Raw genomic sequence first — 72,089 nt, 5'->3', positions numbered from 1 at the left:
ACTTAATATTATGAATGTAGGGCCTTTGGGGCTATTTACGACTAACAGTAGGCTCGAGATGCATATTGATCAATCTCTCTCTTCGGAATATCTTAATTTACTTTTATATTAGGCCCCAATAATATAGTAAGTTGTAGCTGAGGAACTTATATTATATACAGGCGGATTATAACTTATATTATGAATGCAGGTAGGGTGGATTAGTCTACTTACGGCTTAGTCGTAAATAGCCCCTTTGGCTAAGGAGATAAATAGCCCCAAGAAGATAAATAGCCCCAAAGGCGTAGACTAACTGTATATAATATAAGAGTTGTACCTCTGCTATGCAGAGCATATAAATAGCCTTTGGGGCTATTTACGACTAAGTAGAATAAACCACCTTACTATAATATAAATACCTCTGCTATGCAGAGAAGAGAAATAGCCTTTGGGTCTATTTTCGACTCAAAGAGGCGTAGCAGAGGTACTTATCTTATATTATATACAGTTAGTCTACGCCTTTGGGGCTATTTATCTTCTCGGGGCTATTTATCTCCTTTACTTGATTTTAGGGACTTTAAAACGAGCCTATCTTTTATACCCTCGGCCCTAAATTACGGTATTGCGAGCGTCCCCATACAATCTCCCTATCGGTCGATCCCAGTCGTGAATGTCGATCTAAGCAAGTCTTGAGTTCAGGGAGGGGATTCAAAGAGGCGTGATCGGACCGCTCGATTTCTATCCTCGTACGCAGGTCCCTTCTGAGGCCCGATAGCTTTCTATAGTAAAGCTCGACAGACCCACTATAGATAGATTCATCTTCCTATCTTCCTGGTTTTGCCAGGTTCTCTCCCTTCTTGATAGTAGAAAGTGCCGATAAAGAGGAGTAGTGCTTCTATTCTTTCAGGCTTCCTCTTCTAACCTTTCCGGAGTGCCCTAAGCCAGGAAGTCAAGGAAAGATAGGATTCGCCAGTAGAAGCGCACCACTTCCTTCCTCTATTCGATTCCCTACTATAACCAATCAGGCCCGTGAGAGGTGATCGGCCCCCTTTCGCTGGGGCGGAAGAAAGAGCCAAACAAAATCAACAATACAACGAGTGCACAGAGAGACCCTCGAAGGAACTCGACCACAGAAGGCCGTAGAGCCCTCGAGCCAGAAGGAAAGAACGGAGAGATGCCAAACGCACCGAAGTCCCCTCTACGAATAGACCCGAGGACGTGCCAACCTTCCAATGGGCCGTGAAATCGATCCAGGTGAGGTAGTCCGGTAGGACAGTCAAGCAAATCGAGATGGCCAAGTAGAGCGTCCAAATAGTCACGCATGTCCAAAGAGTCCTAAATCGAGCCTCAGAGGGCCGTAGTCAATGTCGAAAGGCATTCCCTTCCATCCGCAAAGCCAGGACTCACGAAAGCCTTCGAACGGTAAAGGGACGAGAATGGCACGAGCGAAAGCGATCGGTAAAGGGACGAAGTGCTGATGCCTTATTGATTGAATGGTTAGAGTAAGCTAACTGATTCTTAATGCATGGCACAGGGATTATGCATGCTATTGGACTACGCAAACGAGTGAGCGGGATCTCTTTTTCTCTCATAACTACTTCCACTGCGCTTTCCTTGGTTCTGATTCCAGTCTATTTTAGCTCCTAGCAACCGCGGAAAGCTTCGTTGCTCCGTTGGTTGAAGCTACTGGTCTAGCCTCAGCCTGAACGGAAGCCCTTGCAGCCATTGGTGGCATATCCGGTGCCATTACACTTGTCCCCAAAAAGAGGCAATACTTGCTTTCGTGCCTAACAGCTCATCTTCCTACTCCATGAGATCCGGTTCGAACTCAAGAATGGGGCGAGTGCCAAGAAAGAGTCCCGTTCAACCGATTTCATCAAGCGAGAATCAGATTCCGTGGTCGGAGTGAAGGTAGCTCACGGTTCGAAAAAGGGTTTCCATATTGAAGACTATGATCAGAGTCAAGCGACGAAGCAGTTAGTAAATCCATCCATTCATGGACGAATGCGAGTGGAGTGAATCAGGCCTAAAATAAATATAAAGGAGATAAATAGCCCCAAGAAGATAAATAGCCCCAAAGGCGTAGACTAACTGTATATAATATAAGATAAGTACCTCTGCTATGCAGAGCATATAAATAGCCTTTGGGGCTATTTACGACTAAGTAGACTAATCCTTATGTATATAATATAAGTTCCTCTGCTATGCAGAGCAGATAAATAGCCAAAGGGGCTATTTACGAAAGGAGATAAATAGCCCCAAAGGCGTAGACTAATCCGGTATATAATATAAGATAAATACCTCTGCTACGCAGAGTAGAGAAATAGCCTTTGGGGCTATTTACGACTAATCCGAATTTCCCCTAATATAATAATAAGTCGAACGCCTACTATAATATTACCCTGTGGAGTTCCTCTGTCTCCTTTCTAATAGAGTGATTGGTACAGGAAGAGGCCGGGCGGTGATTCGAAATCCGACTCGAGTTCGCCACATTTCAGTGAGCCCGTCGTTCCTCGGCCCTCGATAAAAGGAATTGCAAAGATGGTCTTAACAGATTCTCTTGTCATATTATCGAAAGGCACAGCCCTCACAATTGCTTTATCGAGTGGCATTGCAAAGTGACTCATTTATGATTCTCTTGAAAGTAGCAACAAGAAGAGGAGTGAACAAAGCATTGAAAGTGCCACCTTCCCTCTTGAAATCGAATTAGAAAGAGAATCTGATAAGTTCAAATGAGGCTGTGCGATACTTAGTGGGATATCCGCACTTAATTGTGCTTTTATTGACGCTTCCTTTCATTTAATGAGTCTTTGCCTCGATACTCTTCATTATCATATGCAGCTGAAAGAGGGGTTGACCCTTCTTTCCTTTAGAGCGTAAATAGCTTGCCGGCTTTCTCGCTCCCCAATCCTATTACTTACTGCTAATGGCTCTCTCGCTCGACTGGTTCCGCTTATCCTCTATCAAGAGCGTACTGAATTCACTCACCGGGAATGAACTCTCTTTCTCTCTACTGGGAACAGGGAAGGGAAGATGAATTAAACCATTAAGCAGCAGTGCATAAACGGTTGAACAACAACCCTTAGGAAAGTGACTCGATTCTCTTTTCATCTTCTCTTTTCGCACTTTGCAATTCCGGAAATGCCGCTTACGCTCCTTCTCAGGAGTGCCTTGCTCGAGTCTTGTACACTTACACTTAAACGAAAGACAGAGTGATTCTTCTCTTTTCACTATAACGAAAGCACTGAAAAGTGGTCTTTTTCATTAAGTTCATGCGACAGCAATTAAAATAGAAGCTATTAAGCTATGAGAAGTACATCTAGGAATGGGTCAACCATCAAGTCACCGTTAGAGGAGTATGGCGCTTCCTCCGTCAATGGTTCGTCGTTGGGGTCGCCCGCGCATTGATTTTATGGAAGCACCCTGAAGGGCAACCAAAACATATCATTTTAATTTGGAGTAGCACACATTCTTTTGCCAAGAAGTGAAAAAGGTCGTAGACAGAATCCTAATGAAAGGAAGGAAAGCGGAGAGTTGGCTAGACAGGTCTTTGAGTTGGCTAGACATCGAAGGAAAGTGGATAGTAGTGGTAGTGGGACGTCTAGCATTTTGGGTCAGAGGGGGCCCAAATAGTAGTGCTTTTCCGCCGCTGGCTCTTTTGGACGATGGGAGGAAAAGAGAATAGAAAGAGACGAAGCACTTCCAAGAGCTCTTGCTGAGCTATATGCCTCTTAGGCTTTGGTTGGATCCCTTCCTTCCCTCTCTCTGTGGGTAGTTTGAGGCGGTGCGTAGCCTGCTTATTAATGGTTTTATTCTGTACCAGCCCTTCCAAAGTTCCGATCCCTCTAAAGCGTAGCAGCTCCGCCAACATTCCACTTTGATCCCGAGGGCGCTAAGCTCACAAGCGGATTCCAATGAAAGAGTTTGGGCGAGCCCTCTTATATAGTGGTGAAGTAGACTCCACTTCCTTCGCTTCGCTCGAAAGCAAGCGCGAGCTGACCGGGTGCGAAGCAGGCGAATGTGAATAGCCTCTCTTGAATGCTCAAACCGCTTTCTCTATCATTCAATCGGATTCAAGCCACCAGAAGAATTGCGAAACTTCGGAGCATCGAAAGCATCTTTGATTGATTACGGTACATCCTTTTCACGCGCCCGCTTTGAAGCCTGCTCGACAATAACCCTTTTAAGGTAAACTACTGCATAGGGTCAATAACCTAACGAAGGGGCCCTTACTATAATATAAGTTCCGCCCTAGTGAAGCGTCCATACTGAAGTTTGCGCAGAAGGCTCACGCGTTGGCAATGAGACTTCATCACTATGACTTAGGTCAACTAAAGATGAATATCTTATATAAGAAAGAAGCTAGGAATCTCAAAGCGAGAAAACTACAAGTTAACACGCATGAGACGAAAGGAGATAAGAGCGGCATATTAGTTTGCGTTTGTTTTCAGACCGAACTATATTTATATTTATTTGACGAATCAGACTCATCTTTCGTATCGAGAATGCGCATGAGACGAAGAGAAAGGCCCGAGGAAGATGTACGATTTTCATAAATAGCATTTAAACGATCTTCAAATTCGATTCGCGCCAGAGCTTGGACCCTACGCAATGGAATCAGAAGCATCGCCTACTACTTCACCTTACTTATCAACTGAAGAGAGGATGAAAAAGAGCTATACGCACGCCCGAAAGAGAATAATTCGGGATCGGGAGGGTGCTTCTCGTGACAGGCCATCGGAATCAAAGAGTAGTTGAGCGCTCGACTGAGGACTTAGGCCACTTCACTACATCGCAAGGAAGTGCTTTGACGGTAGGAACATAGGGCGGGGTAGAGTGAAGTTGGCCCCTACCCTGACGAAGGGTTGCGGCGACGAGACCTTTCGGGAGAGGGCCGAGTGAGTTAGCCTTACTATAATATAACATCGTTTTATAGTTAGGTTTTAAGCCGACCAAAGGACATCCGATAAGGATAGGATCGAGTGGATTTTATAATGGACGCCCGGGTGCAGCGCTCTGACTTCAGTCTATAAGTCTTTATTGAAACCAGAGATAGCGGCTACCGCTCCGTGGGCTCATGGGAGAGAGACCCCCTTACAAAAACTCGCTCTTGGGAGGTTCCCGTTGTTCTCCGGGCTAGACAGACCCTTTCTCTCACGATGTGGGTTGACCGCACCGTCGCTGACGTATGTATTTAACCTTTTTTCTTCCACTCCATACGATGTGATGGATGGAGACTGATTTTTGTTGACTGAACTCTGTCTCTGGACTGGTCTCAAATCTTCTTTCCTCTCCCCGGATCTCCAGAATCCTAGTAGAGAGCCCCCGCTCCCCTAGAGGTGAGTCTCTTTGGAGAAGAAGGATAGAGAGAAATGGCGTGATCTTCTGAATGTGGTTCAACATCCAGGGTCTATGTCAATACCATCTGTTTTCGTCTTTCGTGAACTCAAAGAATAAGGATAGCATCTCGCCACTCTCATTCATAGAAAGTAGCCCGGCAAAAAAGATCCTCACTTTATCAGACAGGGTATTGTATCTATGGCAATCCAGAGCAGGCATAACATTCTCAACTACAACCGCCGTCTTCACTCTTTTAGTAGGCTTGATCGCTTACGCTTGCTTGATGAACTTTTTTGAGGATATAAAAAAAGTAAGCTGCACGTGTACGACCATAGTCAAGAGGGATGCCTAAATATTGGATTGTGGCATGCGGGGGCCAATTAGCAACCTGGAAGACTCATCGTAATAAACATAAGAGTCTTTTGCTCATACATGAAGGTCCGAGTGAGAACGACGGGTCGAGCTTTGGCTCGGTCGGGGGGGTGGAGCTCCAAGGAAAGGAGGAAAGCAGCTGCAACTGGAAGGTCATTAGCCATTCAACTATTCTATTCGGATAATTGACTCTTTTCGGATTCGGCATATGAAAGGTTGGTTGTAGCCGGCAGCAGCTGCCGGGAAGAGTTTCAAGGGAATATATGCGTACTTAACAAGAGACTTTCATTGTGTTGCTGGTGCTGGATAGGGTTCATATGAGGCTCTACACCTGTTGTGAGTTGTACTTGTTCTGCACTTATAAGAAAGAAGAGAGCTTTATCCGTACTATATACAAATAGTGAGAGGTGCCCCAGTAGAGTTTTAATAACCCTCACACTCCTATTCAAGAGCTGCAGGCTATGCACCAGTTGTTAATTTAAATAAGTAATACGCTATGAAGAATCTTTCTCAGCCGGCTGCTATTAGGAATGGAAAGAGTGAGCATGAAGCAGTTAATTCCATCAAGTACGCAACTGGCACCATTGGAAAGGAAAGTGAATGCAAAAGGACTAGCCTACAAGCACTCATTATAAATAGTTGCTGGTGCCGCCCCCACATAAAGAAGTAAGAGTTCTAGTTGTTCGAGGCGTAGCACCTCTTGTGATAGGTGAGTTGCCCTCTAATGCTCAGCTGCCGGGTAATTTTAAAGATTAGGTACCCGCGGGAGAGAAAACACCAAACTGCTGCTGGCTCATAACCAGTTTCAAGAGATGGTGTCAGTTCATTAAAAGAGTTCGCTGTCCTGTCTTTTGTTAGCAGTCAGTCAGCTTTCCAGGGCTCCGTACGAGACTTTTCTGTAGCTGCAGTTGTTTCTCCCCGTCGTTCTCACTTATAACAATTTCGTACCTCGGGCAACTTCTATCCCTTTATTTAGAGAACCGAGGCATCATCCTAATCGGCCTTTCGGCTAGCACGTGGAATCGCTCCGTCATCCATTTGACTTAACCGCGTCATTATCATTCGCTCCTTACTTTCTTCAACTGATTCAAGAGGAGCCATTATCCTTTTTCTCCCGGGCGTGTGATCGATTTGCGCCCGTCGTTTCACGTCGCCCCGTCGTTATCACGTCGCCCCGTCTACACGTCGCTGCGCCAAATATATATACAGGGCCTTGCCTTTAGTCATTGTCCGGCAGTCGCTATCGAATCGTTAGTATAGAATCGACTTAGTCTAGCCCCCCACGATGAAATAGATTCTGCGCATCGAATTCATTCACAGGAAAAAGCGCTGACCGCAACTACTACTCCCACTGCTACAGCTACCTCCTCGCACTACTCCACGGGAACGCTAGTTGAATCCTGTCCTGACTTCCTTCTTGTTCTACCCTAAAGCTAGGCACTCAAAAAATGGACTATCAGAACGGATACCATACTCGTTTCATAAAAAAGTACCCGAAAGCATACCACCCAAACTAAGGATACCATCTCAGGCATAGCATAAAGCAAGGTCAACCAATCTACCCCTGCTACCCAAGCCCGCCGCCTACATTCAAGGAAAGGTTACTGCCTTGGCTACTAAAGAAAGGAGTGTCTAGGGCCCTTTCTTTCTTTTGTCTTTCCCTGGCAATTTATCAATAAAAAGATTCGCTTCGGTCCTTGTCCTTGAACAAACCTATTTACTATAAGAAAGCATACCATTCCCGGCATAGGAGAAAGCCTACCATACACAGCATACCAGAAGCCATCCAATACCATCGACAGAGTCAATCAAGGACAGGAAGAAAGAAAGCTAAGCAAATCCTATCTTGAAGCACCCGTCGTTATCACGTCGCCCCGTCTACACGTCGCGATGCCAAATATATATACAGGGCCTTGGGAAATGGACTGTCCTCTTTCTGAGCGTCCCGACGAGTTGATGCAGCCCGGGACCGTTCTTCTGCTGCCTGATGGTCTAAGTCTGTCCTCCTTTCCTAGATGTATGACTTATGTCTATATTGCTCGCATAAGAGTTGCGAGCAACTCTTTTCCTAAGTGTGAAGCGTAGCGAAGGATTTAGAGAATCCAAAGCAGAAGAGCGCCAGTGTCCTCTTTAGGAGCAGTGTGTACTTGATTACCCTTAGTGAAACTGGAAAGGCGAAGCCCTCCTTTAGCCCTACTCATTAGGCTACTAAGTCTTTAATCCTTTAGTGGAAAGGCGTAGCACCCCTTCCCTTGTAACTCCAAGAGCAGCATAACTTGGAACTCGAGTAGTAACTGCAAGATCAGCAACACCCCTATCAACTCCGACAGCCCCAAGAGCATCCCTCCTGGTCTCAGTAAGAGCAGCAGCATCCCTGTCCTCAGTAACAAGACTCGCCCCAGTGTCCTCTAAAGTAGCGACATACATCAACTATGGTAACTGCCACATCAGCCCCTCTATCTACTATCCCTACTAAGTGTACAGCTCACAAGATCCCTAAGTGGTAGCTTTCAAGCCCGTAAGTCAGCTTCTAATGTTAAGTGTAATGATGATGATGTGAGTCTTTCCTCTATTCTTTAGTTTGTTGCTTCTGTCTTTATTGCTCGCAACTCTTTTCCTCAGTAGCGGTATAAAATATAGCTGCTTTGTCTTTCTTATCCAAAGCAGAAGAGCGCCAGTGTCCTCGTATAGGAAGTCTCTCGTACAGCTTAGGAGGAAGAGCGCCAGTGTCCTCAGTAGCTAGAGTAAACTCAGTAGCATTAGTAGTCGCTTCTGTAGCCGCCTCATCAGTAGCTTCAGCCGGAGCAGTACCAGTAGCCTTCTTACTAGCCTGCCTAGCTTCAGCTTCAGTAGCTTCATCAGTAGCAGTAGCAGCCGGAGTAGTAGTATATGTCGCAGCTGCAGTAGTTGTCTATGTTTCTGTATTTCTTATTTTAGCTCTGCTTTTCATTGCTTTGTAGCCACTTTTAAAGAATCTTTTGCGAAGTCTAATTATTCTGCCCCGCCATATAGTAAAGTAAATTAAGTATGTAATCTATTGTTTTAGTTTATTGTGACTCCTGTTGTTATTGCTCGCAAGCGAGTTGCTCGCAACTCTTTTACTAGAGCGGTATAAAATATAGCTGCTTTGTCTTTCCTCTCCTTAAATTACAGTATGGCGAGCTATTACATTCCTATCCAAAGCAGAACAGGGATTGTGTGCTCTTTAGGAATACGTGGCTAGTACAGCTTAGCAGCAACAATACTGCTTAGGAGCCCTAGTCTTTAGTAGCGGGTTGTGCTTGATTACCTTTAGGTAAACTCGAAAGCCGAAGAGCTAGTTGTTCCCTACTCAAGAGCCTAAGCCCTACTCAACTCAGAAGCCGAAGCCCCGCCTGAATGCTTTCTTTATCCCTACTCCGTAGCCTACTAAGTATGAAATCCTTAGTGATAGCTCTAAAGTCCACTAGGAACTCTAAGAGTATCGACCGGAATTTAGATTTCTCTAAAGGAGCAACCCTAGGAACATCAAGAGCCGAGTACCCCGCAACCCTAGTAACTGCAAAAGCAGCAGTAGTAACTAAAGCATCACTACAGGATTCTCAAACAAACTCGAAAGCCCGTTATCGACTCTGCCTCTGCTGATGGTGGGATCTCTTCGCTAGCTCTTAAGCTTAGCTCCAGTTCTGTACCCTTAGCTCTAATAAGGAACGTGACTTCCCCAACAGGACCTGCAACCTAGGTTTTAAGGGTGCGTTGCCTTTTAATTAGTTTTTTACCCTGTGCTGTACCCTACTTTGTACTTCTTTAAATTCTCTCCTTACTTTGATTGAGGAACGTTACTCCCTACTAAGCAATTGATGTACAAATTGACAGTACTACTTTTGCCTTAAGGGCTTCCTCAGGAAAGCCATAGTCTGAAATACCAACACCAGGAAAACTGAAACAACAGGAAATACTGAGTCTGAAACCTCTACTGCCTTAACCTCAGGAAAGCCAGAGTCTGCAATCCTCTACTAAAAAACAGCTTCAATAGGCTTTTGAAAAAACCGATCACTTCAGAATCCGGGGCTGCTGGTGCAGTTGCTCCTTTAGTTGCTTCTGTTGCTGATGGGCTAGTTGCTTCTTTTGATGCTGGGGCAGTTGCTTCCTTAGTTGCTAAACTTCGGGCTAGGGAAGTTGGTCCTAAAGTAGAATCAGCTGTTCCTGCTTCAGTAGAATACCCGAGGGCTGCCTCAGTAGGAGAATACCCTAGGGCTGCCTCAGTAGACTCAGCTGTTGATGCAGTTCCTAAAGGAGAATCATCTGGTGCGGCAGATGAATCGGGTGCGGCAGTTGTTCCTTCTGTTAGGGCTGGGGCAGTTGCTACTGAAGACTCAGTTGATGCTTCAGTAGATAAAGGAGACTCAGGTGGGGCTTTCAAAGTAGTTCCTGAATCCGCTACTTGAAAAGTAGTTCCTAAAGTATAAGACTCCTATGGTGCTTCAAAAGTTAGGGCAGCTGGTGCAGTTGGTGACAAAGTATAATCCCCGGGGGCAGTTGCTTCCTTAGTTGCAAAAGTAGATCCCGCTTTTAAGCCTAAGCCTGGGGCTGCTGGAGTTCCTACGGATGCAGCTCTTGAAGTTCCTGTAGCTAGGGCTGCTGCCTTTGGAGCTGGCACAGGAGCTGGCACTTCAGCTAGGGTTGAGGCTTTTGCAGTTGCTTCCTTAGTTGCAAAACTCCCATCATCATAAACATACTTAACATCTGATGCACTTTTAGTAGCTTACAAAGTACTCCTTAAAAGGAGCTCCTGTTGCTAAAGAAGTCTAGCTCCTAGTCCTAGGTAGGGCTGCTGAGGGAGGATTGACGACTACTGTTCCTACTGATGCTCATGCTTTTGTACAATGGGGATACTCTACAGTCGTATACACCGCGGCTACTCTTAGAGTTACTATAGGTCGGGCTGGTACAGTTACGGGTCCTAAGGGGGGGAGGACTGTAATTTGGCGGCTGCGGAGGCCACTGCTGCCACTGGTGAGGAGAGGCGGGCTACTCTTAGTTAGGCTACTGGGGATACTCTAGAGTCGTACACTCGTGCTGTTGCTAGGGATGCGGCTAGTAAGGCCACTGGGGATACTACTACTAGGGATGCGGCTAGTGAGGCAACTGTAGCTAGGGCTGCTGCCTTTGGGGTATAGTTTTCCTGTAGAAGACTCCGGTGGGGCTGCAAAAGTAGCTAGGGCGGCTGGGGCAGCTCCCGTTCCTAGGGTTGCTACTACTGCAGTTGCTTCCTTAGTTGCTAAACTATATCCGGCTTTTCCTAGGGATGCTGAGTTCAAGTATTTAGTAATACACAGACTCTTTAGCTACCAATGCATACTCTAGAGCTAGCACTGATGCCTCCTTTGCAGCTGGCACTTCATAATCCTGTTGTTGCTGGAATTTATAAGTCGTTCCTAAAGTAGAATCACTTACCGCGGGGGCAGTCGGTCATAAAGTAGAATACCCTGGGGCAGGCGCAGTCGGGGCTAAAGTAGAATCATCCGTTCCTAAATTAGCTACTGAAAAAGTAGATCAAGTCGGTACGGAGTAGGGCTTCGGATTTTTGCACCCACGGCTTTCCAGAAGATCAAGTAGGTACACTGCAGATAAAGGATAAGCTTCCGGGGCTCCAGAATCATCAGGGGCTCCAGATGCATCTGTTCCTTTAAAAAGTATATCAATTCCTTGATGCAAAAGTTGCTCCTAAAGGATAATCCTTTGGGGCTTCAGTAGATTCCTCAGTTCGTGCTTCTTTAGCTAAAGTAAAGGCTTTGAAACCTAGCACTTCATAATCCGGTAGGGCCACTTCATAATCCGGTAGGGATGGTACAGGAGTTCCTAAAGTAGATCAATTAGGTACTTCAAAAGTAGCTAGGGCTCCTGCTATTGCAGTTCCTGGAGCTAGGGCAGTTGCTGCTGTTGCGGCTAAAGTAGCTAGGGCTCCCGCCTTTGGGGATGCTGTTCCTGTTCCTAAAGTAGACTCAGCTGGTGAGGCAAAAGTAGTCAATTGTTTTGTTAAGTAACTATTAAGGCAAAACGAAATTTGTACATCAAATTATGAGGCAAAAATAGACAAATTCGGGGCTTGAAAAGTACCTAAATTTACTCCTGCAAAAGCAGATAAATTAGGAGCTTGAAAAAGTAGATCAATTAGCTACTGAAAAAAAGGTAGGGCTAGACTACCTTGTGCTGGGGCTCCTCAAGTAGAATAATCAGTTGCGGCTGCAAAAGGAGAGAAATTAGAGGAGGGGCTTTTGCACTTCTAACTTAAGAATCCTCTGTTCCTTGAAAAGGTGGGGCTAAAGTAGAATCTTCTGTTCCTTTAAATAGGGCTCCTGCTATTGCAGTTCCTTTAGCTAGGGCTGTTGCTTCCGTTGATACTGGTACAGTTGCTTCCATTGATGATGCTGGGGCAGTTGCTTCCTTCGTTCCTAAAGTAGACTCAGGTGCTACTAAAGTAGTAGACTCGGTTGGGGCTAAAGTAGACTCCGGTAGGGCTAGGGCAGCTCCGAGTGTTTCTAGGTCCTCAGATGGTACAGGTGCTCCTAAATCAGATGGTACAGGTGTTCCTAAAATAGAATACTCCGGTAGGGCTGGGGCAGTTCGGGCTTTCCAAGTTGGGGCTGGCTGGGGCAGTTGCTACTGAAGACTCTGTTGATGCATTAGTTCCTAAAGTAGTAGTCTCTGTTGATGCAAAAGTAGACTCAGCTAGGGCTGAAAAAGTAGCTGTCTGTTGCAGGTAGGGCTAAAGTAGACTCTGTTGCTGCTTCAAAAGTAGCTACTAAAGTAAAGGCTTCTGTTGAACCTCTAACTTAAGAATCCGGTAGGGATGGGTAAGTTGCTCCTTCAGTTGCGGATGGGTCCGTTGCTCCTTCAGTTGCGGATGGGTAAGTTGCTCCTGTTGCTGGGTCCGTTGCTACTGTTGCTTCGGGTGAGCTCTCACTTAGGGCTTTTGAGCTGCCACTTAGGGCTCCTGCAGTCAGTTGCTCTTTTGGGAGTTCCCATAGTAAATGCTTTTGCAGTTCCTAGTGTTGACGCCTTTGGAGCTGTCACGGGACCTCTAACTTCAGAATCAGGTAGGGCAGGAGTTCCTACTGTAGACTCAGTTGCTGCTGGGGCAGTTGGTGACGAAGACTCAGTTCCCGCAAAAGTAGTTAGTTCCTTCAGTTGTTCCTAAATCCTTAGTTCCTAAAGTCGAAGACTCAGGTGGTGTAGAATTAAACTTGAGGGGCAGTTGGTGCACAAGTAGTTCCTGAAGACTCGGGTGGGGACAAAAAAGTAGAATCCTATAGGGCTAAAGGAGATCAAGTAGGGACTCCAAAAGTTGCTAGGGCGGCTGCTCTTGAAAGCTGTTGCTAGGGATGCTGCTCCTGAAGCTGTTGCTAGGGATGGGGCTCTTGGGGATGCTGGTGCAGTAGTTCCTAAAGGATAATCTTCTGCTGAGGCAAAAGTAGTTCCTAAAGGAGAAGCCTCCGTTGAGGCAAAAGTAGAATCCTATAGGGCAAGGGGCTACGTAGCTACTCATGCTTCGGGGGATTGAAAAGGAGTTCCCACTGTAGAGAAAGTCGGGGCTTGAAAAGGTTTCTCGGGTAGAGTTCCCCCTTTGGGGCTGGTAGAGTTCCTACTAAAGGAGAATCCTATGGGGCTAAAAAAGTAGAGAAATTCGGGGCTTGTGAACCTCTCCTCACTTCAGAATCAGGTGGCCCTAAAATCAACGTTCCTAAAGTATAAGACTCAGGTAGGGACAAAGGAGACTACCTTCGGGATGGGGAAGTTGGGGCGGGGGCAGCCAATGCGGCTAGGGATGCTACTGCTCCTGCCTTTAGAGCTATCAATACAGAGGGCACTTCAGACTACCAAGGGGCTGCCCTTGCAGTCACTGGTGCTAGCGCTGCTACGGCTGTTACTCTTGATAGGGATGCTACGGCTGGTACTCTTCCTAGGGAGGCGGCTACTAAGGCCACTCTTGCCACTACGAGGGATGCTGCTATTGAAGTTACTGGGGCTAGGGCTGGTGAGTTGATCCTTAGCTCCGGGGCGGCTGAGGGGTCTTCGGCTTCTGAGTCGGCATCTTAGGCTTTTGAGTTGGTTGCAGCTTTGGACTCTTAGAGGCTTCTCGCTCGGGTAAAGAGACTCCTAGTCTTTTAGAATCCTCCGTTGGCGAAGGAGAATCCTCCGTTGGCGCTGTTGCAGTTGGTGACAAAGGAGAATCCCATAGGGATGCTGGGGCAGTTCGGGCTGGTAGAGTAGTTCCTAATGAACACTAGAAGAATCTGATGATGCTAAAGTAGCTGGTGCAGGTGCGGCTGGCACAGGTAGGGCTTTTAAAGTAGTTCCTAAAGGATACTCAGCTAGTGCTTCAAAAGGTAGGGATGCAAAAGTAGATTAGAAAAGTAGATTAGATCAATTAGGGGACTCGCACTTAAGAATCCTATGTTGCTGCAAAAGGAGTTCCTAAACTTAAAGTAGGGGCTTCAAAAGGGGGGGCTAAAGGAGAGGGAAAAGTAGTTCCTAAAGCAGAGAAAGCGGGTACCGCTAAAGTTGGTACTAAAGTAGAATACTCTGGGGCTGCTTAAAACTCGGGTGATGCAAAAGGAGTTCCTAAAGTAGAATCACTTACGGCTTGAAAAGTAACTCAATTAGGGGCTGCTGAACTTCTCACTTCAGACTCTGGTAGGGATGCAAAAGTAGATCAAGGAGAATCACTTACGGATAGGGCAGTTACTACTAGTGAGAGGGCCGCGCCCGGTAGAGTTGGGGCTAGTCTTGCTGGTGGTTACTAGTAGTGATAGGTACGCGCCTGTTGAGGCTGCGGCAGTTCCTTCTGTTGAGGCTAAAGTAGATCCGGCTTTTAAGCCTGGTGCTCCTTCCGTTGAGGCTAAAGTAGATCCGGCTTTTAAGCCTGGTGCTCCTTCTCTTGAGGCTGCGGCAGTTCCTAGTGTTCCCACTCTTGCTTTTGCAGTTGAGAGATAGAGGGCGGCTACGGGGGCTAAACTAAATGCTGCTCTTGCTAGTCATCTGAAAGCTGCTTTTGAAGCTGCTGAGGCTAAGGCTCTTGATGCCGCTGCTCTTGCTGAGTACGTAGTTCATTCGAGTAAAGGAGAGGTTGAGGCTTTAGTAGTTACGGCTCTTGCTTTTTAGTAGTTACTTATGCTGCTGCTCTTTTAGTTACTGCTGGTACTCCTTTAGTAGTTACGGCTGCTGCTTTAAAAGGGACTAGGGCGACTACTGCTATTGAGAAGTTACCGTAGCTAGGGCTCACACTGGGGCAGTTACACTTGGTGCGAGTCTACCAGTTACACACTTGCGAGTATAGTAGTCCGGCTCAGGCTATTGAGTACACTACTGATGCTCCCTTAGTGCCGTCTGTTGCTACTACTGAGTACAGTGGGGCTACTACTGGGGCTAGTCTTAACGCGGCTACTGGGGCTAGGGCTGCTGCTACTGCTGTTCCTGTTGCTTTCGAGTCCAGGGCTGCCGCTCCTAGTGTTACCACGGGGGCTGCTGTCCAGTACATTAGGGATGCCTTTGGAGCTGCCTTTGGAGCTGGAACTTCAGTCACTGGTGCTGCTACTGATGCAGTTGAGTAGACTAGTGGGGCTGCTGTCGAGTTGTTACTCATTACACTTAAAAGAGACTACAACCTCCCTAAAATAAATATAAATTCCGAGACGTCCTTATGCTCCGTTGCCGGTGAGAGGGCCCCCGAAGGGGATAGGAAAGTAAGGAAGGTACTTCTGTCCTGGTGCCGGGGAGAGGTCCCCAGAAGGGGATAGCCAAGTAAAGGGCATACTTGGGGATGCTGATGCTTTTATAGTTGCTCCTGTTGCTAAAGTAGCTTTTGCAGTTGTTCATAAAAAAGTAGAATCAGTAAATGCTTTTGCAGTTGTTGCTAAAGTTGCTCCTGTTGCTAAAGTAGCTTTTGCAGTTCCTGTTAGAGTTGATAGGGCTGACCCTGTCGCAGTTCATAGTAGTGTTGCTGTTGGGGAGTCTTGTGTTGCTCTTTATCCTAGTGGTACTGATTACAGGTACTGTTCTAGGGTTGCTGATGTTGATGAAGTTGCTTCTGGTGATGCAAAAGTAGATGCTGATGTTGCAGTTGCTTCTGGTGATGCAAAAGTTGCTAAAGTCGTTCCTTTAAAAGTTCATAAAGTCTAATCTACTGTTGCTTTAAAAGTTGGGGCTAAAGTCGATGCTTCTGGTGCTTTAAAAGTTGGGGCTAAAGTAGAGCTACTAATGCTTCTGGTCTTTCTGGTAATGCTGCTTTTGATGCAGCTGGTGTTCCTGTTGCTGCTGTTGGAGTTGCTTTAAAAGTTGCTACTGCAGTTGCTCCTGCTAGTGAGGCTGTTGAGTCCAATGTACCTAGGGATGCAGTTGAGGCTTTCGAGTCCAATGTAGCTAGGGATGCTCCCGCTGAGGCTGTTGAGTACAACGTCGCTAGGGATGCAGGTGATGCTAGTGTTACGGCCTTTTGAGTTAAGGATGGTGCTACTGATGTTGCCACTATTAGGGTAGGGCTGCAGTTAGAGTTCCTCTTGGGGCTGAGTTAGAGTCGATAGTACAGTTCCTCTTGGGGCTTTCGGAGTTGATAGTAGAGTAGCTTTAGTTAGAGTTCCTATAGTAGCTTTTGGAGTTGCTAGGGATGCAGCTACTGCAGTTCCTGTTCCTTGTAGTGCTCCAGTTCCTGGGTCTTCGGATGGTGAGTTGATCCTTCGGTCTTGCGTTCCTGCGTTTTTAGTAGGGAAGGAGATAAATAGCCCCTTTGGCGTAGACTAACTGTATATAATATAAGATAAGTACCTCTGCTACGCAGAGGCATATAAATAGCCTTTGGGGCTATTTACGACTAAACGCCTTTTGAGTATCCTATAGTTCCTAGTGTTGAGGCTCTTACTGAGTACAGTAGGGATGCTCTTGCTGCTGCTGTTGGAGCTGGCACTCCAGACTCTGGAGCTGGCACAGGAGCTCGCACTTCAGTCACTTTCCTAGGGTTGACGCTTTTGAGTATATATATAGGGCTGCTTTCGAGTCTAGTGAGTCCACTCTTGCTGGTGCAGTTGATAAAGTAGAATCTTCTGTTGCTGCTTCAGCAGTTGCTAAATTCGTAGAACTCAGTTGCTGCAAAAGTAGCTAAAGGAGAATCCTCCTCTGTTGCTTTTGGAGTAGATCAATTCGTAGACTCCGTTGGGGATTTCAAAGTATATCAATTCGTAGACTCAGTTGGGGCTTGACTTGAAAAGTAGAGAAATTCGTATCATCAGTAAATGCAGCAAAAGTAGAGAAATTCGTTTCATCAGCCTGTATATATAATTCGCTTGAAAAGTTGGTGCTACTGTTGCTACTGTAGCTAGTAGGTCTTCGGATGTTGGAGCGATATATTAGGGCCTGTTGCTGCTGATGCTTTTTTAGTTGCTGCCTTTGGAGCTGTCACTTCGGGCTCCGCAGTCAGTTGCTCTTTTGGAGTTGCTTCTCTGTTGATGCCTTGGCAGTTCCCGTTCCTAGGGTTGAGACTACTGCTGGTGCAGTAGCTCCTGGTGATGCTGGTGAAGTTGACTCTGGTGATGCTTTAGAGGCTGTCTCACTTAGGGAAGTAGCTCTTGAGGCTGTCATTGTTGATGCTGTTGCAGTTGATAAAGTCTCATCTTCCGTTGCTGTTGCAGTTCCTGTAGATAGGGCTGACGCTGATGTAGTTCCTGTTCCTAAGAATCAGTTGTTGCTGTTGCAGTTGCTCCTGTTGCTAAAGTAGACCACCTTGTTGCTGGTGCAGTAGCTCCTGGTGATGCTGGTGAAGTTGACTCTGTTGCTACTTTGAATCCTAGGGGTTTTGTTGCTAAAGTATACTCCTCTGTTGCTCCTTTCCTTTGAAGTCAAGGATAGTGCTCCTGTTGCAGCTTTCGAGTCTTCCTATTGGTGTTGCAGCTTTCGAGTCTAGTGTTCCTTCCTTTAGAGCTCCCACTTCGGGTGTTCCTAGTGTTGATGCCAAAGTAACTTCAGACTCTGGTAATGCCTTTGAAGTTCCTAGGGATGCAGTTGGTGGTGAGTCCACTGTTCCTGGGTCTTCGACTTTAGGAGTTCGTTCCTAGGGATGCAGTTGTTGAAGTTGCTATTGGTGCTCCTTTAGTTGCTAAAGTTGCTCCTGCAGTTACTGTAGCTAGTGATGAGTCCACTGTTCCTAGGGCTGCTGCTCAAGTAAAGGATAGTGCTCCTCGTGAAGGCCTGGTGAAGAAGTCAGTTTTTCCTGGTTCAAAAGTCAAGGAAGTAAGTTGCTCCTGGTGCTGCTTCTGTTGCTTCTGTTGTTGCTTCTGTTGCTCCTGGTGCTAGGCCTACCTCTTGGGGCTGTAGCTCCTGTTGCTATACAGTTAGAAGGGTTCTAGAGTAGAGGAGTGAAGAATGATAAGATCTTATACCATTTTAACGCAATACTGTAATCCTGTTTGGTTGAATCTTATCTTGTCCCTTCCTAGTCCGTATAAGCAGTAGTTCTTTGTCTGAGGCACGACTGAATAGAAGTTGCTGCTGAGTAACTCGAGCTACTTTCATAACCTCTCTCTTCCACGTCGCTATCGCATAAGCATAAATCGTTCCTCAATTTACTTTACTATATTAGGCCCTTGATTCGAGACTCTGATTATTCTTCTCTTCTTCTCGGGCCCATTCTCTCTCTCTTCCCGGCATCGATCGGACTCATGGAAAGAAGGCATACATACTCTGACTTCCCTATAGCAGTAGAGTGGCATGGAAGGACTACCGCGTAGTGGGCTTGGCAGCAGATGCTGGCTTCTATCCCTATGCCTCTCGAGCCCCTAGTAAGTGTCATCTCTTCCCGATCCTACTTTTAGCTAATATCTGACCGCCCCTAAAATATATTAAATTGTGGAATGAACGCGAGTGAAACTCCAGCTTGCTCTAATCATTCAATTCATTGCAGTCCCATATTGACTGCTAAAAGAAGTAGTTAAATGGTGAAGCCCCTACTTTGACTACATTTCTGTAATTATTGCAGCGCCTACGCAGAACTATAGTGCTTTGTCAAACGCCTACTTTAACTTGACAGCTTCATTGGTTGAAAGTGGAAGGCCCCAGTAAAGGATCGATGCTTTCTGGCTGGATGAATGAATTGACTTCGCTTTCTGAATGAGTGCATGATGACTACCGCATGGAGCAAAGCTGCAATTGGCCATTCGATCCTTCGCTTCGGTCCTCGCCAATCATTTGAAACTCGCTAATGGCTCATCAGTCGTGGGGATAGAGAACAGGAGTGGTTCAGTTCGGAAAGAAGAGTGAATGTTGCGTAGTCGACTAAAGTAGGGAAATATGGGCTAATCCTCCCAATAGTCATGAATGAGATTCATCGGCCCTGTATATATATTGGGCGTAGCGGTAAAGGCTAACAGAACCAGTCGTTAAAGACCTATGGGAGCGCTTGGACAGCTATAATAGTTTGCGAGAACCTCCTACCCTACTACGCTCTGTACTGGAAGCTATGGCCCAATGAGTGAATCAAGGTGCTCATTCTAATGAGGCCAGGCCGAGTGAGTGCAAAACAGGAATATGAGGCGGAATTTATATTTATTTTGGCCAAAGGAGATAAATAGCCCCAAAGGCCCTACATTCATAATATTAAGTTCTAATCCGCCTGTATATAATATAAGTACCTCTGCTACGCAGAGGAGAGAAATAGCCAAAGGGGCTATTTACGAAAGGAGATAAATAGCCCCTTTGGCGTAGACTAACTGTATATAATATAAGATAAGTACCTCTGCTACGCAGAGGCAGATAAATAGCCTTTGGGGCTATTTACGACTAATCCGAATTTACCTAAAATAAATAGAAGGGAGATAAATAGCCCCTTTGGCCCTGCATTCATAATATAAGTTCTAATCCGCCTGTATATAATATAAGTTCCTCTGCTACCCCTGTATATATATTGGGCAGATAAATAGCCAAAGGGGCTATTTACGAAATTTATTTTTATTTTTTAGGCCCTAAAATAAATATAAATTCCGAGAAATGCAGGAAACTTACTTATATATTAGGCCAAAAATCTAGTAAATTTATTAAGAATGGTATATAATGATGAGAGAAGAGAATAAATGCATACCAATATCTTTCACAATTTACTATATTTTTGGGGCATTTTGACTTTCTTTTTCAAAGTAGATTTTTCGATATTTTATCCGTTCCAATGGGGCTAGCACTAATTATGTGGCTACGGGTATACGTGCGAGACTTATAATGGGATATAGTAGAGTAGAAATTAAACTTCTAAGGATAGGAACGAAGTGCTCGACTGAGAAAGAGAGGGTCTTCATTAAATAGCTCGAAGTAGTAGCTAGATAAGCTAATATTTTACGCGGGATAAGGAAAGGGCCCACTATAGACTGGGCGAGAGAGAGTATGAAATAGCTCGGCTGGAGACGGATTTTTATCTTATTATTATGTAAGTCGACCGATCCTGCTGATATGCTTCTCTATGTAAGTCGACCGGGCTTTATTGTAGATAAGGTGAAAGTCATTGTAGAGGGGCTGATTATTACAGTCGACCGGGCTTTATTGTAGATAATACGTAGGGAGAACCTATTGAATGATAAGGCATACGTTGTATATGGCAAATACATAATAAGTTCTCTTACTATACGATGACGTAGGTCAGAGCCAGAGTCGAATATGACTCTAATTGGGCATATTGGCTCGGCCCTTCATTCACTCTTGGAATGAACTCGGACCTTTAGGTCGATCCCTCCCCTTCACGTCACTATGTTCGTCCGTCGTTCACGTCGCTGTCAGTAGTCGCTCGTCCATTCCTTTAGTCACACGTTTAAGGGGTCTAGTCTTGGGTGTCCAAGGAGCACTACTCGGGGTAGTTCCAGTTATCCAGTCCTGAATTGATAGTCTTCGGTGCTCCGCGGCTTCGAAGGAGGATCAGAGCTGGATAGGCACGGAGTGGCGAAGTCAACCAAACCCAAACCAATTTCAGTCAGGTTGGGTTCCTCACCTCAGATAGGGGAGCGATAGAGTGGAGATTCCAGTGCAGGTGCGGAGCGAATCAGAGTGAACCAGACTTGTATTGTAAGTGAGGTTCGGAGCGACATGGGAAGAAGAGAGCTCGGGAAGCCAGAAAAGAGCGACTGTGACGCGGGCCGCTTTCTTGCTGCCTAAGAATCTCTTCGGAGCGAACGAAAGTGATGAGGGTAGAGTTCATGGCACAATGCCATGAACGCAACTATACTGGTAATAATCTGCTGCGAGTTACAACGACGACGCAGAGCCCCGGACTGATGTGATGGGCTTAGCGCTATCTTTCATTAGTGGCAGTCCTTTATCGGCTCAGCTTAGTGCTCGTGAGGCCAATGGTGCGGTTCCTCTCCCCTCAGCAAGTGATAGTGAACCGGTGGCAGTGATAGTCAATCGGTAGCGGTGATAGTGAACCGGTAGCATAGGAAGATGATCTGTGAAGTTTAGATCTCGATCCAGCACCGACTTTGAAGTGAAGTTAGAGGAGTTCACGATATAAGAGAAGGAGAGACCTGAGAGGAGAGGACAGGACGGAGGAGCGCACGATAGAGGGAGTAAGAGGACGGAGGAGTTTACGATACACGATGGAAGGATAGACCTTTGCTTGCTTCTAAGTCTTCTCCTGACCTTTGCTTGCTGTTCTAAGTCTTCTTCTTTACCTTTACTTGCTTGCTGTTCTAAGTCTTCTTCTTTACTTTACCTTTACTTGCTTGCTGTTCTAAGTCTTCTTTTATTAGGGCAAGGAAGGGAGGACGGGAGCTTGGGAGGACGCCAGGTAGATGAACTGTGAACTATAGCTGTGGCGAGTAGTCAGAGGAGCAGTAGTCAAAGGCTAGAAGGCTCAAGCGAAGAGATCTCAGTCTCAAAGTCCGGTCCCTTAAAGGCAGGGCTGTCCCTCTCTGTGTTTAAAGGTAAAGGCAGGGCGGGAAGACACGCACTCTCTGATCGGGAGGACACGTACATTACATCATTCTAGTATAGTATAGGGAGAGTCTAGGGAGTAGTGTACCGCCCACGCAGTCGTGGAGGACTGAAGAAGGAGTTCTCAGTCTGTCTTCTCTTGGTTTATGGATTCGATGGCAAGCAGGGAAGAGTAGAAGAAAAGCAGGAATAAGATAAATAAGATAGCAGCAAGTAGTCTGAACATCGTAGCACTCTGAAGGAAGATAGTTATAAAATAAGGGGAGGAGTCATCATCATCTATCTTTTCATTCCTAGGGAGCGTAGTAGTTGGAAGCTATCTCTCGTCATTCGTCATCACAATTAGGGGAGTTTTGATTTGCTCTAAAGGAGTGATGCTCTTCGTTTGTGTTGTCTAGGAGACAGAGGTTAGGCTCTATGGGTGTGCGTGCTATGCCTTCGTGTAGGAAGTGGAGATCACAATTCTATCCCCGACCAGTTCTAGTCATGAGGAAATCCAACTCGGTTCAATTAGCAACTGAAGTAAGATAAGATAATCCCCGGGTCAATGGCAGAGGGAAGACGAACTCGTGGAGCATAGGATTCCAAGCTAGCTAGGAGGCATGAACAGTCAAGTAAAGGAGCTCAGTCTCATTATTCTGGTCAGACTCGTCTGGGAAGCTACGCGAACTCAGAGGGTGGAGAAGCTCATACCATTACATTACCATTGATATTGATTGCCCAGCGACTACAAGACTATGACCAGGTGAGGAGATTCAGGACTCCCAATCAGAGAGAGGACTCGGATGAGTTCCCAATTATAACTACTCACGACAGCGGAGAGGCAAGATCAGGCTCAGAGGACAGATTCCCCCACCTACCTACCGTCCCCGCGAATCAAGAGGCGAAGAAGGAATTACATGGAATGTCGCTGTCGGTTTAGGCGACCATTAGTCATTAGTCTGGCTCGGACCAAGAGGATGAGCGACCAAGGAGCTTGTGAGTGAACCCTACCTGGCACATTTCTAGGTGCGTTGCGAGCAGGGAATTGAGTAGGTGCGTTGCGAGCAGGGAATATCGTTTCACTCTTATAGGACGGGCAATGATAGTTAGAAACGTCCGGATCCGGGGCCAAGTAGAGCGCAGCGGAGACAAGAGTCAGCGAATAAGTACGGGACGATCCTATTGAAGCAATCAAATCAGCAAACAAGCGATCGAAGCAATCCGCGATTGAAGCAACTGATAGATAGAGATAGATGCGAGTGAGCGCAACTCCTTTAATTCTAATTCAAGTCATCGGCAGCGGCACTAAATCTTTGCAATCCATAAAGAGGCGGAAGCTCTCGTCTTGTCTTAGAATCAAAGTCAAAGTTAGTTCATTGGCACGGGTTCGATTCCTGCCATCTCCAGTTCCAGTAGTAGTATTTTCAGATTCGGAGCTAGCTAGTTCGACCGGTCTTATCTTAGTAGAGTGGATTCACCTCGCTTCACATTACATTGAAGGCTGGTAGTTCGGTGCTCTATTTCTTTATAAAGGGGAAGGCACGCAAGAGTGAATAGAATAGTTAGTGGTGCTCTGCATGGAAAGGAGCTTCGTAGCTTATCTTTCCTAGGTTAGGTTTAAAGATCAGAATCAAATCAGTGGGCGAAGGACTCCTATCTCGCCGGTCCAAACCCGCGGAATAAACAAGTTCATACTTATCTAGGCACCTGCTTACGAAAGGTTGGATCTTCTCCTATGTGCTAGACTTTTATGTTTCCCCTTATTTCTTGACCATCTTTAAGGGCAGGGAAGCGGATCTATATGTCTCTAATTTTATTTAAGTAAGTAAGATCCCTAGTAGCCCACGGAGCGGTGGGAAGGGGCTGCAAGCCGCGAATCTAGTCCTTTCCAACTCCGGGTGAACTTTACCTGTCCTATCAGTTCTGTCTGCTCCTCAATTTACTTTTATATTCAAAGGCCCTAGTTCACTAGCACTCATTCCTCTCAGTGTTCTGTCAGCGAGAAGGAAAGGCTCGCCATACATATAAGTTCTCTCCTCAGTAGGCCTAGCGAGCAAACTCATCCGATCGACTAAGACCAATGAAGCAAGAACAGAGGGGTGGCGAATCATATTGAATAATATAATAGAAAGGCGACCATAAGGGATAAGGGAGGCGAAGGCTTGTCTTGTCTCAGTCTGGCGCATGAAGGGTAGAGTCTCACCGGGAAAGCTTTGTAGATGAATGAATAGGTGCTCGTGAGAAAGGCGTGGAGGTTAGAGTCCGGAGCTATGCCTGCCTATTCAAGTAGTTTGTTTTGGAAGTCTCACCCTCTTTTTCTGCCACTTGAACGCATACCCTTTTCAGAAGTGCTCGAAACTGCCCGCCCCTATTCTCTTATTCTCTGAGGAAGTATTTGACCAGCATATCTCAATACGTTGAGTTTTGAATCTGCCTCTTTAAATTAAAAGAGGGACGAACTATAAGCCAGTCACGTGTGCACGGTCAATTAATGACAGTCTCTCTCATGAAGCGCATGAGTAGTAACGAAATTGGCTGTTTTGAACATGCGTCAGATCATACAGACAGACCAACTAACAAGTGTGTGAGATTGGCTACTTTACTTCATACATGCGTGAGTCATACATGCTAACGATTGGCAGATTGGAACAGTTGAATCAATGTAGCTCGGAAGATCGAGATCTGAGTCAGTAAGCTAGAGCTCCTAGTCCGGGGCAGTGATAGAGAAGAGGGCTTCCCATCGCACCCGTCAGCAAGAAGAAATAGTTCAAGCAAGAATCAAATAGTGAAAGTCGGTCGATTCAAGAAGGTTCGTCTGGCTCTGACCGAGGAGGGTGTCGATTCATAATTGAATAGTTCGCTTCGCCAATCTCCAAAAGTGGTTGCCTACTTATCCTCTCCCCACGTAGCGGTACGGAGAATCTTCGGCTGACGGCAGAGATTCAGAGAGTCCATTCTATTAATAGTAAGTTCTCAATTCTCAGTTGATTCGCTGACGCGCAATCGAAGCCTTCAATTGGGACGTTTCACTTGTCTGTTGTATTTCTGAGCAGCTGTTGTCAGTAAAAGTCAAAAAGAGTTGAAGCGAAGGGACGCGTCATAGCATTCGCTCGTGCCAATCAATGGTTCGACCAGGCCACTTGTTTGCTCGTGACTGAAGTTGCGCGCTCGTCCCTCTTTCTTTCTTTTTAAATATCACTAATCATGGGTTCGAAGAAGGTGTGGTGTGCCCAGGTCTAATCACTCGTCCCAGCTCACCGGAGCGCAGAAGAGGAGAGGTGCGAGTGAGCAGAAGATCTTTCGTAGTTTTGTAGAACTGCCATTCAAAGTAGGGCAGAGAAAGGAGTCTAAATTAGAATAGTTCTGGTCAGCTCACTCGAGTGAGAAGGTCCCTAAGAGGTTTGAGTCCGGAGCTATGCGACCCGGGAGAGAAGACTCGAAGACCCAGTGCAGACAGAATTCTATTTATAGTTCAAGGAGCTCTCGACCAGGCCTCTAGCCAGCCCCAGCCAGTCCTCCAATCACATAGCCCCATATCTTGATTCAATTCAGGGGTGCTAAGATCCTTCGTTGGTACACGGGGGTGGGTGCGCTAAGCTAAGATCCTTCGTTGGTACACGGAGCTACTTCCCTCTTCGGTGCCCCAAGGAGCCAAAGAAAGAGGATGGAAGATGCCTGAGCCAGCAGAGAAGGACAGAGAAATCGGATTCCGGATGCCAGATAAGCTCATCGCATTCCATTTTCACTATATATATAAAGATAGACCAAGAACTTTGTACAACCAAGGAAACTGATCGGTGAGAAGCTCGTTGAGGGGAGACAGGCATAGTAGGATGGGCTAGAAGGCAGGATCGAGGCGCAGTTGAGGCAGAAGCAGAGTCCTTATCAGACAGGCTTCACGGCAGAATCCCTCACTGGAACGAGCCTCAAACTAGCACCGCACTGTGGGACTAGCAGGCACAGACTCAATGGCAGTGGAGCGGCCAGGCTCCGCTGAACTAAGTCAAGGTGCGGAGCGGCAAAGTCAAACAGCGGAGTCAAGCAGCAGAGCAAGCGACAGGCAGAGTTAAGCGACGCGAGGAGTTAAACTATTCTCTGCGATCCGCAACGCAACAGTTGAGCGCGAAGCGCGAGCAGAGTCAAGCGCAGCGGCAGAGTAAACGAAGTGCAATCTCTGCAGGAGCGCGATCTCTGCAAGCCTTAAGGCGCAGCGCGATCTCCGCAACTAACGATCTCTGCAATCCCTGCGCGTAAGCGCGAAATCTTTGCCATCATTAAATAAACACTGACTGCGAAGCGAAATCTTTGCAAATAAGTGAAAAGCGAGAGCGAGTGAGATCGGTGCCGACAAGAATGGAGCTTGTGATTAAGAGCGTCGGAGCCAACATTCTACTGTTTTGAACGAGCCGGAAAAGCCCAATAGGCAGATCTTGTTCTTGCCGACTCATACAAGAGCGAGTGAAACGAGTGAGGAAGGGCGCTTTAATGGAACTCTAGTGAACCCACCCCACCTATGAGATGTAGCTTGATCGGTGGCCTGAGTGAAGACCAGACCTTTTACAACAATATATTGTTCAAGCCGACCAGCGAGTAGCGAGTGGAACGGCTCCGCCTACCATTATCTTTATTAATAAATAGGATTCGCTCGCTTCTTTCTTCAACTCTCGCATCAAACTCTTCGAAGTTCTGTTCTAAAGTAAGAGCTGTTGTCAACTCTTCAAGGGGAAGGCATGGCTGAGAACTCTTCAAGGGGAGGGCATCTATGAGAAAGAGAAATTAATGTTGTGCTCATAAATTATAGCAACTTATATTTATTTTAGGTGGTGAAGGAGATAAATAGCCCCGAGAAGATAAATAGCCCCTTTGGCGTAGACTAACTGTATATAATATAAGATAAGTACCTCTGCTACGCAGAGGCATATAAATAGCCTTTGGGGCTATTTACGACTAAGCCTTAAGTAGACTAATCCACCCTACCTGCATTCATAATATAAGTTCTAATCCGCCTGTATATAATATAACTCTGCTACCCCTGTTAGTCGTAAATAGCCCCAAAGGAGAGAAATAGCCCCAAAGGCCCTACTTACTATAATTAAGTTCTAATCCGCCTGTATATAATATAAGTTCCTCTGCTATGCAGAGCAGATAAATAGCCTTTGGGGCTATTTATCTCCTTTGGGGCTATTTACGACTAATCCGAAACTATTCAACCCTGTATATATATTGGGAAAGATCTGCCCTTAATAGTCGGCCCTCAGCGGATTATTACCAGTATAATTGCGTGCCCGCAAAAGTAGTAGTTTCTAAAATATAGTAAATTGTATAAATTGCGTAGCAATTGTAGACTAGACTATATTAAGTTCGGGCCATTCACTCTACAGCAACAGGTCGTCAATGGTGAAATATATAGTAAGGTGACTCTTTCCTAACTATAAAACGTACTTACAACTTATATTATAGTATGGCTTAGTCGTAAATAGCCCCTTTGGCTATTTATCTGCTCTGCGTAGCAGAGGAACTTATATTATATACAGGCGGATTAGTCTACTTAGTCGTAAATAGCCCCTTTGGCTATTTATATGCCTCAAGGAGATAAATAGCCCCAAAGGCGTAGAATAAACCATCTTACTAAAAAGGAAATACCTCTGCTATGCAGAGAAGATAAATAGCCTTTGGGTCTATTTTCGACTCTAAGGAGGCGTAGCCGAGGTACTTATCTTATATTATATACAGTTAGTCTACGCCAAAGGGGCTATTTATCTTCTTGGGGCTATTTATCTCCTTTATATTTATTTTAGGTCATTTCTTTCGCAAATCTATTCTTCTTTATAGGGCTTAGGTCTAAATAGTCAGTCTTTCATACAAGCAGTGCAGATAGCTGCTAACTTCTTTACTTCCTAGATGTCATGGTGATTATTCCCTCCAGCCTATTCATTTTATTGTATCCATCTTCTATTATATCCGAGGGCCACCAATAGTACCTATCGGGTGTGGGATGCTCCTTTCACTTCTGTATTCATCTTCTTTCCATCAGACTTTAGTTGGAAAAACCAACGCCAAGTCTCTAGTTGTCTCCTTTCTCTTTTCGGGAGTCTCACTTCTATCAATGTAATGAAAGAACCACCCCTTCCTATTTCTTTGTCCTGTCAGATAGAAAGAAAGTGAGACCAAAGCCCCTTCTTTACCAGGGGGTGGGGGTTCAAGGGGGGTTTACATACAACCGGGGCAAAGTGGTTTATGATTGAATCTCAAAGGCATTCTTCTCATTTGGTAGATCCAAGTCCATGGCCTATTTCGGGTTCACTCGGAGCTTTGGCAAGCACCTACGGAGGTGTGATGTACATGCACCTATTTCAAGGGGGTGCAACACTTCTCAGTTTGGGCCTCATCTTTATCCTATATACCATGTTCGTATGGTGGCGCGATGTTCTACGTGAATCCACGTTGGAAGGACATCATACAAAAGCAGTACAATTAGGACCTCGATATGGTTCTATTCTGTTCATAGTCTCGGAGGTTATGTTCCTTTTTGCTTTTTTTTGGGCTTCTTCTCATTCTTCTTTGGCACCTACGGTAGAGATCGGAGGTATTTGGCCCCCAAAAGGGATTGGGGTTTTAGATCCTTGGGAAATCCCTTTTCTTAATACCCCTATTCTCCCTTCATCCGGAGCAGCCGTAACTTGGGCTCATCATGCTATACTCGCGGGGAAGGAAAAACGAGCAGTTTACGCTTTAGTAGCTACCGTTTCACTGGCTCTAGTATCCACTGGCTTTCAAGGAATGGAATATTACCAAGCACCCTCCACTATTTCGGATAGTGTTTATGGTTCTACCTTTTTCTTAGCAACAGGCTTTCATGGTTTTCATGTGATTATAGGTACTCTTTTCTTGATCATATGTGGTATTCGCCAATATCTTGGTCATCTTACCAAGGAGCATCACGTTGGCTTTGAAGCAGCTGCATGGTACTGGCATTTTGTAGACGTGGTTCGGTTATTCCCATTTTTCTCTATCTATTGGTGGGGAGGTATATGAAAGAACGAATAAGTGGATTGAGGAATGAAAGCTCGAAGACAAAGAGAACTGGGCTGAATCTTGATAGGTATAGATTGCTGAGATGGTTCTGGAACTCACGGAAAGAGGCTTAGCTTGGGGTGCGCCCTTAACCCGATTCCGGGTGAGTTCTGGAAACGTTGGTACAAGCTCTATGGTTTGTTTTTGATCTATCGCTATCTCCTTCCCTCCAGGCAATTCAAATCAACAAGCCAGTCTATTCTTTTTTGAGCGCCATTTCCAGCTTGCTATGAATCAATAGCGTATAATATTGAGGATCTTTGAGCATATTGTAGCAATAGCATATTGTAGCATATTACCTCCAGTAAAAGCATATTACCAGCTAGATAGCTTCAGTACTACTTTCTTGCCAGGCATTGGGATAAGTATCAAGGGGAGTAGTCTAGCTTAGTAGGAGCCTTGAAAGCAGTTACTTTTTGGTAAGATCAATAGGGCAAGGAAAATAGATCAGTAGGGATCAAGCCAGTGACTTTTAAATCTATGTTCAGTTCCGGATATTCCTATTTAGGAGTTGCTAAGCCAGCAAGTGAGAAAGCCTGTGATCAAAGCTGTTCAAGAGAGCCAGTTTCCAGTAGAAGAATGTGAGACAACCCAACCAAGCAAACACCAATCTACACCGGAACAATTTAAAGAAAGTCAGAGTAGAGTAGGCTCGTTAAGTCTAAAGTAAAGTAAGGATGGGATTCCTACTAAGAAAGTAGAAGTCAGCGGGGCCCATAGTATATAGTCCACTATTTTATACTCTTTGGCTCAGGAAAATAAAAGGAACACGAGTATTCGGCATACAAGACAAGCAAGCTGTTAAATCGAGTGAGGGAAGGCGGGGCTGGGAAACCTTATTCGAAACGAGAGGACAGGTAAACAAAGCAAGGCCTGGGTCGAGAGCCCACCCGCTGTGAGCATTCCGCTTCCTTCCATAAAAAAAGGGAAGGGCGATCCAGTTGATCATTCGTTACTCTTTCCGCTGTGATCTTACCTGTCCGGACACCCGTAGCGCTTCTTCCCATTGGTACAGCTTTGCAGTGGTTCCGTGACCCACCTCCCTCATTCGTATCATTAGCCAAAGCATTTGTTGATCACTCCTCTCTCAGCATCGAAAGGCCTACTCGTAGAGGTTTCCACAGAATAGGAAGAAACCATACCGAGCGAAGCGCAGCAACAGTCGTGAATGCCCTAAAATAAAGTAAATTGTATAAATGGAAGGAGTCGTCGGATAGTCTACAATTGCGTAGCAATTTCACTCCTCTGCCTTTGGGGCAGAGGAGTATAAATTGCGTAGCAGAGGAGTGAAATTGCCCCTAATATAGTAAATTGAGGAGGAACTTATATTATAGTAAGGCGGCCCTTACTATATATTTGGCGATCGGATAGTCGTAAATTGCTACGCAATTTACGACTATCCGACCTACTATCCGACCGCCAAATATATAGTAAGGGCCGACCGCCCCAATATATGGCCCTAAAATGAATATAAATTCCGACGCAATTTAACTATATTAGGGCCGCCATACTATAATAAATTCCCAAAGGAGATAAATAGCCCCGAGAAGATAAATAGCCCCTTTGGCGTAGACTAACTGTATATAATATAAGATAAGTACCTCTGCTACGCCTCTTTGAGTCGAAAATAGACCCAAAGGCTATTTCTCTTCTCTGCATAGCAGAGGTATTTCTATTTTAGTAAGATGGTTTATTCTACGCCTTTGGGGCTATTTATCTCCTTAGCCAAAGGGGCTATTTACGACTAAGCCGTAAGTAGACTAATCCACCCTACCTGCATTCATAATATAAGTTCTAATCCGCCTGTATATAATATAAGTTCCTCTGCTACCCCTGTATATATATTGGGCAGATAAATAGCCAAAGGGGCTATTTACGAAAGGAGATAAATAGCCCCAAAGGCGTAGACTAATCCGTCTTACTATAATATAAGTACCTCTGCTATGCAGAGTAGAGAAATAGCCTTTGGGGCTATTTACGACTAATCCGAATTTCCCTAAAAGAAATTAAATTCCGCCATACTATAATAAATTCCCGATATATTAGGGCCGCCATACATATAAGTTCTATCCGACCGACTATCAGACGGGGCCGAGGAGTGAAATTGCTACCCTGTATATATATTGGGGAGTGAAATTGCTACGCAGAGTCGATTGGATTAGTCTACAATAGCCTTTGGGGCTATTTATCTCCCCAATATATATACAGGGCCCTAATATATACAATTGAGGAGTGAAATTGCGTAGCATAGGAGTGAAATTGCCCCTAATATAGTAAATTGAGGAGATTTGGATTAGTCTACAATAGCCTTTGGGGCTATTTATCTCCTCTGCGTAATTTACTATATTTTGGGGAACTTATATTATATACAGGCGGATTAGTCGTAAATAGCCTTTGGGGCTATTTATCTCCTCTGCTACGCATAGGAGTGAAATTGCATAATTTACTAGATTTTTGGGGAGTGAAATTGCTACGCAATTGTAGACTATCCGCCATACTATAATAAATTCCCAATATATGGTAGGGCCGACCGCCAAATATATGGTGGGGCCGCCATACTACAATAAATTCCCAATATATGGTAGGGCCGCCATACTATAATAAATTCCCGATATATTAGGGCCGCCATACTATAAATAAATTCCCAATATATGGTAGGGCCGCCATACTATAATAAATTCCCGATATATTAGGGCCGCCATACTATAAATAAATTCCCAGTATATGGCCCTAAAATAAATCTAAATTCCGCCATACTATAATAAATTCCCGATATATTAGGGCCGCCATACTATAATATAAATTCCCAATATATGGTAGGGCCGCCATACATATAAGTTCTATCCGACCGACTGTCCGACCGACTATCCGACGACTATCATAGTGATTCAAAACTACTACTGTAGAAAGATCTAACATATCTCAATATTCCCTAATATTCTCGGCCAAATATATAGTGGGGCCTAAGCAAATTAAGGTATTACGTAAATGGTGTACCATTTACTACTACTCTTCCCTTACGTCTGCAAAATCTCCCTTTAGGTCGATCCCGTCGTTACACTCGGCCCTTTAGGTCGATAATTTATTATAGTATGGCGTTATCACTCGGCCCTGCCCTTTCTTTTTCCCTTGCACCATGAACGAATTCTTAAAGCATGAACTCTTTTTCTTGGAATTCTCTCTTCTCACTCTTTTTACTCTTATGTCCCGTCTCTTTTCTCTTCAGACTGAGTTTATTGATGCCTATTCTTTTTCAATGGAAAAGCAGTGCTACTCCGCCCATGGGTAATACTTCTTTACAAGATCTGTCTCTATTTCCATCATCTCCTAGACTGGTACCTACTCGCGGGAAGTAGTTATATCTACTGAGCCATCCAATCCAAAGTGAACCTTCTATGACATCAGCAGCGAATCTTACTAGATCCTCTCAAATAGGCATGGGGGCGCGAATAATGAGATTCTTCATATAAAAGAAAGAAGGAATGCACGTCGTTATCACTCGTACCTTCCTTCGTCAAAGGGTTTTCTCTACCCTACTATAGTGTATCATTAAGAATTGGAGGTTGAAAAGTGTTTCTGACCAAAAAAAAGGTAGTACTAAAGAAGGATCATTGGGCATAGGCAGCTAGCCTCTACTAGGGCTCGTGGTTGGCTCCGCCCATAGTTTCTTGTCAAATCTTCCTTCTGTACTTCTCATTTTTATGCTTTGTCAGTATGACCACTTCCCTTGCCCTAGCCGCCCTTTTTGATGATACACTTTTTTGTCTCCTATCCTTTTATAGTTGTAAACATCAATCTTCCGACCAGTAGAGTGAATGGCCCGTCGGATAGTCGTCGGATAGAACTTATATGTATGGCGGCCCTAATATATCGGGAATTTATTATAGTATGGCGGAATTTAATTTCTTTTAGGGAAATTCGGATTAGTCGTAAATAGCCCCAAAGGCTATTTCTCTACTCTGCATAGCAGAGGTACTTATATTATAGTAAGACGGATTAGTCTACGCCTTTGGGGCTATTTATCTCCTTTCGTAAATAGCCCCTTTGGCTATTTATCTGCCCAATATATATACAGGGGTAGCAGAGGAACTTATATTATATACAGGCGGATTAGAACTTATATTATGAATGCAGGTAGGGTGGATTAGTCTACTTACGGCTTAGTCGTAAATAGCCCCTTTGGCTAAGGAGATAAATAGCCCCAAAGGCGTAGAATAAACCATCTTACTAAAATAGAAATACCTCTGCTATGCAGAGAAGAGAAATAGCCTTTGGGTCTATTTTCGACTCAAAGAGGCGTAGCAGAGGTACTTATCTTATATTATATACAGTTAGTCTACGCCAAAGGGGCTATTTATCTTCTCGGGGCTATTTATCTCCTTTGGGAATTTATTTATAGTATGGCGGCCCTAATATATCGGGAATTTATTATAGTATGGCGGCCCTACCATATATTGGGGCGGTCGGATAGTCGTAAATTGCTACGCAATTTACGACTATCCGATCGACTATCCGACCGACTATCCGATCGCCAAATATATAGTAAGGGCCGCCTTACTATAATATAAGTTACTCCTCAATTTACTCCTCTGCCCCTAATATAGTAAATTGAGGAGTGAAATTGCATAATTTACTAGATTTTTGGGGAGTGAAATTGCTACGCAATTGTAGACTATCCGCCATACTATAATATAAGTTCAAATATATAGTAAGGGCCGCCATACTATAATATAAGTTCAAATATATAGTAAGGGCCGCCATACTATAATATAAGTTCAAATATATAGTAAGGGCCGCCATACTATAATAAATTCCCAATATATGGCCCTAAAATGAATATAAATTCCGCCATACTATAATATAAGTTCAAATATATAGTAAGGGCCGCCATACTATAATAAATTCCCAATATATGGCCCTAAAATGAATATAAATTCCGCCATACTATAATATAAGTTCAAATATATAGTAAGGGCCGCCATACTATAATATAAGTTCAAATATATAGTAAGGGCCGCCTGTATATAATATAAGTTCCTCCTCAATTTACTATATTAGGGGCAATTTATACTCCTTCCATGTTAGACTATCCGATGAGCATCGCGACGTGGCCGAGTGATAACGACGGGGCTCCTTGCTTGCCGGATGAAAGGATAGATTGATTGTCACAGGTTCCCTCTCAGTACCCCTGCTTTCTCGTTCACAGCTGATTGATGAAATATAAAATAGCAAGAACTTCCTAGCGCTATAGAAAGTGGGCTATCTCGAGTCGAGTGAGGCAAGCTAAGATAAAAATAGATACTAAGAAGAGAAGAAGATCATTAAGATAACATAATATCTCATAAGATAATAGAATATCATAAGAGAAGAAGAGAAAGAAAGGCGTGTGTTTTCAAGTGTTGAAGAAGGGCTGAAAGTCATGAACTTATTGGCTGAATTTATCGTGCTATGGAGCCGCCTCATATGGTATGGTTGGTGAGTGTAATAGCTTCCCAACGCATGCATGATTGACTAGATATCGAGCTTACCCAGTAGGGGTCTCGGAAATTGACTCGACCTACAGCGGGAAGAACAGCCAGGGTCACAACCATTCTCTTCATAAGATCAGAAGGACAGGCCGGGCAGATGGAATGCATTATGTAATTCCAAGGGCAAAAACCCCTGCTACGAAGGCTCGGGATACGCGAACAACTAAGCCATTGACTAATTGAAGACCAATGCAAGACCTATCTGATTTCAGACACATGCGGCTCAAGAGCTGGGGTAGCCGGCTCGGGCTGAGATGGATAAAACAAGGCTGAATGCTGGATAAGAAATGAAGAGGCTTGTCGGGAAGGGTTATAGAGAATATAGTTCTGCTGGTGAAATGGTTGCTCAACCGACTGCTCCCCCCCGTTAACGCTATTTTAAAGATTGGACGGGAGGGAAGGGATGGACGGGACGGAAAGGGAAGAAAGGGGTTTAAGTCAAGTCTAAGCTAATATGGCACGAAAAGGAAATCCGATTTCGGTAAGACTTGATCTGAATCGTAGTTCAGATCCAAGTCGGTTCAGTGAGGGCGACCGCGAAAGTCACCGAATGGGTCCGGTCCGTCTTTTCCTGATCTTTGTCCCATATGAAAAAAGAAAGGCGTGGGAGGACGTTGCAGATGTCCGGGACGGACACGACTTCTTCTAACGCGTTAAGACCACAGGAACGGGACAAAAGCATGTCGTGAAAGAGGCACACGGGGCGGGCGTGTTTCGACCCTGTCTCCGGGGCACAGTTGAATGTAGATATCATGAACGCGAGGTGCAGGATACCAGGCCGAGAAACCCGGGCAAGCACTCCCGTGCCGATCGCTAGCGCATCCGGGGCCCCGGCTACTGCTCCGCTGGAGAGGCCGTCACTGATCTGAGAAGTGCGTCTTCGGTTCGTCTATCCGAACGCCTAGCCCCAGGAATCAATCAAGAAGTTCTAAGTTTCATTTCAGATCAGTGAATAAACCGAAAGAAGATACCTTTCTCGCTCGGCGACGCACTATGCTCCGCTTCAACAAATTCGAGTTTTCGGTGGAACCGGTGAACCACGCGAGCTGGTTAGATGCGTGGGGCAGAGGGCTCGTAGTACCTGATAGCGCTGCTATGCTGTGGAAGGGAAGGAGCCTAAAGCCCTTCTTTCTTTTTTATTCACAGACACAAAAGCACAGTACAAAGAGATTGGACTCTCGGATGAGACTAAGCAGCTACCGTTCCGACGCGCCCCTGACCCTATCTTGATTAAGACATTCAACCATCTCTCAAGTGGAGCCTAGTTGAAGCTGTCATTGAAATGAAAGAATAGAATAAAAAGACAGCGGGATATAGATGGACTCAGTAAAGAGAGTTGTAGATTCGTAGAAGAGGATCAGAGTACGCGCGCTACAAAACGTAGCCAGCCAGTTCAAGTTAGTGGAAAGAAGATAGTACTCAAGTACTGACCCCGGAGGGGCCCCCGGTTGCTTTGGCGCGCCCCACCCCAACGGAAAGAATTGCCTACGCTTGCTGCTTGCAGCATGGTTAGATCTAAAGAATCCTCCCCGGAGCGAGACTCTATCCAGATCTCAAAGAATGACGAGCTAGGCGGCCTAGGGCAAAGAAAGGGTAGGGCCGGCCGGTCGGGGTAAAGGCGATACGTTCTTCTTTCGAAGCGTTTTGCCAATAGAGCGAGGGCGCCGACGGTGGGGCCTTAACTTTAAAATGACAACCGCCTGTTCGCGGGGGCGTTGCACGAAACCAAAGCGCCCCCCCGCCCTTGTACCAGTTGCTTCGCTGGTGGGCCCACGTTAGGGGGGCATTGTCCCTCAGTTCTGACCAACCCCACGGCATCCGTAAGGGCCGAGTGAGAACGGTAGATCTTTCGTAGTTTTGAATAGTATAAATTGCTACATTTACTATATTTTTGGGGAGATTCGGATTAGTCGTAAATAGCCCCAAAGGCTATTTATCTCCTCTGCGTAGCAGAGGTACTTATATTATATACAGGCGGATTAGTCTACGCCTTTGGGGCTATTTATCTCCTCGCATAGCAGAGGAGTGAAATTGCATAGCAGAGGAACTTATATTATAGTAAGGCGGCCCTTACTATATATTTGGCGGTCGGATAGTCGGTCGGATAGTCGTAAATTGCGTAGCAATTTACGACTATCCGACCGCCCCAATATATGGTAGGGCCGACCGCAATTTAACTATATCCCTAAAATCAAGTCAACATATAGTTAAGTTCTGTATATAATATAAGTTCCCAATACCCAAAAATATAGTCAATTCCCTAAAAACTTATATTTATTTTAGGCTAAATTCCGCCATACTATAATATAAGTTAAAATATATAGTAAGGGCCGCCATACATATAAGTTCTAATCCGACGCCATTCACGACTGTTGCTGAGGGCCGACTATTAAGGGTAGAGTGAATGGCCGATAGCCATTCACGACTGTTGCTGAGGGTATCCCCATAGGCGTATTTCGACCGGGCAGATCTTTCTACGTTTTGAATATAAATTGCACAGCAATTGTAGACTAATCCGACGCCATTCACGACTATTGCTGAGGGACGAAGGGATCGACCGGCGTATTTGGAAGATTGTAGAACGATAGGCTCGACCATATATATAAGGGAGAGGGAGAGAGAGAGGTTGTCCAAATTGGTAGTAGTAAGGGCCGACTGAGTAAGTACGACCGATAGGAAAGAGTCAATGGTACACCATTGACGACCTGTTGCTGCAGATCTTTCGTATCTACGTTTTGAATACTATTGCCATTCACGACTTTGCTGATATAAGATCAGTAGTAGTGAAGAATAACTATAGCGTCGGATAGTCGGTCGGATAGAACTTATATGTATGGCGGATAGTCTACAATTGCTACGCAATTTCACTCCTCTGCTACGCAATTTATACTCCTTCCATGAACGACTTGCTGGGATCGCAATACCGTAATTTCAATATTAGGGAGAAAGGAGAAGGCCCCGTCTGATAGTCTACAATTGCCTTTGGGGCCGAGTCGATCGGATTAGTCGTAAATAGCCTTTGGGGCTATTTATCTCCTCTGCGTAATTTACTATATTTTGGGGAGATTCGGATTAGTCGTAAATAGCCCCAAAGGCTATTTCTCTCCTCTGCGTAGCAGAGGTACTTATATTATAGTAAGGCGGATTAGTCTACGCCTTTGGGGCTATTTATCTCCTCGCATAGCAGAGGTCGGTCGGACAGTCGATCGACTATCCGACCGCCAAATATATAGTAAGGGCCGATCGCCAAATATATAGTAAGGGCCGCCATACTATAATAAATTCCCAATATATGATAGGGCCGACCGCCAAATATATGGTGGGGCCGCCATACTACAATAAATTCCCAATATATGGTAGGGCCGCCATACTATAATATAAGTTCAAATATATAGTAAGGGCCGCCATACTATAATAAATTCCCAATATATGGTAGGGCCGACCGCAATTTAACTATATTAGGGCCGAATTTACTGTAAGTTGGGCTATAATAAATTCCCAATATATGGTAGGGCCGACCGCCAAATATATAGTAAGGGCCGACCGCCAAATATATAGTAAGGGCCGACGACAATTTACTATATTAGGGCCATTTACGACTACTACATTATATTAAGTTGAGCATCGCGACGTGGTAGATCTTTCTACGTTTCGTACCAAAGCCATGAACGACTGTTGCTGCGGTGTGTAATCGACATCTAGCTTCTAGCTTATGTTCGTTTTTTCATGCAAGCCTGACCTCAGCTGTCCATTTCTTATTCATTCAGGGCGCCCCTAGTGGACTTGGCGGTGAGACTGAGTCAAACCAGAACAACTCTGAACGTCAGGGAGGGAAGACCACCTGAGCGAACCGACCGAAGGAAAGAACTCTGAACCGAACGTTAGCGGGCTAAGCCTATCACGAGCAGCGTCGCAGCTTGATCGGCGGGGAGGAGCATCTCCAAGTATGGGGCAAAGGATCAAGCGCTTTTACTTTGTCCCCCGGGATCCACCACTGGTTGGGTTTGAGAGCCGTGTGATGGGTGACTATCCTGCACGGTTCGGAGAGCACTTGTATGTAGTCTGCGCTGGTGAATGGAAGCCCCCTAACAAAAAAGAAGCGGCTCTTCCCACGGCTCCGTCACCATTGACTCTATTTATTATTATGGTAAATCAGTGTATCAAGATGTCAATCTTAGATCTTATTTCGGTTCGATACGTCCACCTACGATACTCACCTTTGGCTTTCGTCTCGGTAGGTGTATTATTCTACATTTTCCAAAAAGCACATTCATTCATTTCTTTCTTCCCCGTCGACCACTACGACTGAAACGACGCGACAAATCAAGACCCGGAAAGGAGAAGGGCCGTAGGGCTCGCAATACCGTAATTTTAGGGAGAGGTACGAGCGATTATTCGATAGCGACGTGGGCATTTGGGAAAGTAGGGCCGATCGGGTGTCTTCATTCAAGCGAGGAGGAAGAACGAAACGAAGTGGGGGAAAGAGTCGAGTCGATCAGGCTCGACGACCGGGAGAAGCAAAACGAAATCAGGATTTGGCCGAAAAAGATGCAACGCTATGGATACCATGACCGATCACCATCGAGAAAGAAGAATTTATCTAAAGAACTTCGGGTCAGCGGGGCGCATCCGAAATACGCCGGGGATGACATAGCGTTCCTGATAGCCTCCAGAAAGACTCTGTTATTCAAGTTCTTTTTACCAAAGAAGTCCCGCTCTGACGGCCCGACGAGTCATCTACTAAAAAGGACCCTCCCCGCTGTGCGCCCCTCCTTGAATTATTCGGTCATGCAATACTTATTGAATACAAAGAACAAAATTAATTTCGACCCCGTCATAGTTCTCAATCATTTCGTGGCACCGGGTGTGGCTGAACCATCTACGATGGGGGGAAGGAAGGAAGGGACGAGCGATAGCGACGTGCGACGGGAAAAGAGAATACGCTCACGCTCTCGCATCGCTTTTTTTGTAGAAAGCTCGACCAGCGAGAAAAAGTGTGTGGCCCAAGCCAATGAAAAGAGGTTGATCCACTTCATTCTAAAGGCGAATGATCTTCGCTTCGCGGGAACAACATTCACTTTAATCTCGCTCTTTCCTTTCTTCGGTGCTACCTTTTTCTTTCCAAGGGATGGGGTTGGGATGTATAAGAACTTCTTTTTTGAGTATGCCCGGGAACAACTCCTAGGTCAATTAAGGATCAAATGTTGGAACCTCATGGGTAAGGATAAGGTAATGGAATTGTTAGATAAATTCATAGACCTAGGTGGGATAGGAGAATTGATAAAGGGAATAGAGATAATGATAGAGATCATACTGAGAAAGAGGAGAATTCCGTACGGGTACAACTCTTATTTGAACGAAGTGCAAAAAATGCGATCTTTTTTGTCTAATAGAACAAACACTAATACCTTAATTGAGTCGGTAAAGATCAAATCTCTTTATCAAAGTGCTTCTCTGATTGCTCAAGACATCTCTTTTCAACCGAGGAACAACTCATTTCGTTCCATTTATTGTAAAATAGTTAAGGATATTCCATTAATAATGCCAAAAGGGGTTGAGGGGATACGTATTTGTTGTTCAGGTCGATTAGGAGGTGCGGAAATAGCTAGAACTGAATGCGGAAAGTATGGAAAAACATCTCGTAATGTCTTTAACCAGAAAATAGATTATGCTCCTGCGGAAGTCTCTACTCGTTACGGAATTTCAGGTGTCAAAGTGCGGATCTCATATAGTCAAAATAAGAAGGGACGTGCTATATCCGAAACGTACGAAATATAGTAAATATAGTAAAGGCAGATGTAGTAGGGGTCGCGAACCGGACGGTACAGAACTTGGTTTTGGAAGATATGGCACCAAAAGTAGTGGAGCTGGTCGTCTTTCATATCGAGCCATTGAAGCAGCGCGTCGGGCTACAATCGGACAATTCCATCGTGCTATGAGCGGACAATTCCGAATAAATGGTAAGATATGGGTCAGAGTTCTCGCGGATCTTCCTATTACGGGGAAACCTACAGAAGTGAGAATGGGAAGAGGAAAAGGAAATCCTACGGGTTGGATTGCTCGTGTGTCCACGGGACAAATCCCATTTGAAATGGATGGTGTGAGTTTGTCTTTTGCTCGACAAGCCGCAACATTAGCGGCGCATAAACCATGTTCGTCAACCAAGTTTGTTCAGTGGTCGTAACGTAATTGGTTAGTGGGGAGGGCCGGGACTCAAATTAGGCGTTCTTCCTGAACGACGGAAGTGGAATTAAGAGGGTACTCCTTTTTTTCATCGCCGAAATTGTACCCCGTCGTTACACGTCGCCCCGTCTACACGTCGCCCCGTCGTTCTCACTCGGCCCTCTCCTTAAATTACAGTATGGCGAGCCTATCCTTAACAACAAGGATACCCTCTCCCTGCCATATTAACTTTAAAGCGAGCGCGTCGAAGATTTGATCACTTATTATCATTATTACCCTTTAGGTCGAGCCCTCCCGTTGGTCGTCCCTCTCTTCGTCTGTCTGCTCTTTCTCTATTCTGTTCGGAAAGAAGGTGATAGAGTTTGAAAGTGGCACGCCTTTTTAACACCACACTAACCGCTCCCCCCAATCGGTGGTTTTGTCACACTGGCGAAGGGCGGTCAAAAGAAAACATAGGAGCCATCTAACCAACTGAACTTTAAAGATGAACTTGGTTAGCCTAATATAAAAGTAAATTGCATCGAAAAAACAATTATCCAACGAGGTTAGATAGCTTTTTCTTTTGGTTCTGAACGCCGTCCATTACTTTGGGACTTGCTTGCTCACTGCATCCTCTTTACTTGAATGAAGAACGAACTGAGTCTATTGATAGTGAAGATCTTTCTTGTCTGAGCCGCGATCTTATTACGAGACCATCGGATTGGGTCTTATAAACTGACAAGATCTAAGCCCCTCCTTCCCCGGAACACCTTCTTAAAGAGTCAAAGCCCATCCGTCGGCAATCACTCTCTGTCCAAAGTATGGAGTTAGCTCTAAAGGTGCGAAGCGATGAAACTTATCCCAATAGGCAAGCCATAATACTATAGGAATAACAGGCAATCGGAGATCGCACCGGGTAAAGATCGCATCAGTTCGGGTATGAGCTCTTTACTAATTATATAATTTATCTCAAGAAGAAAAAAACCTCGACCGAACTCTTCCACTCATCTCATTAGCAATCAAACCTCTTCCCTGCAAGGAAGTTAACGGCTGTCATCCCTATACCCTCTCTTCTACCTGAGAACTAGGGCTATGTCTTCAATGTCGGCCTTACGAGTGATAGAAATACCTTACGAGGGCTCATTTCCACTATTAATGGTCAATCAGTTGACTTCCGACTGCACTCTACACTCCACGCTTTCTTTAATGTAGTTGGATTGCTTTGGATGCTTCCTAAAGTAAGGACTATGCTTCTAAGCGGCATTAACATCAAAGAGAGTCTTCGGTGGAAGTCGGGATTTAAGCACAGTTGTGATGGAGCTTTCACTACACTAATAGTAGGAAAAGAGTTCCAAAAAAGAATGACTTGACGGCGGATCTAAGAACTCTCTCTTTCTCTTTCTCACATCTTCAATTAGATTATAAATGAGATCGGGGAACTCATTCTAGATATCGATTAACTGCTTGCCAGCCCTTTCCTCAAAGGAGGGACCAGACGAGCTCACCTGTACATTTGCTGAGAGATGCTGGGAAACTTCTTTGATCATTTTATAGTATGGGATGGAATTATTTGATCATTTTATAGTTTTGTTGTTGTTAGAGATTTGAGTTAGTATCTTTGTATGGGACGCTCGAGCGCGTCATTATCATTCGCTCCTAACTAATAGCTCGAGCAAAAAAAAGAGACTTGCTCTGATTCTTTGATCCCGTTTGATCCCGTAGTTCTCACTCGGCCCTTCCTCGGACTATTGGGGAACTCAAGAAAAGGGGCAAGTGATAACGACGCGTTAAACAACGTGATAAAAGAGAAGAATCAAATAAGGAATCTCTCGTGCCTCTCCCATCCTCCGTCTTAGGAATGCCAGCTCCTACCCTATCTTGAAAGATGAAAGCTGCAACAGACAAGAAGGAAAGATTCGAGGCAGCTACGGAAAGAAAGATATTATAAGAAGTGCGATTGGGAAAGTTATAAGTCGCTTCCCCTCCATGATATATTGATTGTCCCTGTGCATATAGTAGTCCCGATCAAGCTACCAACTCTTAATCAACTGGTGCCTAGCCAGAAGGTGCAGATTTTAAATCACTCTTGTAATGCCCGGTAGAGGGAATTCAAGTTTAAAGATAGTTTTAGGCGTGCGCGGAGTGGGTCGTGAAGAGAAAGATGAAGAGGGCCGAGGACGGGTTCACGTCGCAAACGTAGATTATATAATATTAAATTTCGTACCTTCTTCGAGTGATGTTCTAGGTTCAAGTTCACGTCGCAAACTATTCTTATTATATATATATATATATATATTTCGTACCCTCTGTTCAAAAGATAGGAGATGCAGAACCGGACTCACCCAAATAAGTAGAGTTCATTCCATTAGAAAGCAGTTCATGGTTGAAGATTAAGATGGTGCAACGCCATTCAATCAAATAAGAGACGTTGGAGAATATAGCCTATCATCTATTCGACTATCTTAGCTTAGGCAACGCAGCGAACAATAAGATACTCTTTAGCAACGCCCATGAACGACTGTTGCTGAAGTGTAGATCGAAAGAAAAGAAAGTTCAGGGAGAGATCGAAAGGAAAGAGTAAATGGTGTACCATTGTAGACCTGTTGCTGATTGAAGACCCGATAGGCTCGAGCGCATGCGAGAGGCCCCAAAAACCTAGTAAGTAATTATGTCAATGGTACACCATTGACGACCTGTTGCTGCGAGTGAGTTAGACGCGAATATAATTTAGGCTCGCTTTCAAGTTAGGGTTCGATAGGTCGGCTCTTCCCTCTTAATCTCCAGATTACTGGTATATAATATAAATATATTCAATTATGCCCTTATGAAGATTTATATTTGAGCTCCTCATCTGACTGAGAAGAGAATAAAATACGAATATATGAATTACATTATATAGAGATGAATATTCATCTGCCTTTTGAGTATCCTCAGTTCTTTCTAGAAAGAACTGAGGATCGAGAAAGCTCCGCCCTGTACTATAAGTTAAATTTAATTTGCCTAATATCCTTTCTTTAAAGCTGTTTAGTATACTTTTTTAGTGCAATTTCTTATAAAAGATCAGTCTTTCCAATATGCTTAACACATGCAAAAAAGTTAACTTAACCGGGGAAGAACGAGATAATGAAAATGCAGGGAACCCAATTAGGGGAAGAATCTTTTTTGGGGAGACTTATTCGGAATGTCATAAGTTCAGAGGGATGAAAAGTGTAGCTAATTTACTTTACTATATTAGGGGCAGCGGATTATTACCAGTATAATTGCGTGAATGGATAGAGGACTGATATAGTGAGGCCAAGATCTTTCGTAGTTTCGTAGAGATTATTACCAGTATAGTTGCGTGCCCTCCTTAGTAAGTTCTATCCGCAGATTATTACCAGTATAGTTGCGTGAATGGACTCTAACCAAAGAGCGGATTATTACCAGTATAGTTGCGTGAATGGCAAATAGCCTAGAACTCAATTTATATATTAAAGGGAGATTATAATTTATTTGTGTTCGTTCCTTCACCCTATCCAGCACCTGCAAATTAATCTCATAGTGATGTACCTGACTCTTTCTCGTGAAGAGAAGCCATTCTCTTATTTGCATAGGAAGGCAGGGCAGGTTGGGCTTCTTAGTAAGCCTTCTTGTGCGTCTTAGTCCCTACCTTTAAACCTAGAGCAGAAGGAAGAGAGGGCCTAAAATAAATATAAATTCAGATCTTTCGTAGTTTTGTAGAACGACCTAGGTATGTTTTAGCAAGAGTCACAGTCGTTCATTTAATTCCGACCCTCCTTTCCACGTCGCTGCGCAGGTCGTGCCCAAAAATATAGCCAATATTATAGTAAGGGGGATTAGAACTTATATTATAGCGGCCCGGGCCGCCTTACTATAATATAAATTCCCAATACCCAAAAATCTAGTAAAGGAGATAAATAGCCCCAAAGGCGTAGACTAATCCGCCTTACTAATAATATAAGTACCTCTGCTATGCAGAGCAGATAAATAGCCTTTGGGGCTATTTACGACTAACTAAAATAAATATAAATATATAGTTAAGTTCTGTATATAATATAAGTTCCCGATATATCCCTAAAAAGAAAGTAAATTCCGCCAAAGGAGATAAATAGCCCCAAAGGCCCTGCATTCATAATATAAGTTCTAATCCGCCTGTATATAATATAACTCTGCTACCCCTGATTAGTCGTAAATAGCCCCTTTGGCCCTACATTCATAATATTAAGTTCTAATCCGCCTGTATATAATATAAGTTCCTCTGCTATGCAGAGTAGATAAATAGCCTTTGGGGCTATTTACGAAAGGAGATAAATAGCCCCAAAGGCCCTACTTACTATAATTAAGTTCTAATCCACCTGTATATAATATAAGTACCTCTGCTATGCAGAGTAGAGAAATAGCCTTTGGGGCTATTTACGACTAAAGGAGAGAAATAGCCCCTTTGGCGTAGACTAACTGTATATAATATAAGATAAGTACCTCTGCTACGCAGAGGCATATAAATAGCCAAAGGGGCTATTTACGAAAGGAGATAAATAGCCCCAAAGGCCCTACTTACTATAATTAAGTTCTAATCCGCCTGTATATAATATAAGTTCCTCTGCTATGCAGAGTAGAGAAATAGCCTTTGGGGCTATTTACGACTAAAGGAGAGAAATTGCCCCTTTGGCGTAGACTAACTGTATATAATATAAGATAAGTACCTCTGCTACGCAGAGGCATATAAATAGCCTTTGGGGCTATTTACGACTAAGCCTAAAATCAATATAAAGGAGATATTTACCTAAAATAAATATAAAGGAGATATTTCCCTAAAGAAAGATAAATTCTATAATAAATTCCCAATATATATACAGGGCCGACGCTATTCAAAACTACTACTGATCTACCGTTCCTTAAATACATTCCTCTTTAATGCAGCAACTACTGCACCCCGTCGTTACTCTCGGGCCTCACCAACAGCTATTATCTCATAAAGAACATGAATCGGCCAGGCCACCTAGGCAGACAGAAAGTCAAATGAGTAGCAATGCTGCTTGCCTACTAAGCGGTCCAGAGGTTTTGTCTGATTAAAGGTCCCATCAGTAGGGATCCGCCTCCGCATAAGCCACTGATGAAGTGGCCACGTCACTATCGCCACTTACTATTAATGGGCCTTTGGTTCACATAGTGACCTATGGCAAATATACGTCTCTTACCTCCCCATACTATATAAGTTCAATCGACTGACCCAGTAGGCCGGTCGCAGGAACCACGCCATCTAGTTTAAGCGGTTTATAAAGGTAAGGATCTATACGATCACAAAACCAAGAGAAAGATGACTCGCTCAGGCTTTTCTTTCCTTCACGGTCAAACGCGTACCTGATGGCAGGACGCCACAGAGCACCCTGACACGCAGACGATCGGCTAAGTAGTCGGTTACCAACGACTAAATATCCGAAAGCCTGGATTTCACTACAAGTAAAGAGGCTTTTTTTTTGTATTAACATTTATAGAGTTCTTAAGGAGTTCTTGAAACTTCGAAACTCAAACCCCAACCTAGAAAAGGATGCAACAATGTTAGAAATTCTCAACTTAACACGCCCCCTTACTTCGCGACCTCCCACTACTGAATCTACCGAAATTACTGGGCAGATCTAATGTATTCCAGCATTAAACCAGCTCATGATCCTTAGGCTATACAGCATGGAGCAGGCAGAGAGATGAAAGAAAGGACCACCAAGCAAAGGGTTAAGGCATAGCACCTTCAGTTCTTTATAATATGCCATTCACTAAGTTAGAAGCAAGAACGGCCTACGTGCGATAGCACTATTAGTTTTCTCGCTTGGGCCAGCGTTTCCAACTCTCGAATGAATACCACATACCGGGAGCCCCATCTTGACCTGCGGCTAGCATCTCAAGGTCCATGCACATCCGAGGAGAAGCCAGATCAAGATCCTTTTTCAATTCCTTTGTCGGCAACCCCACTTGCCCAACGATTCTTAATATTGTGAACTCCTAGTACGCCCGCCATAGCATCTTGGCAAGATAAATAGCACTGTCGAAGTGTCCATCGCTGGTTCTAACTACATTTAGCCACGCCAGAGTCGTTGCTGAGCTAGAAGCCACATCCATATGAACGTCTTTGCCCTATAAAGAAAGTAAGGGGACCGATTCCAGATCCGAAGCAGCAGCAGCCACCGAAGAAGGAGCAGCTTATTACTTTGAAGCAGTAGGATATGTTTTGTCTTTCCATGTAGTACTTCGGGAGCTAGGAGTGGAGAGGAATCCCATACGTGGAACCTAATCAATTGACATCGGGGATGGATTCGAACCCGACTCCTTTCTTAATTTATATTTATTTTAGGGCCATGGCAAAGGATGTACGAAAAACTCTTTCCGGTTGAGGTTGCGTTAGCCTACCCAAGAGTCAGAGCCTTTTTTCAATTCATTGGTAAGCCAGATATGGCGAGTCTACCTCTTTTCTGCCACAGTCATTCTGCTTTCCAGAAATTCACTTACGGCAATCACGCACTTCAATCCGCACATAAAACAAACGAGTCCTATTTCCATACGCTATTTTATAATAGTCTAGCCTCTGTGCCCTCCCTTGAGCTGTCCGTTGCTCTCCTGGTCTGCTCTTTCCTTACCTTTTTTGCAGCTTAAGAATAGGAGTTTGAGGTCGGGATAAGAGTTTCAGGCTATATACCATGAAGATCTTGCGAAGCCGGAAAGGTAGGCATAGCACCTTAACTGTATTAGCTTTGGTTGGATCCCGTCCTTCACGCTTGTTGTTGAATCCTCTCACGTTCCGTGGGTTCTTTGTTTGAGGCGACTTTCCATTCAAAGAAGGAATGAACAGAAGAAAGAAGGAAAGGAGAGCTCACCAACAGCTGCTAACAATACGGGAACTTATAAGACTCTTAACGCAACCTACAAAGACTCTACTGGAAATCTTTCTGCTGCTATTGGCGTATTCTCATTAACAAGAGGTGCGGAGCCTCTTTTGCCGCTGGTCTTACTTAAGGCTACGCGTACGAGTCCGTCGCTCCTCCCTTTTCTGTATAAGCTGTAGTTGGCGCCTCTTTCATTAGTGTTGGAGTTTTCTCCTTTGAATCCCAGTAGTAGTGAAGAATACTATTGTACTTATATTTTTGGGAATTTATTATAGTATGGGCAAATATAGTCAATTCTTGCAGCAAATTATAGTATTACGAACTTAATATATATACGGGGTGTACCTGAATGTACGTTCTCTTCGGGGATCGCAATACCGTAATTGAATATTAGGGAGATATTACTGTTAGGGGAACCTGAGAGGCTCGACCATAAGGGAGAGGGGCGAATATTGTTTTAGTGAAACGACGCGCTCGAGCGTAAGCGAGAGAGTCTCGTTGAATAGGCTCGACCCTTTCTTTTTTTTGCTTTACCGGAATTACTCTTTTTGAAAGAACTGCTTACCAGGAATGAAAACTAAAAAAAAAAAAGGCAGAGACCTCGCCAGCGGCGAGGAACCTTATCTGATATTCGTTGCACTTTACAATAGCTACAGGGGCGAAGCACTTTCTTTAAAGAATCTTTCCCCACGCCAGAAAGCTTACAACAAGAAAGAGTGCCGCTTGTTCTAGGTTCAAGCTCAAATGCAAGATCTACAGGCTAGTTACTTCTCCCTCCGCTATCAGACTTAGGGATCAGTTCATCATCACTAAGAAGCCTTCCTTTCGGAAAGGTCCCATTTGTCTATTCCAAGTGTCTATAGTCGTATACATACCGTGACATACGTGATTGTTCGCTCGATCTGGCATGATGAGAATCGACTCGCAGATCAATTCGCCATCTCGGTTGCTAAAAGCGAATTCAAAAGAGTTGAATGGTAGCCTTAGTCAGCTTGTGCTAAAAAAGGCGATAGGAAAAAGGTAAGTAAGACGGCAACAAAGACCTTGACCCGGGTTTCCCACCCGTCTGTGATCAATCTCATTGGATTCTTTCTCTATTCGACTCAAACAAATGGGTCCTAGCTTAGTTTTTCCAACCTGCAGAATGCAACCTGGGGCTCTAACCGGTGGGGTGGAGATCTCAATAAAATCTGCTTGATGCGCCTCCGGAGTCCGAATATTGTATGGACTTGTCCATCTTCTTTTTGAGTTTATGTCTTGTTTCGACCTGCGCCTTGCAGAACTACTCACCACTCGAAATGCTCTGCTGAACTCTGAATCGTAATGAGGTCTGTGTTTGGGCTGACTTGCTTGTGAAATGAAAGACGTGGCGTATGGTATGAGATGGAAGCCCCTTCCCGGCTCACGTAACAATAAGCCATGCACTTGTCTGATACTGAAAGAAACCAGGTATACCCGCACACCGATATGCGTAATTGAATGACCTGCCTTCTCGCTTCCTCTTCCTCATTTCATTGTTGGATGATATGATAGGTATGTAATAATAGAATTCTCTAGACTATAAAATGAATAACGGATATGACTCTCTTTCTGCCTCGATGGAAGATGGAAATCAATAACTTTATCGATCTCTATCTTTTGTTGTTGGTAGACTGGATGTGGATCAGTATCTCATGTTGGACCCCTGAATTGACCTAATAGAATAAAATGCTTGATTGCGTGGGTCTCCTCCCATTCTCATCATCTGGTTCTGGTCGATTCCTTGGCTCCTTCTTTTGATTGGTGTGGCTCAGCTCATATCATTGTGTAAATACCTCGCCCTCGGTTCGGCCCGACTCCCCCATTGGCTATGATCTTGAAAATTAAAAGGGCCGCCATACTATAATATAAGTTGTAAGTACGTTATTATAGTTAGGAAAGAGTCAATGGTACACCATGTTAGACCTGTTGCTGCAGATCTTTCGTATCTACGTTTTGAATGCCATTCACGACTGTTGCTGAGGGCCGACTATTAAGGGCAGATCTTTCTACGTTTTGAATAGAGAAATTGCTACGCAGAGGAACTTATATTATAGTAAGGCGGCCCTAATATAGTAATTGCGGTCGGCCCCACTATATATTTGGCGTAAATTGCTACGCAGAGGAGTGAAATTGCTACGCAATTTACGCCAAATATATAGTGGGGCCGCCATACTATAATATAAGTTCAAATATATAGTAAGGGCCGCCATACATATAAGTTCTATCCGACCGCCAAATATATAGTGGGGCCGACCGCCAAATATATAGTGGGGCCGACCGCCAAATATATAGTGGGGCCGACCGCCCCAATATCAATATATAGTAAGGGCCGACCGCCCCAATATATAGTAAGGGCCGACCGCCAAATATATAGTAAGGGCCGCACTTACTATAATATAAGTTCTAATCCAAACGTACTTATATTTTTGGGAATTTATTATAGTATGGGCAAATATAGTCAATTCTTGCAGCAAATTATAGTATTACGAACTTAATATATATACGGGGTGTACCTGAATGTACGTTCTCTTCGGGGATCGACCTATAGTATTTGGGAGATATACGACCATAGGCTTCGACCGGGCAGATCTTTCAAATATATATACAGGGTTGAATATAAATTGCATAATTTACTATATTTTTGGGGAACTTATATTATAGTAAGGCGGCCCTTACTATATATTTGAACTTATATTATAGTATGGCGGCCCTTACTATATATTTGAACTTATATTATAGTATGGCGGCCCTTACTATATATTTGAACTTATATTATAGTATGGCGGCCCTTACTATATATTTGAACTTATATTATAGTATGGCGGCCCTTACTATATATTTGAACTTATATTATAGTATGGCGGAATTTATATTTATTTTAGGCCATATATTTGGCGATCGGAATTTATATTTATTTTAGGCTTAGTCGTAAATAGCCCCAAAGGCTATTTATCTGCCCAATATATATACAGGGTAGCAGAGGAACTTATATTATATACAGGCGGATTAGTCTACGCCTTTGGGGCTATTTATCTCCTTTGGCGTAAATTGCGTAATTTACTATATTTTTGGGGAGAGAAATAGCCCCAAAGGCTATTGTAGACTAATCCAATCGCCAAATATATAGTAAGGGGCTATGCAATTTCACTCCTCAATTTACTATATTAGGGGCAATTTCACTCCCCAAAATATAGTAAATTACGCAGAGGAGATAAATAGCCCCAAAGGCTATTTACGACTAATCCGCCTTACTATAATATAAGTTCCCCAATATATAGTAAGGGCCCTAATATATACAATTGAGGAGTGAAATTGCATAGCAGAGGAACTTATATTATAGTAAGGCGGCCCTTACTATATATTTGGCGATCGGCCCTTACTATATATTTTAACTTATATTATAGTATGGCGGATAGTCGATCGGATAGTCGTAAATTGCGTAGCAGAGTCGATCGGATTAGTCGTAAATAGCCTTTGGGGCTATTTATCTCCTCTGCTACGCAATTTACGCCAATATATAGTAAGGGCCGCCTTACTATAATATAAGTTCCTCAATTTACTATATTAGGGGCAATTTCTCTATTCAAAACTACGAAAGATCTACCGTACCTACCTTCGAACTCGATAAGGAGTACTGGGATCCTTGGAGCTGGAACTGCCTTCCTGCTTTCCCCAGCTTTCCCGGTTGCAAGGTTTCGAGCTAACCGCAGCACTTTCCCTTCATTGCAACTCATACTCATTATAATGAAGTAGTAGTTCGAACTAGATCTTTGCCGCTCGTCCCTTGACAAGCCGCTTATCTATCAAGTTGAAACCTCTTGGTGAAAGCAGACTCAAATGCCTATTCATATGTTCTGATAGTGAGAACCATTTCAAAAACCTAGATTAGATAGAGGTGCTTCTAGTTTCAGGTCATTCTGCTGGCGAGTACCGGGTCACCTTTTTTTCACCACGTCGTTATCATTATCACTCGTTCGTCATTATCATTCGCAGCGGATTACAGTATTGCGTGAATGGCTTTGGTACGAAACTACGAAAGGAAAAATCTACCTATCTCCCAACCGCTGCAGTCGTGAATGGCAATAAGATTCAAAACAGAAACGTAGAAAGATCTTATCCCTATCCCTACCCTTAGGGTCGAGCTCTATCTTAGGATACCCTAATATTATCGGTCGATCCTAAGCAACAGGTCGTAAATGGTGAAATATATAGTAAGGTGACTCTTCCCTTACGGATGTCCTATGGTCGGTCCTTATAGTCGGCCCTTGCCTTTCACTCGCTCCCTCCTTTGCTTGGTCTACTTTGCCCTATCAGTCTGCTTGATAGGGCAAAGTAGAAGTCTCTCTTGGTGGTCCTATGACCGACTAGTTTTAATTTAAGTATAAAAAGTGTCACCTTTAGTCTTTAGTCAGTGATAGAATGCTTTTCTTCCTTTCCAATTCCATGGAAATTCTCGCCCTAGGATTAGTTAGTGCTATAGCTGGGGCCGGGCTCATGTTCATCTTTTCCAGAAGCGAAGTCGCGGGGAGAGAGCTCGGAGTTGGGTTGTGCGCTCCAGTTCTCTATAAGGGCATTGGTCATTCGTGGAGCAGACCCATATAATGCCTCTTTTCTATAAGTACTTTCTTTATAAAGATCAAAGCCCGGGAGCGAGCCAGCACTTTGAACCCACCCAAGCAACTTTAGCCGCCTTTGCGTCACGGTCCTATCTTCGTAGGGTTCGGTCGGGATGCGCTTTCGTTCTGATCTCGCCCACCTTACCCTTCCATAGCACACAGCTCTTGACTTCTCTTCTATCTATAACTCACTATAAGAAGGAAGGAAGAGAGGTTCGCACTCCCGTAGCGTAGCCTGATCGAATGTCGTCTCGCACCTCATTTTTTGGAAAGGAAGATAAGTAGAGAAGGCAGAAAGGGTGTCGTCAACAGCCGTGCTATGCCAGGAGCCGAAACCAAGATCAGCCGAACCGGATCGCAGATAGCTTCGGAAGATGATCTAAGACTGCAGCCCCACGCCCAGGACTCCTAACTCCTAGTGGTTGTCCCAAGGACTGAGCAACTCCGCTAGTCTCTACCGCTACTCTTCTCCTAATCTGCTCCAAGTTTTCTAACGCTTGAATGAAATGAGTAAGAGCTCCGCATTTCGCTTCGCTCCATTTGTTGCTTCGCTTCTCCTATTCTATTGTAAGAGAATGGCCTTTTTCTCACATCATGTAATTAAAAGGCACTTGAATCACGCCTTGTAATAGAATGCAACTTTGATCACACCGGCTCCGCTCCACTTGTCCGGTAGGGGAAGCGAAGAAAGGATCCGTGATTCTATACAGGCTCGGAAAGGAAGGCAATTCCAATGAGGTCGGGATGAAAGGTGTAAAGTGGTAAGGGCTCCTCTGGCGGGACATGAGCGTAGAGAAGACCACGCAACAGGCTTCTCCTCCTATAGTAGGGGTCCGGTGCCTAACTACCATTCCTGGCCTGGCATGACATCGAGTAGGAGCTTTGCTGAACTGTCGACCTCCACCGAGTCCGAGGTGCTATTGACGAGTCAGCCCTTACCTTGAAACCTAGCATGGTGGAAAAACAATCCGACAAGTGGATCTATTTATACCCTGCGAGCGGGATGCGGTAGCTGGTCCTGTGATTGATGGCCCGCTACATGCGTTAGAAAACTTGCCCGCAGAAACGAAGCGGAATGCGGTAGTCGCTAAGCAACGACGTGAAGCGAAGCGGAACGAGAACATTGCGACACCTTCAACAGATTGATTTACATTCTATTCTGTCGCGCCACTCTCTCAGTCCCATCCAATACGAGAGGCATTCATCATATACTGACTATAATACCTACAGTTACTGAAAAGAGATTGTAGGATCGAGATTCGGACTCAACTTCCCAAGTTATGTTATAGGAATAGCTACCCGGCATGAAAGATAGCCTGCATTGAAATTCGCTCTCGTTCTCTCTGCTCATTCGGAATGGGTTCGGTTCGTCCCGTCTTCGAAGGCAACTGACCACAGAATCAGTATTCCGTCGACTTCGCTCATTCATAGATAGATATGGATCCAGCGAGTGGAATGAACTTGCAAGCAGCAAGCAATCAATCTCCAACCTTCTCAAGATGAGACCAGTAGAGCGAGCGATGGACTCAGAGTAGGAGAATAAAGCGTGGTAGACGCCCCGGAGCCTTAAGTAGGAGTGGCGATCTTCGGTGAAGCTCTTGATTCAATTCATGAGATAGTTATTCTCTATTACTCTTCTTTTCCTCATGCCTAGACCTAATGAAGCTGAGCAGTAGCCTCAGTGCAAAGTACCAGCAGGCGTATATCAGATGGAAGGATTCATTCCTTCTCTCGTCATTTCTATTTCTAACATATAAAAGGGGCGACCAAGAGAGAGAGATCTACTGGGCTATCTGAGAACAATAAGCCGATGATAATTTGTGGTCATTCAAGTAATTGGTGGAATGGAAGGAAGAGGGGCGGAGCGGTCAGACGCGGCATAGACTCAAAGAGAAGGCGGGCTCGGGATCTTCCTATTCTTTCTGAAGAGAGCTCGGTGCGGGCCAGCAAAGACTAGAATCAAAGAAAAGAAGGAAGGTCAGCGAAGGCAAGCGAAGGAGTCCCACTCAAGCCGAGAGCTCCTAGGAGAGGAGATGCAAGTTCAAGCTGTGAGCTTTACTTTTCATTCCTCTCATAGCTTCCCGCGTCGAAGATTTTATCACTTATTATTATTACTATTATTATTACTCGCAGCAAATTATAGTATTACGAACTTAATATATATACGGGGTGTACCATTGACATAATTACTTACTAGGTTTTTGGGCCTCTCGCGTATACATGCGCTCGAGCCTATCGTTCTACAATCTCCCTAAATTACGGTATTGCGATCCCGTCGTTATCACTTGGCCCTCTCTCAGCACCAAGTCGTTCATGTATCCATGAACTCTTTCCAGGAGTTAATTGCTATTCAAAACTACTACTGATCCGCCCGTGGGCGTGCTGCTGCAGCTACTCTTCGTCCCTTTTATCGGAGTGAGACCTGGGCTAAAGGAGACCGGTATCGATCTAGTAATGAATTCCGGCCTAATAAATATAAATTCCGCAGTTGAATATCTTTGTAGCATAGAATACCGCTCCGAACTCCCGAATAGTCAGATGCCCCGAAGCGGTTGCGTTAAGAGCCTATTCCTTTCCGTCCTCCGCTTTTTGAGTAGTACCTGTTGAAAGCTGTCCAGGGCGTGAGCTCTCCGATCTTTCTTATATTATATAAGAGCACTTGGGGTAGATTAAGAGGAGTACGCGTGCACACTAGAAACTCATATTAGCGCTTGTGCCCTTGTACTGATTGATAATAAGAAGATAGGCACTCTGGCAGGCGAAGAAAGGTTTAAACGAAGTAGGGCATCGTCCGTTGTCAAAGAGCCTTCTTGCCTTTCTTTATCACTCATTCCCTATCCCTATCTCTGGACTCTCCTGGCACCCCTACGAGCCCACGGGCAGATCTTTCTACGTTACTAAATGAATTCACGACTGGTGCTAGAGAATACGAAACTACGACTCTAATTGAATTTTGGTAGGGGAAAAGAATATTCAACTTAGCTTCATAGATCATTATTCGTTTCAATAAGTTGATCTTTCTATGATAAAAAAGCAAATAGATTTTATAAGTGAATTCCCTGTCTGTTTAGGCCAGAGTCCGAATCCTACAAAAAAAGAAAACTGGGTTTCGAGTTTTCAAATTAAATCAGGGTTTTGAAAAATGCACCTCAACCTTCTCTGCCGGGTCCGAGCTTCGTAAGCAACATTTCCCACTAAAGGTCGGAATGAGCTTCTGCTTCTGTTTATTCTTCTTTTTTATGCAAAAAACACGGGAAGTTCAACTTGAGTCGAACTGAAGGACCATTTCCCTAGGGGAGGCGAAAAGGGAAGTTCAACTTTTTGATAACTTCTGGCATTAACTATAAATTAGGGGGAAATTGAGTTTAGGCAAAAAACACGGGAAGTTCAACTTAAACTGAAACTTCTCTCTATAGTATAGTTATAGTTGAGGTAGAGTGAATTACGGAGAATCTTTCTTCAGAGTTTCATTTCATCCTCACTACTTCTTCATTCAGGGGGGACTAGCCTCATGACTTCCCACTGGGCGAGAGGTGCACCTAAGCCACCTACCCACTCATCAGGTGTTCAGCTGACTTGCACAGAAAGACCCCTAACTACTTGTAATTCGGCGCCCCATCTTTTGACTGTTGTCAACTAATCTTTTCAATGTTCGATTCTAAAATATGTTAGAACATTTCTTTGAATGCTATTTCGATCTAAGTGGTCTTATTCTGTGTCCCGTGCTAGGAAGCATTATTCTTCTTTTCATTCCAAATTCAAGAATACGACTGATACGATTGATTGGTCTGTGCGCTTCTCTTATTACTTTTTTGTATTCCCTTGTTCTTTGGATACAATTCGATCCTTCTACGGCCAAATTTCAATTTGTGGAAAGCCTTCTCTTGCTTCCTTATGAAAACATCCATTTAGTTATGGGTATAGACGGTATCTCATTATTCTTCGTGATATTGACCACATTTCTGATCCCTATTTGCATTTTAGTGGGTTGGTCTGGTATGAGAAGTTATGGGAAAGAGTATATTATTGCATTTCTCATTTGTTCATTTCTAATGATCGCCGTGTTCTGCATGCTGGATCTTCTACTATTCTATGTTTTTTTCGAAAGCGTGCTAATCCCTATGTTGTGCGGAGCTGAGCATCTTCTATTCGCTGGGCTCATTTCCTCTGCAGGGGCCTTGTGCAGTAAAGCCCCTATGGGCGGTCCTCCGTCGTCGTAAAGTAGTAAAGGTCCCCGCGAAGCTTTCGGGAAGAGGGCTAGTCTTGTGTGTAAGCATAGCATTTCTGGTCGAACCACCGAACCACACATCTTTTTTTGGTGGGAGGGTACATAGAGTAGTGGGTACCTCGTAGGACCTCGACCCGCCTACTCGGGTCTTGTATGGATATGCAGGAAGGGGTGCTCCTAGGTCTGTGTAGGGGGTGTCTTTGTTCGCGAGAATGGATTCCTCGTCAAGTCAGGGGGGTGTGGACACACTTGCGCGAATTCGGGTAAGGGCTACAAGGGATAAAAAGAAAGGGACGAGCGATAGCGACGTGGCCGACCAGGGATGGACGTAAACTCGTAAGCTACCGAGGGTAGGGATAATCGTCCAGGTCTTATTGTTAAACAAAGCGCCCCGCCACAGCAGGCAGGTTGCTTCCTCTGTCGTCGCCGGGGAGCTCTTTGCGAGTAGACCTTAGGAGTTGTTGCTAAAACTAAGGGAGGGGAGGATCGACCCGTTCAGTATAATTCCGAAGAAAGACTGTTGGCGTGGAGACAGATCTTTGGCCCCCTTCAAAAGAAATGCGGGCAGGGTAGAGCTCGGGAGAGGGTTCGAGAATAGGGTGGGGTCTTGTCCTAAAGATGAAGATAAAAAAAGGGGCGGGTCCCGCATGCATCTCCGTACAAGTGGAGGCCGGAAAGATAAAGATCAAACAATTGAACCGCTCACATCACAGTAGTCGTAGTTGCGTAAAGGCCGTCAGTCGGGGGCCCACGGAGCGGTGCTATGCCTTTCACTGATCTCTCTCTCTCTATCTATATCTATCTAGAGAGATCTGCTGCGTGAGCAACCCGACTGTGCGTTACATGTGCTCTACAGGCCGCACTCATCTTCCCAACGAGCCATTTTTTTTCTTTCTTTTGAAGACGGGCGGGTTCGAAAGGCAGGGTGACGGTCGGGCCCCCTACCACTAGTCCGGCTAGCTAGTGAGCGGTTCTTTCGGGCGGGAAGCAGGCCGGGCCCTACGGGCGGGCATCTCCCGCTACGCAAGCAGCATTGTTCGCCATCACCCGATAAGCAAAAGAAAAGAGAGTCAAGGCGAAAAAGACAAGCATAGCATAGTGGTCTAATGACAAGGGCCGACTTTGGAAGCTCGGGACGGAGCCGTATGAATAGGAAGTCTCACGTACGGTTCCCTGAGAAGGGAGTGGCTACCCACTTCCGCTTCGACCAAGCACCACCGGTCAATTCCGCTTTGGGGCCACCCCTGACTCTACCATTATAATTGGGGTATGGGGTTCGAGACAAAGAAAGATCAAGGCAGCATATCAGTTTTTCCTATATACTTCTATTGGATCCGTTTTGATGCTATTAGCTATTCTGTTGATTCTTTTCCAAACAGGAACCACCGATTTACAAAGATTATTAACTACAGAATTTAGTGAGCGGCGCCAAATCTTTCTATGGATTGCTTTTTTCGCCTCTTTCGCCGTCAAAGTGCCTATGGTACCAGTTCATATTTGGTTACCCGAAGCCCATGTGGAGGCACCTACGGCTGGATCCGTCATCTTGGCAGGAATTCTTTTAAAATTGGGAACCTACGGGTTTTTAAGATTTTCAATACCCATGTTTCCCGAAGCGACACTTTGTTTGACTCCTTTCATTTATACTCTAAGCGCGATTGCTATAATATATACTTCCTTGACCACTTTAAGACAGATCGATCTTAAGAAGATCATTGCCTACTCCTCAGTAGCCCATATGAATCTGGTGACTATTGGTATGTTTAGTCGGGCGGCGGCCCTTAGGTCACCTATTTTGAGTTATGGACACAGAAGCAAGGCCAAAACATGTGTGCCGGGCGTGCGACCCATCATCCTACTAGCAATAGGGGAGATCAAATAGCATGTCGCAACAAAAGCGTCGATTCGAGGCGTCAGCAAAACACTGCCGTCTGTTCCAAAGAAAGCCCTTAGCGCCCCGGGACGGGAGTGGGGGACGGCCCTACGCGCAGACAGCTGCTGCACCGGCTCTACGAAGTCCGAATCGAATCTTTGGCTTTCCCGTGAATAATCATTGTTGGGCGCGGCGAAGCGAGCGCTTCTAGCTCTTTCGCTTGCTTCTTTCTTATTGTGGCGGCTATGTTGGCGTGGCGGAAATGAACGAAAAGCGAGATTCACGTGATTTTAAAATAGATTGATAGATGGCCTGATCTGTTCTGATAGATCGAAAGAGTAGGAATGGATAGATAATAAAGAGGAAAGAAAAAGGCGTCACCCCGTCTACACGTCGCTATAATTCTCGCTCGTCCCTCAATCGTGAATGGCAATGAAAAACTACTACTGATCTGCCAGTCTAACATGGCCTAAAATATAGTAAATTGTATAAATTGCGTAGCAATTGTAGACTATCCGACGTTATTAAAAACTACGAAAGAACTTACATATCAGCAAAGTCTAACATGGCCTAAAATATAGTAAATTGTATAAATTGCTACGCAGAGGAACTTATATTATAGTAAGGCGGCCCTTACTATATATTGGCGTAAATTGCGTAGCAGAGGAGATAAATAGCCCCAAAGGCTATTTACGACTAATCCGCCTTACTATTATAAGTTCTCTGCTACGCAATTTCTCTATTCAACCCTGTATATATATTGGGAAAGATCTGCCCCTTATGGTCGAAATATGCCTATCGGGTCTACTATCTCCCAAATACTTAGGTCGATCCCCGAAGAGTCAATGGTACACCATTGACGTAATACCATAATTTGCTGCAAGTCGTGCCATACATATAAGTTCTATCGGCCATTCACTCTACCATTTCCTCGGCCCTAATATTGTCGGTCGAGCCCTTACGGCCCTTATGGTCGAGCCTATCGTTCTACAATCTTCCCTAGTATTCTCGGTCGATCCCTTCAGCCCTCCCCTTATATATATGGTCGAGCCTATCGTTCTACAATCTTCCCTAGTATTCTCGGTCGATCCCCGAAGAGAACGTACATTCAGGTACACCCCGTATATATATTAAGTTCGTAATACTATAATTTGCTGCAAGAATTGACTATATTTGTAGGGCCTGCAAGAAAGGAGATAAATAGCCCCAAGAAGATAAATAGCCCCAAAGGCGTAGACTAACTGTATATAATATAAGATAAGTACCTCTGCTATGCAGAGCATATAAATAGCCTTTGGGGCTATTTACGACTAAGTAGACTAATCCGCCTGTATATAATATAAGTACCTCTGCTATGCAGAGCAGAGAAATAGCCTTTGGGGCTATTTACGACTAATCCGAAACTATTCAAAACTACGAAAGATCTGCTCGTCCCTCAGCAACAGTCGTGAATGGCGTCGGATTAGAACTTATATGTATGGCGGATAGAACTTATATGTATGGCGGCCCTTACTATATATTTGAACTTATATTATAGTATGGCGGCCCTACCATATATTGGGGCGGTCGGATAGTCGGTCGGCCCTTACTATATATTGGCGTAAATTGCTATGCAATTTCACTCCTATGCTACGCAATTTCACTCCTCTGCTACGCAATTTACGACTATCCGCCATACTATAATATAAGTTCTAGACTATATTAAGTTCGGGCCATTCACTCTACAGCAACAGGTCGTCAATGGTGAAATATATAGTAAGGTGACTCTTTCCTAACTATAAAACGTACTGACTCACTCGGCCCTATCGGAATTTATATTTATTTAGGCGCGTAAATACCATTTCATTCGCAGCAACAGGTCGTCAATGGTGTACCATTGACTCTTTCCTAACTATAAAACGATCGCGTAAATACCATTATCATTCGCAGCAAATTACTGGTATTACGAACTTAATATATATACGGGGTGTACCATTGACATAATTACTTACTAGGTTTTTGGGCCTATCGGAATTTATATTTATTTTAGGCTTCTCGGATGCCCCTAAATTACGGTATTGCGAGCCCTACGGCCCTCTATTTCTATCTATTGATGAGACAAGATATTCTCTATCTATTCTGGATCCATCAGATACATATCGATTTCTGTCTATTGGAGTCGGAAGAGTATGTAGAGCGCCAAAGCTTAAGGCCAGCTCAGTTCTCTTATCCATCGGTCCAATGCACTGGGCTCATCTCATGGGTAGATCTTTCGTAGTTTTGAATAGTATAAATTGCGTAGCAAAGGAGTGAAATTGCGTAGCATAGGAGATTCGGATTAGTCGTAAATAGCCCCTTTGGGGCTATTTCTCTCCTCTGCCCCTAATATATACAATTGAGGAGATTTGGATTAGTCGTAAATAGCCCCAAAGGCTATTTCTCTCCTCTGCGTAGCAGAGGTACTTATATTATATACAGGCGGATTAGAACTTATATTATGAATGCAGGGCCTTTGGGGCTATTTATCTCCTCTGCATAATTTACTAGATTTTTGGGGAGTGAAATTGCGTAGCATAGGAGTGAAATTGCATAGCAATTTACGACTGTCCGACCACCAAATATATAGTAAGGGCCGACCGCCAAATATATAGTAAGGGCCGACCGCCAAATATATAGTAAGGGCCGCCATACATATAAGTTCTATCCGACGACTAATCCGACGTACTTATATTTTTGGGCACGACTGGTGCTAGGGAAAAAGCTCATTTTTTTGTGTTCTTCGCCGCCTCGACGCATTCCCCGGCATCGTCCCACACAGAAAGAAAGAGCGCTCCGCCCCGGCCCGACCTGTAGGTCCGCTAACGTAAAGCGAGGAGTTGAGCCTGAACTGGCGAAACGAAGTCATGTAACTCCTACAGCTAACACGTGTCCAGTCCAGCGGGAACGCGCAGCGCAAACGAACGTGAGCAGCTATACCTTTTCCCCCATTCGGATAGTCTAACATGGCCTAAAATATAGTAAATTGTATAAATTGCGTAGCAAAGTCGATCGGATTAGTCGTAAATAGCCTTTGGGGCTATTTATCTCCTCTGCGTAATTTACTATATTTTGGGGAGATTCGGATTAGTCGTAAATAGCCCCAAAGGCTATTTCTCTCCTCTGCGTAGCAGAGGTACTTATATTATATACAGGCGGATTAGTCTACTTAGTCGTAAATAGCCCCTTTGGCTATTTATATGCCTCTGCGTAGCAGAGGTACTTATCTTATATTATATACAGTTAGTCTACGCCAAAGGGGCTATTTATCTTCTTGGGGCTATTTATCTCCTCGCATAGCAGAGTCGATCGGATTAGTCGTAAATAGCCTTTGGGGCTATTTATCTCCTCTGCTACGCAATTTACGCCAATATATAGTAAGGGCCGCCATACTATAATATAAGTTCAAATATATAGTAAGGGCCGCCATACATATAAGTTCTATCCGACGACTATCAGACGGGGCCATTGAGACTCCTTCCATCGGGGACCGAGTGGTAAGGCCATGATCCGCAGGGGAAGGGATCACTCATTCTTCTATTGGGGACAGGTGCACGAACGACAACTCCAAACGTCACACATCCGCCGCCTACCTACCGTTTAGGTGGCACCAGCGAGATCCAGCTAAGGTAAGGAAGTGTCGCGGCTGCTCCACTCCGCTGCGGTCTCTTGAACCCGTCGTTCTCACTCGGACCTTCCCGCGCGCGAAGCGAATGGGCGCTGTGCTGTGGGTCAGTTTCGGGGCGGGGGGCGGAGAGAGACCAGAAGAATGATGAATTTGGATCGACGAGCCATTTCGTGAATCAATGGAATGTCTGTCTATCCATATCTATTCTATCTTTATATGACGGGCCATATAACTAGTAGTGTTCTTTTTTATGGCATGAGATTAAGTACGGTAGCCACATATCAGCTGCGTGCGTCCGTTGGATCAGCTTTGACGAAATTGGACCTAGCGAAAAAAAAAGGACTCTAAGCTAAGCCTTCGCGCAAGCAAGCAAAGTAGAAGCAAGACGAGGAAGCGGAGCAGTCGTAGAAGCGTTCCCCCGACCTAAGTCGCGACCATGAACAAAAAAAGGCCTTTTTCCGGGTAGTTTAAGGGCTGCTCGCCCCCTACTCTTCAAAAGGGCGATTCAAAAGAAAGGCGAACAGGGTTGGTTTGGCAACAAGCAGACGGTTCTCTATCATATACGCAAGGGGCTCTGAGCCTTATTTTATTAACTTGAGTACCAAAGCAAAGGCTGCTTTCGGTTTCGGGGCTGTTCACTACAAGCTATCAGCGCTGTCTTAGATTGCATAAAAATAAGAGAAGTCGACGTTCAATCTCTAAGGCGGGTTTCAGCTGATAACGGAATAGTGTTCGTGTCCAAAGGTTCAAAAAAAGCCCAACGCTTCTAGAGTTCGCTGCTTTTCCCAGGCCGGAGAAGGGCAACTACTGATTGATCGCCTTTGTTTGATATGTGTGAAATTCAGTACAATCGAAAACTAAACCCAAGCGGCCACTCACTATAGAAGCTAGAAGTAGCCTAGCCCTAGCCTATAGTGTAGTAAGGGTGAGTATGAGTCTTGTATAGTTGTCGGCCTAACCGTCATGGTCACGACATGTTGTTGATATTGATTGAGTTATAGGGAGGCAGAGACTACCACGGAATCCATCCATAAACCGTAAGCCCGCTTCGTCACCGTCACGACTCTTTCCAAAGGTTACCCGTCATCTCATCTCCAGTGGGGGGCCGTCGGAGCACGTAGGAATGCCGACCACTACATAAGCCTTTGCGGACACTTTTCCCTTCATTCGCTTCGCGGGAGTCGCACACAGCACATAGCTTGAAGTCAGAGGGCCCGTACTACCTGCCTAACCCTTCGCTCCGAGGGACCAAGGAACTTCTAATCAACTCGGCAGAAGGGAAGGGGCCTATGTATTTGCATGACCCCTGCAGATTTGACCCTACCTAGACCCGGAGCCAATCCCCTAGCGGTCCTGCCACCACGCCGCAGAACGGGAGCTCATGTGGAACCTTGGATTTCTGGCGTAAGAGTGGTGGAACGTAACAAAAGATTACGGCCGCGTAACATAGGGGCCTACTATGAGGGGAACTCGGCCAAAGGGGACCCGAAGCACCCGGCCCTACCTTCTTATTCTGTAAAGCCGACCTCTTTTTCGCCAGTGCTGACGCAGTGCGCGCGTAGATAAGGAAAGCTAAATCCCTGTGGGGGCCGGTGCCTTTTGACGGCCACGTCGCAATCCCGTCGTTCTCACTCCTTATGGAACGGCCCAAACAAAAAAAACCTCTCTCTCACGTCGCGATGCTCATCGGATAGTCTACAATTACAGGAGTATAAATTGCTACGCAATTGTAGACTATCAGACGGGGCCTTCTCCTTTCTCCCTAATATTGAAATTACGGTATTGCGATCCCGAAGAGAACTTAATATATAGTGGGGTACACCCCGTATATATATTAAGTTCGTAATACCATAATTTGCTGCAAGTCGTGCCCAAAAATATAAGTACAATAGTATTCAAAACGTAGATACGAAAGATCTGCAAAATCTCTTCAGCACCAGAATTTACTATATTTGCCCATACTATAATAAATTCCCAAAAATATAAGCCAATATTATAGTAAGGGGGATTAGAACTTATATTATAGTAAGTGCGGCCCTACCATATATTGGGAATTTATTATAGTATGGCGGCCCTAATATATCGGGAATTTATTATAGTATGGCGGCCCTACCATATATTGGGGCGGTCGGATAGAACTTATATGTATGGCGGCCCTACCATATATTGGGGCGGTCGGATAGAACTTATATGTATGGCGGCCCTAATATATCGGGAATTTATTATAGTATGGCGGAATTTAGATTGATTTTAGGGCCTAGTCGTAAATAGCCCCAAAGGCTATTTATCTGCTCTGCGTAGCAGAGGAACTTATATTATAGTAAGGCGGATTAGTCTACGCCTTTGGGGCTATTTATCTCCTTTGGGAATTTATTATAGTATGGCGGCCCTAATATATCGGGGCGGTCGGCCCCACCATATATTTGGCGGTCGGATAGTCGGTCGGATAGTCGGTCGGATAGTCGTAAATTGCTACCCTTACTATATATTGGGGAGTGAAATTGCTACATTTACTATATTTTGGGTCGATCGGATTAGTCGTAAATAGCCCTTGGGGCTATTTATCTCCTCTGCTACGCAATTTACGCCAAATATATGGCCTAAAATAAATATAAATTCCGATCGCCAAATATATGGCCTAAAATAAATATAAATTCCGCCATACTATAATATAAGTTCAAATATATAGTAAGGGCCGCCATACTATAATATAAGTTCAAATATATAGTAAGGGCCGCCATACTATAATATAAGTTCAAATATATAGTAAGGGCCGCCATACTATAATATAAGTTCAAATATATAGTAAGGGCCGCCATACTATAATATAAGTTCAAATATATAGTAAGGGCCGCCTTACTATAATATAAGTTCCTCCTCAATTGTATATATTAGGGGCAGAGGAGTAAATTGCTACGCAGAGGAGTTAAATTGCGTAGCAATTTACGCCAAATATATGGTGGGGCCGATCGCCAAATATATAGTAAGGGCCGCCTTACTATAATATAAGTTCCTCCTCAATTGTATATATTAGGGGCAGAGGAGTAAATTGCTACGCAGAGGAGTTAAATTGCGTAGCAATTTACGCCAAATATATGGTGGGGCCGATCGCCAAATATATAGTAAGGGCCGCCTTACTATAATATAAGTTCCTCTGCTATGCAATTTCACTCCCCAAAAATCTAGTAAATTATGCAATTTATATTCAACCCTGTATATATATTTGAAAGATCTGCCCGGTCGAAGCCTATGGTCGTATATCTCCCTAATACTGAAATCATTACCAGTATAATTGCGATCCCCGAAGAGAACGTACATTCAGGTACACCCCGTATATATATTAAGTTCGTAATACTATAATTTGCTGCAAGAATTGACTATATTTGTAGGGCCTGCAAGAAAGGAGATAAATAGCCCCTTTGGCCCTGCATTCATAATATAAGTTCTAATCCGCCTGTATATAATATAACTCTGCTACCCCTGATTAGTCTACAATAGCCCCAAAGGAGATAAATAGCCCCAAGAAGATAAATAGCCCCTTTGGCGTAGACTAACTGTATATAATATAAGATAAGTACCTCTGCTACGCAGAGGCATATAAATAGCCTTTGGGGCTATTTACGACTAAGTAGACTAATCCGCCTGTATATAATATAAGTTCCTCTGCTATAACTTACTATATTTTTGGGCAATTTATTTATATTTATTTTAGGTAAATTCGGATTAGTCGTAAATAGCCCCTTTGGCTATTTATATGCCTCTGCGTAGCAGAGGTACTTATCTTATATTATATACAGTTAGTCTACGCCAAAGGGGCTATTTATCTCCTTTCGTAAATAGCCCCAAAGGCTATTTATCTGCTCTGCATAGCAGAGGAACTTATATTATATACAGGCGGATTAGAACTTAATTATAGTAAGTAGGGCCTTTGGGGCTATTTATCTCCTTTGGGGCTATTTACGACTAATCCGAAACTATTCAACCCTGTATATATATTGGGAAAGATCTGCCCTTAATAGTCGGCCCTCAGCAACAGTCGTGAATGGCCCAAAGCCATTCACTCCACCCCTAACGGTCGTACTTACTCACCTTTAGGTCGATCCCGTCGTTGCACTCGGCCCAACTAGTCGGCCCTATCGGTCGATCCCGTCGTTCTCACTCGGCCCTAAATTACGGTATTGCGAGCTATCTAACCCCGTCGTTCTCACTCGGCCCTCTCTTTGTCAGCCGTGGGGAAGCCTTTCTGTCTGAGGCGGGGGGAGGGGCCTACCTATCCCGATAGGACCCCAGGAGCAGTTTAGAGGTTCCATATTGCCGAGCCGAAGGGCACTTCTTCTGTACGTGATCGTAGTATGTCACGTCGTCTCGTCCTCGCAGCATCGAAGAGTACCTATGCACTATGTTCCGGTTCACTGATAAGGAAGATAGAGTTGGGGTGGGGGTCTACGATGTGAGACTTGAGCCCGGGGAGAAAGATGCGCTACTCTTCACGGAAGCAGGAACCGTGTTGTCAAAAAGATCGGGGGTTAGAGATCTCTGATACTACCATAGATCCGACAGAGCGGAACGACCAGAAAAAGAAGTGGAGTTAGAAAGCCGTATGATAGGTGGTCACTATCTTGTACGGTTCGGGGGGTAATCGGCGTACGGAGGGGGAATATTTGGCTCTATCGAACATACAGGGAATAGGGGGTAGCATTTTACTGATGTTAAGTCATGGACTGGTTTCTTCAGCCCTTTTTCTATGTGTTGGTGTTCTATATGACCGGCATAAGACTCTTATTGTTAGATATTTCGGAGGTTTAGTGAGCACCATGCCGAATTTATCTACCATTTTCTTCTTTTTCACTTTAGCCAATATGAGTCTACCTGGCACTAGCAGCTTTATCGGGGAATTTCTAATCGTAGTAGGAGCTTTCCAAAGAAATAGCTTAGTAGCCACATTAGCTGCGCTTGGGATGATTTTAGGCGCGGCCTATTCCCTTTGGCTATATAATCGTGTGGTTTCTGGAAATTTCAAACCCTCTTTCCTCCATAAATTCTCCGATCTAAATGGCAGAGAAGTATTCATATTTCTACCTTTTCTTGTTGGAGGGGCGACCGTCCGTTGAACTACCAAGTAAACCCATGTGATCATTACATTGTAGGTGCTTGCGATGGGACTACTGCTACTTCCCTCATAAGTCATGGGTGGCATAGCCCGTAGCAGACCTTTTTTGATCCATTTCTTTATTACCCCAGAGGGGCCCGGGTGGGACCGAGAGAAAGAAAGGACGGGGGGCGACCATGCATGGCACTTCTCGACCGTGTCTCCGAGGGACAGTTGAACGAGCGACTCATGAATGCTGCCGGGTTGGACGAGCCAATAACTCTATAGCGTTCGGTCTCTTTTTTGAGCAAGAATCAGAGCGGACTGCCTGCCCTTCACCATGATACGGACTCCAAGTTCTTATGGCAGAGCACGAGGAGTTTCCTTCAATATGATGATGGGAATGGAAAGCAGAAGCACGACTGGGGTCTTCGTGGTCCGAGATATATCAGTCACAGTAACGTAAGCATGAGACTCTTTGGTAGTACCGGTGAACCAGATGGCCGCGGCGAGGGAATCTGGGACGGAGGACTCGTAATATCTCTATAGATCCGGCAAAAGCGAAAGACCCCGTCAGGGGCGCTGAGTCTGGCCAAAATGGGCGGGTGGGTGCGAGCTGGACATAGCTTATGGCTAGAGCAATTGGAGGGGGCCCAGCAGAGAGAACAGTAAGGATAACGAGCGCGGAGCCCGCTTGGCGGGCGGCAGGAAGGGTAGGCCAAGAGCCCAGTGAACCGGGCGGGGCACTCGAGGAAAGGGGGGCACACTGAGCAGAGAAATTGGCCCCGCGGAACTTTAGAAAAGCAAGGACCGCGGAGGGGGGTCGAACCAAGGACCTATGGAAGTCGGGGCTCCGGTCAATATTGGATCAAACGGACCTCCACGTCGCACAAAATATAAGTGCGAATAATTCTCGTCCATAACAATACAAAACACTCTCTCTCTCTCTCCCCCTCTCCCTTATGGTCGAGCCTATCGGTTCTACAATCTCCCTGACGGGAGATCCCAGTCGTGCCCAAAAATATAAGTACGTCGGATTATAACTTATATTATAGTAAGTGCGGAATTTAGATTTATTTTAGCTTAGTCGTAAATAGCCCCAAAGGCTATTTATCTGCTCTGCGTAGCAGAGGTACTTATATTATAGTAAGGCGGATTAGTCTACGCCTTTGGGGCTATTTATCTCCTTTACTATATTTTTTGGGTATTGGGAATTTATATTATAGTATGGCGGCCCTAATATATCGGGAATTTATTATAGTATGGCGGCCCTACCATATATTGGGGCGGTCGGATAGAACTTATATGTATGGCGGCCCTACCATATATTGGGGCGGTCGGATAGAACTTATATGTATGGCGGCCCTAATATATCGGGAATTTATTATAGTATGGCGGCCCCACCATATATTTGGCGGTCGGCCCGGGCCGCCTTACTATAATATAAGTTCCTCAATTGTATATATTAGGGGCAGAGGAGATAAATAGCCCCAAAGGGGCTATTTACGACTAATCCGAAACTATTCAACCCTTACTATATATTGGGAAAGATCTACTCGTTACACTCGGAATTTATATTTATTTTAGGCGAGCTATCTAACGATCTGCAGCAACAGGTCGTCAATGGTGTACCATTGACTCTTTCCTAACTTTAAAACGAGCCCTACGGCCCTTTTCTTTTTCAAGACACCCTACCGAGACAACGGACACTCTCAACGGATCCTCCACGCGCTGGGCAATTATCTTTCGTGCGTCTTTCTCGTGGCGGGAACAGAACAAGAGGGACCGGCCGCCCAGGGCTCGAGGGCGAGCCATACGAGAGTGAGTCGAATTCTCTTGGAGTTCTGGTTCGGGCCCCTCTCGATCTTTTTCGTATTAGGGAAGGGGGAAGGAGTCTAAATCAATGGACATTAATGAACCATCATTGATGGACGTTGCACATGACACGATCAATTCGACTCAAGGTCCGGCGCTAATAGAAGTAGCTTACTCTTAGTCTAGCGAAGGTGCCAGGGCAGGGCTTTTTTCGTAGTCATAGTGGTAGGGTCTCATGAGATCTAATCTATGCCGGCCGTCGGAATCAAACGAAGGTCGAAGGACCATTCGATTCATTAAGATTAAGGGGGAAGGCCTCTTTTGTTGGCGGGGGGGAACGGGACCTCCCGGCCTCTTTTGTCCGGAGGCCGGCTTATGCAGAGCAGCGGGGCATAGTTTGCCCTCGCCTGGCGCCATTCCCGGACCTAGCTGCAGACGGGCGGGCCTGAATGAAGAGCGGACCAGACTCTTCTTTTTGTCTGCTCCCACGCACGCAGACCGGAAGATCTCTGTTGTCCTGGACTAGACAAGTACGTAGAGATCTTCGTAGGACCGGGGAGGGAGTCTCTTCTTTTCTTTTCTAGGATTCCAACTCACGCCACGCACGGAGATTTTTCCAGTTGAGGGCTCGGCTCCCCCGACTCAACAAACAAGGTTAGCTTACTACCTGCCTCTACAGAAGAGGTCTACTTTGTACCGCCCGGAGGTCATATAGATCGGAACCCGGAGCGAGTTGAACGAAAGGGTTGGTGTGGCCACAGCTACAACTACTGGCGCGTGAAAAGGGCTTAGATTCGTTGGGCGCGGGCCCCGAAAGCCGTCGGGTACTTAAGTGGCGACCTTACCATAAATTAAATAAAAAGCGCTCCCCCCTTCCCCTATTTCTGCATTTCATTCTCGATCCGCCTCATTCAAAATGAGAATTGATTCGAAGTAAGAAAGGGTCGGTCAATAGCATAGCTCTTTCTTTCCCGGGTCTCCTTGAGAAGGAAAGGCCTGAGCATTCCTAATCCGGACGGTTTGCCCCAGCTTGGCGAATCGCATCCCCGCGCCGCTCCTGACCGTTCTCGCTAAGTCTTTGCAACGGCTGGGAAACCTGTCTACGAAGCGAAGCCTATTGCCACGCCGACCCTCAAATACGAGCGCGTCGTTATCACACCTTATGGAATGGCCCTCTCCCTCTCCCTAAATTACGGTATTGCGAGCGCGTCATTATCACATAAACAAAAGTCGTTCCTCTCTCTCTCCCTTTAGGTCGAGCCATCTTACGATGCCCTAAATTATTACCAGTATAATTGCGAGACGTCGGTATCCCTCGTTCCTAACAAAAAAACAAAACAATACAAAAAGATACAATACAAAAACTCTCTCTCTCTCTCCCTTATGTATGGTCGAGCTATAGCTATCTTACTTCTACAACATACAATCTCCCTCTCTCTCTCCCTAGAACTTATATGTATGGCGAGCGACTTATATTATAGAGGGCGGCCCTTATATATATGGTCGAGCCTATCGGGTCGTATATCTCCCAAATACTGAAATCATTACCAGTATAATTGCGATCCCCGAAGAGAACGTACATTCAGGTACACCCCGTATATATATTAAGTTCGTAATACTATAATTTGCTGCAAGAATTGACTATATTTGTAGGGCCATACATATAAGTTCTATTCAAAACTACGAAGGATCTGCCCTTATAGTCGGCCCTAATATTAAATTACGGTATTGCGATCCCCATATATTGCAAGTCGTGCCTGCAAAAGTAGTAGTTCCTAAAATATAGTAAATTTTATAAATTGCTACGCAGAGGAGTATAAAATTGCTACATTTACTATATTTTGGGGAGTGAAATTGCGTAGCAGAGGAACTTATATTATAGTAAGGGCCGCCATACATATAAGTTCTATCCGACCGCCAAATATATAGTAAGGGCCGACCGACTAGACATTCAAAACTACGAAAGATCTACTCGTTCTATATGCACTCGGCCCTCAGCAAAGTCGTGAATGGCGTCGGATTAGAACTTATATGTATGGCGGATAGAACTTATATGTATGGCGGCCCTTACTATATATTTGGCGGTCGGATAGAACTTATATGTATGGCGGCCCTTACTATATATTGGCGTAAATTGCTACGCAATTTAACTCCTCAATTTACTATATTAGGGGCAGAGGAGTAAATTGCTACGCAGAGGAGTTAAATTGCGTAGCAATTTACGCCAAATATATGGCCTAAAAGAAATATAAATTCCGCCATACTATAATATAAGTTCAAATATATAGTAAGGGCCGCCTTACTATAATATAAGTTCCTCTGCTATGCAATTTCTCATTCAACCCTTACTATATATTGGGAAAGATCTGCCCCTTATATATAGTAGAAATATGCCTATCAGGGATCCTCTCGCCGCTCGAGCTTACACCCTCTCCTTCGTCGAGCCAAGCAACAGGTCGTGAATGGAAGGAGTATAAATTGCTACGCAATTTCACTCCTCTGCTATGCAATTTATATTCAAAACGTAGAAAGATCTGCCCCTATTCGGTTAAAGCCTAAGCAACAGGTCGTAAATGGTGTACCATTGACTCTTCCCTTACGGATGCCCTGATATTAACGGTCGATCCCAGGCAACAGTCGTGAATGGCGTCGGATTAGAACTTATATGTATGGCGGATAGAACTTATATGTATGGCGGAATTTAGATTGATTTTAGGGAAATATCTCCTTTATATTGATTTTAGGCTTAGTCGTAAATACTTTGGCTATTTATATGCCTCTGCGTAGCAGAGGTACTTATCTTATATTATATACAGTTAGAACTTAACTTAATATTATGGGGGGCCTTTGGGGCTATTTCTCTCCTTTAGTCGTAAATAGCCCCTTTGGCTATTTCTCTACTCTGCATAGCAGAGGTACTTATATTATAGTAAGACGGATTAGTCTACGCCTTTGGGGCTATTTATCTCCTTTCGTAAATAGCCCCTTTGGCTATTTATCTGCCCAATATATATACAGGGGTAGCAGAGGAACTTATATTATATACAGGCGGATTAGAACTTATATTATGAATGCAGGTAGGGTGGATTAGTCTACTTACGGCTTAGTCGTAAATAGCCCCAAAGGCTATTTATATGCCTCTGCGTAGCAGAGGTACTTATCTTATATTATATACAGTTAGTCTACGCCAAAGGGGCTATTTATCTTCTCGGGGCTATTTATCTCCTTTGGGAATTTATTATAGTATGGCGGCCCCACCATATATTTGGCGGTCGGCCCTAATATATCGGGAATTTATTATAGTATGGCGGAATTTAGATTGATTTTAGGGCCTAGTCGTAAATAGCCCCAAAGGCTATTTATCTGCTCTGCGTAGCAGAGGAACTTATATTATAGTAAGGCGGATTAGTCTACGCCTTTGGGGCTATTTATCTCCTTTGGGAATTTATTATAGTATGGCGGCCCTAATATATCGGGAATTTATTATAGAAGATTAGTCGTAAATAGCCCCAAAGGCTATTTACGACTAATCCGATGGGCCAAAAATCTAGTA

General features: G+C 44.6%; 1 protein-coding gene across 1 annotated transcript; it reads left to right on the top strand.

Moving 5' to 3' along the window:
• The first annotated feature begins 27,572 nt into the window (after positions 1–27,572).
• On the top strand, positions 27,573–28,701 carry LOC141811499 (cytochrome c oxidase subunit 3). Its single transcript, XM_074699525.1, has one exon. It carries the CDS (start codon positions 27,850–27,852, stop codon positions 28,645–28,647), a length of 798 nt encoding a protein of 265 aa, XP_074555626.1. The 5' UTR covers positions 27,573–27,849; the 3' UTR covers positions 28,648–28,701.
• The last annotated feature ends 43,388 nt before the right edge of the window (positions 28,702–72,089 follow it).

The sequence above is a fragment of the Curcuma longa genome, chromosome 17 (genome assembly GCF_044706935.1).
Source record: "Curcuma longa cultivar G26 ecotype Majalengka, Jawa Barat chromosome 17, ITB_CL_G26_1.1, whole genome shotgun sequence".
In the NCBI taxonomy this organism is placed as follows: Eukaryota; Viridiplantae; Streptophyta; class Magnoliopsida; order Zingiberales; family Zingiberaceae; genus Curcuma; species Curcuma longa.
This window is presented reverse-complemented; position numbering and strand designations above follow the sequence as displayed.

Coding starts and splice junctions, on each gene's coding strand:
- LOC141811499 (XM_074699525.1), top strand. CDS start 27,850: ATGATTGAATCTCAAAGGCATTCTTCTCATTTGGTAGATCCAAGTCCA.